The sequence below is a fragment of the Lissotriton vulgaris genome, chromosome 1_2, assembly GCF_964263255.1.
Source record: "Lissotriton vulgaris chromosome 1_2, aLisVul1.2, whole genome shotgun sequence".
Taxonomy (NCBI): domain Eukaryota; kingdom Metazoa; phylum Chordata; class Amphibia; order Caudata; family Salamandridae; genus Lissotriton; species Lissotriton vulgaris.
The window spans coordinates 208,215,356-208,287,444 of NC_141686.1; the positions used below are offsets into that span (position 1 = coordinate 208,215,356).

Here is a 72,089-nt window from a genome sequence, read left to right on the forward strand (position 1 = left end):
CCAGATCCCCGCAGAGTGCACTTTTTTTCACGGCCTGTATGTATGTTGGAAATTACTCTCGTGGGAAGCCTTTGCCATCAGGAGCAAAACAAGTCAAAGATCATGAAAGTAAGGACACAGAACCCAAGTAATGCCTCCTTAAAGTGCTTAACTCTGACCTCAGAACAGAGAACCAAGCATGTGGTGCTCCAGCATATTTTTTAAAATTACCCCTTGAGTGGTCCAGGGCCCGGGGTTGGTGTGACCTAAATTTTACTTTTAATCTTTCCTTTTGAGGTGAGTACATGCATGGTTCATCCTCCCAAATGGCATGGTGCCCCTGGGAGACCCCATTGTTCAAGAGGCTGGTGCATTCATGGTGCGCCCCATGATGCCTCAGGGCTTAGAGCAATGAATGAAGCAGTAGCCAAGTGGTTGCCGACCCTCCATTATCAGTGTCTGTGGGAGGCAGTCATGTCAGCCTGCTACCTCCCGCCCCAAGCTCCTTGAGGGCAGGGGCATCAAGATTGTGCCTGCCGTGTGTGGGTGCCAGAAATATAGGCTGATCTCATCTGCCAGGAGCAAGAAATTGCTGTAATGCTGCCAGCTCCCAGGCCTGGTGTGAAAGGTGCTTGGATAGCTGATAGGTGTTACTGAGGCTTTAGGGCTCCCTGCATTATCCTCAACGATTTGGGAAGCTGTAGATGCCCAAGGAGGAAGCCGAAAAGAAAAACAGCGAGGGGCGGTGGTCTTACCTTAAGAATCCTGCTCATGAAAAATTTGTGGCTCTGAGAATGAGTACCCCATACTGCTCCGCATGGGCTCAGTTTCCTGTTTTGTTTCCACTGTGGTGCCCCCTTTTGTACCGCCAAGGAGCAGCAGAATCACCACCGATGATGTGTGGGACTGCAAAAATGCAGTGACCCACAAGATGTTTTTAAGTCAGGTTGCCCTAATTTCCAGAGATCAGTGCATTCAGGAATCCCAGCCAAATTGCTCTCACATTCAAGAACTCTATGAGCTTGGCTTATGCTTTCAGACTACAAAATGCAGGGATCCCTTATGGTTGGTCCTAGGGCTGCCTTATATCACCTGGGTAATATAAAAGAAAGACTCTAACGCGTTAATGTTATTTTGAATGCAAATGAACGAAAGGGATTTTTATTGACCTTATATATATATGTGGCGACCACCAGTAACTGAGGGGCATACTAACAAGGGCTTTATCTCCGATTTTCTGGCTTTAAAAGCCAAAGAAGCGGAGATAAAAATATTGCCTTATCAACGACAGGCTGCTAACATGCAAAATCGCATGTTAGCACCATTTTTCACTACGCTTCCCTTTGCCTCTCTAATGAGATGAAAAGTGGGCATTCCAGAGCAAAATAATAGGAGAAATGTCGCTAAGCAACGTTTCTCTTTTTTATCAAGCTTCACGCTAATCTTGTTAGAGACAAAAAAAGCAGCGCTAACCGCGGTTAACGCTGCTTTTTTATGTCTGCTAATTTTCAAACTTAGCCATGTATTCCAATGGGAGGTGGATTACATGGCTAAGTCCACCATGGGCTATCAACAAGGATATCCCTATCCTTGTAGTTTTACCAGCGATAACCTCCCAAAATGCCGCTATCGCTGGATTTTTTATCGCCTAGGCAGTTAGCGTTGTTAATAACGCAATAACCAGGCAATATTATCCAGCGATAGCAGGTGTTAAAAAATTTAACTCTAAGCGCCCTTAGCGTCCATTTTCCCTGTTCCTTTTTAATATGCCCCTGAGTTACTGAGCAGGCTGCTGCTTATGATTTGCATTTCCAATTCACTAGCTTGCAACAACAGCACTCAAAAAATTATTGTGCAGACAGTGTTTTACTTTGGAAAAAGGAAAAGTACATTTATTACAAACAGACTACTAAAGAGTATGCATTAAGGTACTACTATATATATATATATATATATATATATACATATATATATATATATATATATATATATATATATATATATATATATATATATATATATATATATATATATAAAAAACACTGGAAAAGGCAGAACAGAAGTGTGACCCAAAAGACAGAAAAGAACTATTGTTCAACGAAAAAAATCCAAAATCGAAATCTGAGACCAATACAGACATACCACGTCTCATCACAGGATACAATGCTTACCATAAACAAGTGAGGAGCATAATTTACAGACATTGGCCTATAGTTCGGAATGATCCGATAATAGGTAAATGCTGCACCAGGAACCCACAACTCACGTTTAGGAAAGCAAAAAGTATGAGGCAAGAACTAGTCAACAACACCCCAGTGTTGAAGAAGAAAGAACCGCCATGGCTTAAAACTAAAAATGGTTTCTTCAAATGCACCAAGTGCAAGGCGTGTCAATATGGCACCAACACTACACAGGTGGATGTGCCACATAGAAAAACCCCACTAAAGATACGATCCAACTACTCATGCAAAACAGATTTTGCAGTCTATGTATTACAGTGTAGCTGCAAAAAACTGTACGTAGGCAGTACAATACACCCGGCCCACGTAAGAGTGTTACAACACCTTAGGGCCATAAAAAATAATGACCCTACGTATCCAGTGGCTAGGCACATAAACATATCACACGCAGGCAATGCAGACAATATAAAATACTTTGTAATAGACCATGTGCCATATAGCGCGAGAGGGGGAAACAGACAGCTAGCCCTTAGGAGGTTGGAGTCACGTTACATTATTCTCCTCGACAGTAAGACGCCGCATGGCCTTAATGCTGATGAAGCACTGAGTGTACATTTATGAATCCGTTAGTGAGGTACATCATAAATTTATCTAAGTAACCCCCTGTACCAATCCTCCGAAAACAGAGACTAATATGCAACTATATGTATATATTTCACATGTCACCATCATAATGGAAGTATATGTTATGCTCACTGAATTATTTTGGTTATCCCTGATTCATCTAATCTTTACGGTTAGACATTGCTAGTATGTGAATTAACAATTAGCCTTGTATGATGCGCATGTAGCATTACCTATACAATGTGTTGCCAATGCCCACTTGGGCTCAATTCCAAACGTTTTTTAAACGCACAGCGAACCATTATTTTCAAGGTTCTTATGCATAAACGGGCACTAGACCCAGTATTCTGTTTTTCTAAGTACCAAAATTGTTTTTGTACTTACACAGTCAATTCGAATGGTATATTTGTGCAAACACATTATGATTTAAAATCTACACAACGCATTCAATTTCTTAAAAAGTGCAATGTTTTTTGGCGTTAATTTTGTAATCGGCAATGAATCAATTGTCCGGTACTTACTTAATGAATTATATGTGGCTTAAGCTTTAATTGCTTTTTATCAAGTAAGAGCGGTTAACTTCACATAACGCTGTAGTTTTCCAGTGAGATTGTAACTGGTAACCATGACTACAGGGAAACCACTGCGAGACCCAATCACATGTTGACATGTTTAAAAGCTAAGACCTATTGTTTGCTCTGTGTTGTGAGCAAGGCGGCTGTGACCGTCGAAACGCGTCAATCCTTTGTGCACTGAGTAAATAAACTCTTGTTCCTGATTGTGATCCCACGGAGTCAGCGCCTGATATTTATTGTTTGGAAGTCGGGTTTGGATACAATATCACGGGGAAAGCCTGAGCCCCGCACGCTGACCCACCTTGATCTGGAGCACTTTCCTCAACGGGCGGAACGTTTTTGGTATCTCTTCGAGGAGAAGAAAGGAAAGCGCCCCCCAAGCCAATCGATCGGAAGGAACCTGCGCGAGCGACCGGCACGAACAGGGTGAGCGGGTTACTTCGTGTGCCGGAGGGCATCGGGGAATCCAGGTAAGCCTGCAAGTGCTGCGAGCAAACGCGTGGATTTCCATACAGGTGGCTTATGGGAGAGGTAGTCCGAAACGGAACTCTCAGATAGACCGAAACGGACAGTGGGTGTCAGGAACGACTGAAATTTATCTCAAAACAAGTGCAGGATGGCGGAGGATTGGGAAAGGGAGCGCTTAGAGGCAGCGCGAGACATCTTTGAAGATGTAGACAAAAAATCCAGCACTGGCAAGGGAAGTAGCAGTGACAAAAATAAATCAACTAATGAATCGGATGTTAAAACACTACTTAGAGAATATGAAAAACTACGTAAACAAGAAATCTCTAAGTGGTGGGAGTGTACTTCTTTGCGTAGGTACCTGGAGGTTAGCAGGGTACCCAGAGGCCTAAGAATTCTTCTTGCCCCAACATATGACAACCCAGATCCCAAAATGTTGGAAGAATGGGCTAATAATAATGCACAGTCATCAAAAAACATGTTGGAAATTCTGATAAAATATGCGACATCCGACAGAGAGAAACTTTTGTCGCAATTATCCAATGTTGCCCAAGATTTAGAAAAGCAAGAAGACCAAGATTTTATAACCAAACAAATGACTGATATAAAAATGCGTGTAAGTAAATATGAACAAACAATAAAAGACCGTAAAGCTGAGAAATTTCAAAGAGACCGCGCAGACTACACCAAAGGTCGGATCTACACGTTTGCAAAAAAGTATGATAGCTACAGAAAGAAAAGGCAAACTACCTCTGAGTACAGAACACCAGAAGAATCGGAAGTAAGTTCTGGAGCCGAATCTGAACCGGGAACATCGGGGACGACGACGGCTGAAGAAGAAATTCCCACTCCTGCAAATGAGTTGGATTTTTTACGCGAGGAAAGACTGAGAACCCTAAGGCCACGTGGCCGAAGGAATTCTACACAACAAGAAAAACCTGCAACCTCACGAAAAGCAGAAAACGCAAAAACAGGAGATGGAGCAAATGCAAACCTGCAAAAAGACAATACAAAGAAACAGAACTACAGAAGATACAACAGGAGATAATGGAAACACAACCAGAGGAAAATATGCAAAATAAAAACACAGTCATCAATCTCACTAACATGGCTCTCACCAAAGAAGAAGAAGAAACCCTATCTTTAGGATTAACGTACTGTAAAAGAACAAACTTCAACTACACTCAAACCAGAATAGATTTGCACCAATTCACAAGGAAACTAAAACTGAAAAAACATTTCTTCAATACTCGAGAAATGAATAGTTCGGAAAACACTGCATCAGGAACCACAAATTGGCAAGTCGATGACATGACCTTTATCAGGGCAATGGCAGAATTGGACAAAGATGTATCAAGTGAAATCATGGACACCCAGGAGGTAGCAGAACATGCAGGTATAAGTATTGGGAGTTCATCTAAAACGAATTTCAAGCCAAAATCTACATTTTGCCCGATCATGCCAAAAGACTGCATAGACATTTTTTCCGAAAAAGTGATCTCTGATCTCAAAACCCTATCATGGTCAAGCAGCAACAATTTCAACAAATCACATGCAAATGAAAGAGTTGCTTATGAGAAGGTAATGACTAAAATAAAAGAAAAAAGTGATGTAGTAGTACGCTGGTCAGATAAAGGCGGCAACGTAGTTCTCTGGCCACTGGAGATGTATAATGCTGAAGCACTGTCACAACTATCTGACAGGGATTGCTACCAGAGGATTAGTGAAACCAACATCATCAGCATAAAAGAAAGATATCACAGAAGCCTGTATGACTGGAAAGCTGCGGGGACAATATCGAAGAATGAATTCGAGTTCCTACGAAACAATTACCCCGTCACGCCGAATCTGTACCTAATCCCGAAAGTGCATAAGGACTCGACTTGCCCACCGGGAAGACCAATAATTTCCGCTATCGGAGGCCTTTTCGAAAACACCAGTAGATTTGTGGATTCCTTCCTACAACCCTTCGTAAAGGACCTACCCTCATATACACGAGACAGTGGAGACTTTTTGAAAAAAATCTATGATATCAAATGGGAATCAGATTTTGTTTTTGTCACACTTGATGTTCAAAGTCTCTATACGAGCATAAGACACCAAGATGGACTTAAGGCTATCAGACACTTTCTAGGGGGCCGTAGCCTAGATCTGTACAAACACACACAAATGTTACTGCAAATGGTTGAGTGGGTTTTGGAAAACAATACATTCAGTTTTAATAAATTACTGTACAAACAGATACAGGGGACTGCCATGGGTACTTGCTTCGCCCCCAGCTATGCTAATTTGCATATGGGCTGGTGGGAGGAGCAAGTACTCAGGGTGAAATACTTGGAAGAAATGACAGAAAATGTAAGGTTTTACTGTCGTTATATAGACGATATCTTCCTAATTTGGAAAGGTAGTGAACTGAGTGCCCAAGAGTTTGCGGAAAGGTTGAACGAAAATAGTCTTAACCTTAAATTCACTTGCAATACAAGTACCATAGGGATAAATTTCCTAGATCTGGAACTGTTGGCTACAGACAACACAATTGATACCAACACCTACCGCAAACCGACAGCAGGCAACACCATCCTGCACGCTACCAGTTTTCACCCTCCTAACCTCATTGAGAGTATACCGTATGCAGAGTGTCTCCGCATGAAAAGAAACTGCAGTACAGTTAGTTCATACAACCAATCCAAAACTGCACTTTTCAACAGATTAAGACTTAGAGGTTACCCAGAAAAAACACTGGAAAAGGCAGAACAGAAGTGTGACCCAAAAGACAGAAAAGAACTATTGTTCAACGAAAAAAATCCAAAATCGAAATCTGAGACCAATACAGACATACCACGTCTCATCACAGGATACAATGCTTACCATAAACAAGTGAGGAGCATAATTTACAGACATTGGCCTATAGTTCGGAATGATCCGATAATAGGTAAATGCTGCACCAGGAACCCACAACTCACGTTTAGGAAAGCAAAAAGTATGAGGCAAGAACTAGTCAACAACACCCCAGTGTTGAAGAAGAAAGAACCGCCATGGCTTAAAACTAAAAATGGTTTCTTCAAATGCACCAAGTGCAAGGCGTGTCAATATGGCACCAACACTACACAGGTGGATGTGCCACATAGAAAAACCCCACTAAAGATACGATCCAACTACTCATGCAAAACAGATTTTGCAGTCTATGTATTACAGTGTAGCTGCAAAAAACTGTACGTAGGCAGTACAATACACCCGGCCCACGTAAGAGTGTTACAACACCTTAGGGCCATAAAAAATAATGACCCTACGTATCCAGTGGCTAGGCACATAAACATATCACACGCAGGCAATGCAGACAATATAAAATACTTTGTAATAGACCATGTGCCATATAGCGCGAGAGGGGGAAACAGACAGCTAGCCCTTAGGAGGTTGGAGTCACGTTACATTATTCTCCTCGACAGTAAGACGCCGCATGGCCTTAATGCTGATGAAGCACTGAGTGTACATTTATGAATCCGTTAGTGAGGTACATCATAAATTTATCTAAGTAACCCCCTGTACCAATCCTCCGAAAACAGAGACTAATATGCAACTATATGTATATATTTCACATGTCACCATCATAATAGAAGTATATGTTATGCTCACTGAATTATTTTGGTTATCCCTGATTCATCTAATCTTTACGGTTAGACATTGCTAGTATGTGAATTAACAATTAGCCTTGTATGATGCGCATGTAGCATTACCTATACAATGTGTTGCCAATGCCCACTTGGGCTCAATTCCAAACGTTTTTTAAACGCACAGCGAACCATTATTTTCAAGGTTCTTATGCATAAACGGGCACTAGACCCAGTATTCTGTTTTTCTAAGTACCAAAATTGTTTTTGTACTTACACAGTCAATTCGAATGGTATATTTGTGCAAACACATTATGATTTAAAATCTACACAACGCATTCAATTTCTTAAAAAGTGCAATGTTTTTTGGCGTTAATTTTGTAATCGGCAATGAATCAATTGTCCGGTACTTACTTAATGAATTATATGTGGCTTAAGCTTTAATTGCTTTTTATCAAGTAAGAGCGGTTAACTTCACATAACGCTGTAGTTTTCCAGTGAGATTGTAACTGGTAACCATGACTACAGGGAAACCACTGCGAGACCCAATCACATGTTGACATGTTTAAAAGCTAAGACCTATTGTTTGCTCTGTGTTGTGAGCAAGGCGGCTGTGACCGTCGAAACGCGTCAATCCTTTGTGCACTGAGTAAATAAACTCTTGTTCCTGATTGTGATCCCACGGAGTCAGCGCCTGATATTTATTGTTTGGAAGTCGGGTTTGGATACAATATATATATATATATATATATATATATACCACTTTTTCTAGCAATGATTGCTACTTTATGGGATGCTCCAATAGTTCGTACTCCAAGATACTCAAGTCTTCTCTGAGACAGATGACCAAGAGGTCTAGGCATCCACTTTATTAAATAACTGGAGATATGCAAGTGGCCAGAGAAGGGACAAAACATCCAAGCTGACTTATCAAGCAGGCATTGTCCACCTGGGCTCTGCCCCTATTGTTAGAGTTCTTACTCCTGGGTCACACTGGGATCATAGCTGTGATATTTTGCTGCATGTCAGTATACGTCTTCTCACATCTAGCAGAAATCAAATGTGTTACCTCAATTTCTCAAGTAGTAGTTCTATTTATTAGAGTGACAGCAACAAAAAGTTCTGCAAACTTTGCACACCTCTCTTAGAGCTAGTAAATGGTACCTTGATTGGATGCTCTATGGTTACTGCAGTTGGGTGCTGGGTGTTTGAGAAAATGCCAATGCTGGTAGTCCCTGTAGAAAGAAGTAGCCTTTTTTAGCATTGTGATGATCACATATTCAGTTCTATAGGGGGGCACTGAAGTTTAGTTGATAGGTCAATATATACAGTCTTTATAGCGAGCACTATCATTTTTCAGCCATAATTGTGGATGAAACCCTTAAAAATGGGGTAAAGAGCAAGCTCATAACTATCTTCACTGCAAATGTGGAGGCAGTTAACAAAGTTGGAGCCTTACATCCATGGTCAAAACTGAATTAAATGTACTTACAATAGATTCTTATTGTCTATTAATTTTCTGAAACAACAACCTACTGTTATGGCCAGCGATAGTGAATTTAGAGTTATGGTCTGACAGGAAAATGCCAAATCTTTTTGGTGAACTCATATATGAAAAAGAGATGAAACAGAGATAGTTGAACACTTTTCGTTGAAATATATAGTGAGGTCCTTAGTTCTAAGTTTTGATGGATAGCCATGCAATCAGAAAGTCAAATGTTGATTTTTTTCATTAGCTTCAAAATGTAGAACTGGCAGAGTTTTTATTCGTGTTTCCTTAATGTTTATTTACAGTATGCATTAATTGAGTTTGAAGCATGACGATTTAAGTTATGCCAGTAAAGCAGCTTCATTAAATGCTGATGTTATATGTCATACTGAGATTATTAGATTGTGATGTAAGGCCCGTATTGTTTAATGTCAAACTAAATATGTGAGACGTGAAGAATCTTAAATAGTCGGTTGTACACAGTTGGGGCATATACCATTATGATTTTTCATCAGTAAATGATGTGGTCATTTTGTGATGTATTAGATTAGACCACAAGTACCAGTGTCAGAAGTATAGTTGAATTAGTGATGCACTCTTTCCTGCTAGCCTGATGAGAAGCATCATTATAGTAAGTTAATATAAATGTGGACTTCCCAATAGATGGCTGATTTGTCATAACGGTTAAAAGAGAAAGAGAGTACCCTTCTTGTCAACACCCACAGGAACAGGGTAATAAATGCGAAAAAGAGAAAGGTGTTCCCTGGGTTCTTGATTACAATGGGGAACTAAATCATTTACTCATCACAACCTATTTGTCATAACACCATTGGGTAGCATGCTGTCTACTTCTGCTTATATTAGTACCAGTGGGCTGTAAGGGTCTATATTGATGCATGAATCTTTTTCATTCAGAGGTCTCTATCCGCCAGATTCATCATTCTCCCGTTTTGCGAGGCCCTAATAGCGATTCATAGCGAATCGCTATTAAGGACTCGCAAAACGGGATTCATGTAGGAATCGCAATATTTTTTGCGATTCCTACACATTCTTTATTTGCGATTAGCAAATTGCTAATCGCAAATAAGGAAAAACTCCCCATGCATTCCTATGGGCCAAAAGGCCCATAGGAATGAATGGTGAGTATTCCTTATTTGCGATTAGCAATTTGCTAATCGCAAATAAGATAGCGATTTGAAGGGTGCCAGGGGTGTCCAAAGGACACCCTGTAGCACCCCTCAAATGATCTGTGACACAGGTGTTGCACACACACATGTCCAAAGGACATGTGTGTGTGTAACATGCAACTCAGAAAAATGCATTTAAATGCATTTTTCTGAGTTTTCGCAATTTACCGCGAGGTCTGACCTCGCGGTAAATTGCGCCTAGAAATTGCGAATTCGCAAATTTAAATAGGATGTTGAATTGCATTTAAGGTATCTCAAATAGAGATTCCTTAAATGTCATTCCTCGCAAAATTGCGAGATCGCAATTAGCGATTTTTACATTTGGGATGCTGAATCCCAAATGCAAAAATCGCTCTCGCAAAGGGCCAGATTCTCAGAATCTGGCCCTTTGCGAGCGCAAAAAAGCTTGATGAATCAGGCTGCCTATGTTTTATCTCCAGTGTATTTGGGTAGTTAAGCAGGGTTTTATGAAATGTGGATATATGAGTGCTGTAAGTCCTTATACCTGCCCCTGCTCGGTTACCTATACCTTTATGGATCTGGATGTACTTATTTTTGTATGAAGTACTGGAGGATTAGTTTTCTATTTATGAAGATATAAGTATTGTTTGTTTTTTAGAGCCTTCAAATGGTGCAACTCTCTTTAATTTTTAAGGTTGGTTCATAATCCTGTCCTGAAGAAGAGGGGTGATAAACTGTAGTTACCACAGAAACTAGATCTCTGCTTCAGTTGTGTAGTTGTCAGATGTGAGAAAAGAAGTTGGGGCATATTACCGAGGCAGGCAAAATGAAATTATCACCGATTTTGCAGCTGTTTTCGGCCTCAAAGTGGCGATAATTTAATCGCCCTATTAGCGAGCTGTCGCTAACATCAGTTGGCGACAGCTTTTAGGTGATAGCGAGCGGTTTGGGGCCCGCTTTGCATGGCAGCGATATTTATCGCTAATGACATGCAAAGTGGGTGTACCCAACCTGTTAGCGACTGAAAGCAGTTGCTAACATCGCTATCGCCTATTATCAATGCAGGCGTAGCAACAAAAAAATTTACGCTTAGCGCGAATATCGCTGAAAACTAATGCCTGCCCAGACCAGTTCTTAGCCTGTATATCCAATGGGAGGTGGATATACAGGCTAAGTCCCTATTAGCGATAATGCCTGAATATCGCTGGATTTCCAGCGATATTCACGCATTTTGCCGCTACCGCCGGATATGTTATCGCTTTGGAGAAAAACGTTGCTAATAGCACGTTATCTCTGCGATAAAATCCGGCTATGCGCGGCGATAAATAAAATGTCGCTAAGCTTATTTAGCGATAAATATCGCTAGTTGTTGATAATATGCCCGTGGTTCCTTGGAGGGGATAGGCAGCTGCATGTTCACTCTACCTAGATTTAAGAATGGGACTTTTGGAAAGAAAAATCAGCACCCATTACCACACTCACACATACACATTTTCCAGCTGGTTTTAATGCATGACAAGATTGTTCTATTAAATATGGCAGACACAAGCATGTATAATTAATAATTTGATAGTCTCATATTTTCATATCAGCGCTTTGGTCTACGTTGCCTTAATATTATTAGCACAATTCGTCCCTTGACATTTTTGAATGCCTCCTTCACCTCATTGTTCCTCAGGCTGTAGATCATGGGATTTAACATTGGAATGATTATTGTGTAAAAGACTGACGTCACTCTGTCCTGATCCATTGTATAACTGGAGGTGGGTCGCAGGTACATGAAGAGAAGTGTTCCGAAGAATACAGTAACACAGACAAAGTGTGCAGAACACGTGGAAAATGCCTTCTTTCTTCCCTCTGAAGAACGAATTCTTAAAATGGCAGAAATGATATGTGTATATGAAGTGATGATGATAGGCAGTGCCGCTAGACATAGGCTTCCTGATACAAAAACCAGCACAGCTTCATTGAGTGAGGTGTCTGAGCAAGAAAGCTTGAGTAGAGGGGGTACATCACAGTAGTAGTGCATAATTCTATTTGACCTACAAAAGGAAAGTCTGAATGTGCAACAAGCGTTTAAGATAGCATTGAGGATTGCAATTGTGTATGCTGCTAAAACAAGACGAGTGCATGTTTGGTTGGTCATAATGGTTGTGTAGATCAATGGATTACATATAGCAGCATACCGGTCATACGCCATAATCGCCAGGAGAAAAATCTGCAAGCTCCCCATCCAAAAGTATAGCAGGAGCTGTGCAATGCAGCCTGGCACAGAAATGGTCTTCTTTTCTGATAGGAAGTTTGCCAACATATTGGGTGTTATATTCGTGGCATAGCAAAGGTCGACAAAGGACAAATTACTGAGGAAAAAATACATAGGGATGTGAAGACGAGGTGAGATCCTTATTAGTGCAGCAATACCTGTATTTCCGACCATAGTGATGGTATAAGTCAGAAGAAAGAAAATGAAAAGTGGAATCTGCAGCTGTTGGTTTTCAGTGAGACCAAGAAGAATGAACTCTGTTATAAATGTGTAGTTTTCTTCCATTTGCGTAAAGCAATTAAGCCTGCTGAAAGAGAAAAATCACATGAAATTACAATATCAGTAAAGACATAAAGGGAAACAGACATCACTTTGCATGCAAAACAACGTATGCGATTACTACGCAGTCATTACAACGACCGTGTTTTTACATCGCAGTACCATTACAACGCAAGTCGTTACAATGGCTTGCTCTAGGGGGCGCTCTAAACTACGGAATAGAATAATTTACTATTCCAACACCTACCCTACTGTTACACACACTGGAGTTGGAATAGTAAATTATAATATTCCTAAATCCTGCATGCACCCTAGAGCAAGTAATTGTAACGACTTGCTTTGTAAAGGTACTGAGATGTAACAACAAGGTAATTGTAACAGCCACGTTGTATTTGCAGGCGATTACAACTCATGCAATGTAAACTCCTATATTCGACATAAATTAAGTATCACCAATAACCATAACCTTAATTTGGTTGTAACGCCAAATACGTTTCTCCATGATTTCTCAAAGCAGACTGCTGATTCAAAGCTTTCAATTTCCTTCATGTCATAGGGACAATCTGTGTTCCATACACATCGGTGCAACTGTGCATCTACTTCCTCAAACTGGAACTCAAGTCAATCATCTAACACTCCTTTACATCAGCTTTATATTTATGTTCCTATGCCTATGCTGCCGACATGTTAACAAAAATATTTTCATGTTTAAATATGATAACAAATGTTCAAATATAAAGAGATACATATATCTAACCAATATCAGAAAAGTGCATATTTCCTATTCGCTACAATATATTAATTTCAGCAATGTCATACATATATGAAAAAGTATGTTACATATGTACAACTATTTTAACACAATTCTATATTTCACAAATTAGAGTGTATGTCAATTAAACTAATAACCTAAATCCATTTATCAAATTATATGAATGTTTATGAAAGGAAAGGAAAGGAAAAGAACAGTTGATCAAGGAGAAAACTAAATTATATAAATATTCAAAGTGGCAGTAGAGGATCTTACAAGTGCGAACTGAGGGGCATATTACCGAGATGTGCGTTGCAAAACGCACAACACACATCTCCGTATCACCGGCTATCGCCAGATTTCATCGCCTAATTAGCGCGCAATTATCAATGCGCATCAGGCAGGCGATCAGAAATCTGGCGATAGTCGGCGATATGGCACATTAGCGCATGAAAACAAACGGTGTTTTCATGCGCTAATGTGGGCCTTGTTAATATGGGGGGGTGGATTCCGCTTTATGATCCACACCCCCATGTTAACAATGCCTAACGCCTGGTCGGAGCAGGAGTTGGGAGACCTGCGATAAATGAGTTTATCGCAGGTTTTTGTCTCCCAACGCCTGCCTTGGTAATAGGGTGTTCCCACCTCCAACCACATTTTACATGTGGTTGGACGTGGGAACGCCCACTTTGCATGTCATTAGCGATGTTTATCGCCAACATGTAAAGTGGGCTCGGGCCAGTCTTTAAAGTGCCCTTGGTAATAGGGCTCTAGCTGTATCGCCGCTTTCTCAGCACAATTTGCGAGACAGCGGCGATAAAAGCCCTTAGTAATATGCCCCTGAAATCCCAAACAAAGTCAGGCAAGTAAATTCAAAGACTCCTAAATAAATAAATGAAACATGATACAGAATTCATTCGAATCCACATTTTAACATGATAACAAAAGGCAGTTAAGCAGCCGTGGCTGGTAGTGGGAGTACTGGCCGGGCGGTGACGTGGGGAGGGTCAGGGTCAGGGTGGGGTGTAGTAATGTATGGATTATGGATTTTAACAGGTAAGTAAACATAAAAATAAATAAAACAAATTTTGTTGCGCGCACTGCATCGCATTTGGTGATGCAGTGCAAGCAACGAAATTCGTTTCATTTATTTTTATGTTTACTTACCTGTTAAAGTCCGTAATCCATACATTACTACCCCCCACCCTACCCCTCCCCCTCCCCACATTACCGCCCGGCCGGTACTCCCACTACCGGCCGCGGCTGCAGTTAAGAGATACATTTAGATTCAGTGGGATCCATACAACCACTGAAATTAATTTTGATGAAAACCTATACTGCTCAATGTATATATTTGGATTCCAGAAACTACAGGCACAGAAAATAGCACTCTTTCTCTTAACCCCTAAGTGTCTCATTCCTTTCCCTGACCCAATATTAGATATGAATCTTCTTTATTCACATAAAAGGTGAATGATACATTTATTATTAATACCGTGATAGTAAAGCATACTTTTACGAGGAAAGCTGTTCCACTGAAAGGGTGGAGTATGCTTGGTGAAATGCACTATGAAATATAGAATAAAAACAAGATCATTTTACATAGGCTGTGTCTGATTTTGAGCAACTGGGTGTGAAATTTGCTTAATTTGGTTTTGATTAATTCTATGAAATTTCACAAATGTTATGTGAAATTCAATTAAATGTAATGCTGACATGTAGTGCTATATTTAATCAAGAATCACGCAAGTGCTGTAAACAACAGTCACTCATATTCTGGATATTTGGTGGTTTGTGTGCTCCTGCACAAAAGCTTTCTGGGAACGAAGTGTAATTATGCTTTATGGAATAACAGCAGATTTCTGGAATTTTGACTAACAAATTTAAGTCGGAATTTCCTAGATGGTATGTTTGCTAAGGTTTAATGCTGTGCAACACAATCCCAATCCAAGGGCAGTTTTAAGAAATTGGAAAAAAAGTAGGATATTTCCCTCTGGAGGGGTAATTTAATAATCACTGATCAAGAAGATTATTTTTTAAAAAAGCAGGGCTTTACGCATCCCAACAATGTCAAAAATATTAGTTGTACAGTTTCATAGGATTTTTTTTAAATCCAGTGCTGTAATTAAACAGAAAATGGTGAGAGAACATGGAAGGGGCTTGAAATCATGACTAAGGAATATGTATGACAGAAATGTCCATCAGATTAACTAAGTAACTTAGTGCATGATTTAGAGTTTGGCAGATGGGTTAGTAACATCACAACCTGATGGTTATTCAGCCAGCCACATTACAAGAGGACTATCTTAAATGGTACTTGTTGGTACTTGTTATACAGCAGGTGGAATATCCCCCATGTTTGAGATGAAGTAACCCATCAAATGAACTCTAAATCAGGCCTTAAATCTGCTTATTGCTAGATGTGGCACAAATCACTTCTGGTGCTTCTGGTCCTATATATAAATCTACTGCTCCTCCGTGTCCTTCCTCTTCTGATTACACTCTTCTGCTTGCTCCCTCATTTCCTCTTGGTCATCCTCTTCCTTCTCCATTTGGTCTTCATTGAGTTGGCCGGATTTCTTCTGCTCATTGTAGTCATCCGGGTTCTACTGTTGCTCATCTTTCTCCTGATCATCGTTGTGACCCAACTCTAAGTCCGCTTTCTGGTCTTCTACTTTTTGTGGTACTTTTGGTCCTCTTTTTAGTTGTGTCCCAGCGAAGTCCAGACACTCTAGTCTTCCTACTCCTGATCTTGCACCTATTGTTCCTTTTCCTGGTCTTCCCAGTCCCTTGAAGAAAGGTATTGATCTGCCTTGTCTTGGTCTTACATGCGTTCTTTGTCCTTCTGCTTATCCTAGTTTATATATATATATAAGCTACTAGTTCATAGATCATTGCAAAATTAAAAGATTGTGGGTCTTTATAATACTCAGATCATATATTTTCCAAATTCTCTTTGCTCATTTTTCATTCTATAGTCGAAAAGTAATTGAAATCCAAAATGCTTAAATCGATAATCTTATAAAATCCTTTCAGATCCTGCTTCCAAAATGGAAATTGCTGTTAAGGGTGAGCACAATGTGCCTATATATTTTTCCAATAATTGTTGCTCATTTTTCTTTGCATAGTCGGAAATTCATTCAATTCCAAGATTCTTAAATCCATAATCTTATTAAAAATGCTTTCAGTTCCTGCTTTTAAAATGCTATTTGTTCCTAAGGCTGAGCACAATGTGCAGATTTCTTGATTTATAAGCAATAACTCTGCAACAGCCTGGTCCTTAACCAATAACCTGCTACTGCCAACAGGTGTTTAGCTTCTTCAGAGCTGCAAGGACAACAATTACATCTGAAGTTATGCATCTCATAATTCCAAAACAACAGCAATCCTCTTACTCTTTATAGACATAAATATTCATTTCTAATTAATTACAATGTTGGATTATAGTGTACTTCTGCATTTTTATCCAACCCCCCTCGTTGCTTCACAACCCCCAATGTTTGTTCACATATTTATTAAGCTAACATTGTAAAGGCATTGATCATTACTTGTATACCTTAGGCAAACTATGAATTAACATGGATTAAATAGAGTAACATGATAAGTCTCACATTCATGGAAAAGAAATATAGATCCAGAAAATACTCACAAACCATAGGAAGCCCATAATCAAACAATACAACATGCTTTAATCCCTCCTTCCATTTCATTAAGAATTTCCTAATTCATAAAAAATATGCAGACACACAATGATACAAATAAACTGAGTTCCTCTTATCCTGAGGTATAGCATGATCTTATCTACATGGAAAGACAAAAATATCCTAGTAAAAATGCTGTTTCTCTCTGTCAATGCTCGAAGTTCACATATCATTGAGAATAAGCAATAATGCTAAAGGTGATACAAGGACACAAAGCTTCCTCCTGAAACTTACAGACCAAAAGAAAAAACATCTTCATAGTACTCATATCAAGAAATCAAATTACATGTTGGATTCATCTTACCTGAGGCTTTTCAGCATTCATTGTGCACCCTAAGTACAGTATGGAAGTCAATTATGTATTCCTTGTGAAATCTTCAGCACATATTAATGATCCGAAACACCTCTTGACAAATATATACAAATAACGTAATTCTTGTTAAAACTAGATGTGACCAGATTCTAAAATCCAATTATAAAATACAGATTTTGCATTCCGTCTCAGTCATTAGTCAAAGTGACCTCCATTTATGTAACCAATACCATAACGTCTTGCTCTCAATCACTGCCCCGTCAATGGACAGATAACGAACAAATCAAACCTGAATGACAGAATCCATTTCCTGACAAATTAACTGTCAATTTTTCAGAATCATCCAATTGCAAGTCAGTATCCTTTCCTAAAACATATAATTGGCTAGAACTCCGAAAGACTTTTAATTGGACCTGCTGAGCCTGATCCTTCATAGAAAAGTACTGATGACTCCAAGTGCATATTATCATACGACACAATATAAATAGTTGAAATTAAACACATGTATAACCTGTATTGCTTATTGCTTAAAGAACATTGAAACACAATAAAAAAATAATTAACAAATATCACCAGCCTCTATGCACAATGGATTTTATTCCACAGTACCTCACTTAGTAACACTCATTAACCGTCCTGTGAGCCACATCCAATCCATCGTCTAGACCAGTCTAAGTCCTAAGTTATACCTGAATATACCAAATATCTCACATCAAGTTCATATCTACGAAAACAGGGTTTCCCTTCTACTGGATTAAATAAAGATTGGTACAATCATTAACACTATAAACCCCTCAACACAACGCTATTTTCTATTTAGTAAAATTGGTGTCAAAGACACTTTCATGTCTCGCTTGAATGGAGCAGTACCCACAAACTAAGGAGCTCTATGGTTGAGCCTGTGTCCGCTATCTATACCCAAATACAGTTTTTCTTGGTGGTTAAGGTGTTTTTGATCTTTTGTATGATTCTGGTCATGGTCCTCCCACTGGTCATAGGACTGGTTGGTAGGTCCCACCCAAAATCCGAGGGACCTGTGCATTTTTATGGTGACCAGAGCAAAAGGAGACGTGACGTTTTGCATGAGCATGATACCATTGAGACCCAAATACATAGAAAATTGTACTATACGTTTAGACACAGAGGTGTTGTGCCCTTGTGAATTGTGCCATCTGGTATTCAGAAGTTCTTGCAAGGTCATAGAACTTCCAGAAGTAGAGACACCATCATGGCCACGGCTTAGTAATTAAGCCAAGGGCATAACCTGATACGTTGCATGCCAGTAGGGTTTTTTAGAGAAAGAATATTCTCATTTAACTCATGCTTTTACCTGTTTCTTCCTGGTTCATCACCAGTGCAACAAAAGAATGACCTTCAAGCTCCTCAAACATACCTACAAGGCCCTCCATGACACAGGACCATAATATCTAAACCACAGCCTTGCTTTCAAAACACCCTCCAGACAACTCCACACTGCCCAGCTCGCCCTGGCCTCTGTCCCATAGATCCACAAGACCAGAACCGGAGAAAGATCCTTTGCCTACCACGCCACAAAGACCTGGAACACCCTACCTCTCCACCTCAGGAAACCTGTATCGTTGACCCAGTTCAGAAAGAACCTCAATAATTGGCTCTTTGACTGAACCTCCCCACACAGACAGATAAGCAGCACCCCCATCCCCCAAGAGCCTTGAGACCCTCACGGGTGAGTAGTGATGAAGCGAGGTTCAGAAATATAATGTGTTTAGTCTCGCAAAGTTAAACACCCATAATGAATAATCGTATTAATAAGTTTATGCACAAAAATGTACTAATCAACCTAGATTAAAATACATTCATGACACACGGGACTAATTCATATGCTCTATGTTGCACTTGCAAGTACGTTGAGAAATAATAAACTAACCTTGTCTAATGGCATGTGCCTATTATATGTGCTTTTGTTTATGTTGTGTCTTTTATGTGGCAAAGGCTCGTGGAGAATCTTGATGGCCTAAAAGAAGATGGTAAATAAAAACGCTGCTTTGTTATGCTTAACGCTAGATAACATAAACTAATGGGTTAACATTAGTAAAGGGGGTGGGTAACAGAATGATTTTCATTACTCAAATTAATTAATTTTTGTGTTTGTTTGAATACTAGCTTCCAAGAAAAAGGCCTGAGGCCTAGCGTTTTTAAGTGGGTGTTTGAAATCCTGTCGTGATGAGCAGAGCACAGCAAAGAAAGTGGAAAGTTTTGCCACAATGACGTTCATCAGAAAAATAAAATAAATAAACTGTGCAAGATGTGCTCTGGGTTGGATAACTTCAAGGACAGGAAATAGCAGACCAGCCAGGCTGAGGAAGCAGCAAACTGTTATTTAATAAGATGTTGCAAAATCCTCAGAAGCTAATGTCGCCTGTGGATAAATGACAAAGACGTTTTCGAAAGGCACGACTTTGGATTGAAAAAAAATTATGATTTCATATGGACTGACGGCTGACAACCAATCGGAACACAGAATGTCAGTAAAAAGAATAACTTTTAGTGTAGATTGGTAAGTTAGAAAGGTATATAAAATGGCCCCCTGACAGGAGGGTGCTCCTCACTTTCCGATTCCTGTGAGACGTGACTTGCCGTTGGACTTCTTGCTCACGTAAGGATAATAGGGTTTATGGACTTTACATTTTCCCTCCTAGATGAAGTGAGTCAGTTAGGGAAATAGATTTAGGGAATGAGAGTCCTTTTTGATTATTATTCATGTTTTTCAATAAGCTTTGAAATGTCAGTTCAATATGCCTTTACCTTAATAAATGCTGCTAAACTGCTATTTTCCTAATAAATAAAGTTACTTATTTTAAATGCTCATTCTTTGAATAATAATAAATAGATTTTGAAAATGACAAGCTTGTCTTGATTATTCTTAGTCTAGTTACCATCAGTTGATCCATTTACCTATGTGACTTAACACCTTGGTCGCGGCCGGAATTCCGCCGCGGTGCTGAACATTCCGATCGCGGGCGTCGTCATGACGGCTCCCGGCCGTCATCAGCACACGCCCACCGTGACTCATGACGGCCAGGAGCCGTCATCAGCATTGAAGGGGTTAATTAAATGTTTCCGTTATATTTCTATTGGTTATGATGATGATAAACTGCAGTTGTATATAATGTGTAAATCATTTGTGAATAGATTCCAATTAATTAGGTCACATGATTCAGTTGCCCAATATTTGTCTCGATTTCTTATGGACCTTATGCGAGTTTATGATTAATGGTGAGTATCGTGGTGTTGGGTAGTTTTGATGAGACAAATTTTCTGTAGGGGCGCGGGATCAGTAGCCACACTTTACAAACCCCTGATTGATTGATCGTTAAATTAAGGAGCTCCGGGCGGTGATGTCCATGGTCTGTATCCTACAAGGTTACATCAGCAGTGAGATATGGGTCCCATGATAGCCTCGGTGAAGTCTGCTTGGGTTTGCAAGATGATCGGGTACTATTCTGTTTGCTGCTTTTTCACCATTCCTGTACTTGTAATTTTAGGGATGGAGAAGTGCACTCCAATGCCAGCCAATGATCCAGGATCCAGAGGGACACCTGTTGGTGGTTAAACCTCATTCCAGGAGAGGCCAGCAGCATTGTTCAGGCAGGACAAGTTTGTACTGGTCTGCTGGACAGTTGCAGGAAAAAGACCTCTTGTAGCTTCTTGTATCCCTATAGCTCAAACAGGAGGTCAGCTAACTGACCCTTGGAGTCACCTCTGGGGTCCTGGTTTCTAGGAAAGGCTCCAATCTGTATAGGAAAATGTAACAATTTCAAGGTCAGGAAGGGCTGTCTGCAATGCCTGAGAGTATCCTCTTCCGGAGAGTAATACCCTTGTCCAAACCCAAGGCCCTTTAATCCCTGTCTAGAAGGATTAAACATTACATAATAGAAGAGCCACTAATAGTCATGTGACCCTGGACATTGCAGAAAGAAACATATGGTTTAGGCACAAAAAAGCCAAATGGCATTTTCAGAATAGTAATTTAAAATGTGATATTTCCATTTAAAAGGATATTATTACAATTTGAATGAGTGAAAGAAGTACTTCTCTAGCTGTTCCCAAACTTGAGCTATCACTTATTAAGTGGAATAAGATAACTTTGTTTTAATCAATGGTAGAGCTTGCCTTGCTGCAACGGAAAAGAACCCCACTGCCAGCACAAGTACACAAGTCATTTTTGTAATACTGTGCACCCTGTCCTGTGAACCTTTAAGGTCTACATTGTAAGGAAGATTTAGGCCTGGCAAACTGTGTATTTGCCAGGTTGAAATTAAAGTTTTAAAACTGAACTCAGGGCTGCAATGGCAGACCTCAGACTTGATTCGCAGGGTACCTAAGTGTGTGGCATGATTGCTGCTACCCCCTCATAGCATTTCATTTACAAGACCTAGGTAACCTGTGGTAGGGTACTGTAAGTAAATTACATTTGTCAAACAGGTGTATGCTAATGTTACCATATTTAGAAAGAATACAAGCACGTTAGCCCTGATTGGCAGGAGTAAAGTATGCAGACTCCTAAAAGCCAACAAGAACGGGTTCAGCAAAGGAAGGAAAAAGAATCGGTGTGATCCTGCGGAAAGCGCCGTTTCAATCAAGAACAGAATTGAGATATATTTTTTAAAGCAATCCTGATACCCTAAGGTAAAGCAACATGAAGGTGAGGTGTGGGCACCTAAAAAAAGTACTTTATGATGTAATTAAAGTAATCAGCAGAATCAATAATCTGGCCTGTGAGGAAAAGACAACAGACAATGTTAACATAACTGCCAAAGCAAGGAACAAAGGTTCTGAAAGATAATTTTTGATTTGTTAAAGACAACTGTCAGTGAAATTGTTTTCTTTAATATTTAAATTTTTATTTATTTCCTCGACCAGATCAACTAATACATCAATAGAACAATTTAAATACATATACACATTCAGTCAGTTTCATGTTTACAAACATATATCCACATTATTAAAAAAATAAAAACAAGTAGGTAAAACAATTATGATAACAATTCCCATTTAATGTGCCATGCAGGCTCCAGGATCTTAGAAGCATTGAAGACCACACGGGCACCAGAATCTTTCTGCACATCTGTAGGACTATTCTGTGGTGTCTAGTCTACAAAGGGGTCATCCAAATTCTTCTAGGTTTGCATTATTCTCTACAAAAAAATACCAAGGGCTCCTCACTTTCTTTGAGAGTGTTACAGACTGGGTTCCTATTTGGATTTTGCATATGATCAGACCACCTAACGGCAAAAGCTGTCAGTGGCAAAATACCAAACCTGAAATAAATATAAAGTGTTCATGTGCTAGCTGGACCAATAAAGTCTAAGAATAATCACATCTGATTTCAAGAAATGTGGGGCATATTATCAAGGGGGTTTATCTCCGCTTTTTTGGCTTTAAAAGCCAAGAAAGCGGAGATAAAATTATCTCCCTAAATATCTCCCTATTACTTAGCTGTCGCTAACACCAGTTAGCGACAGCTAGTGGGAGATAGCGACCATCTTGGGCCCCGCTTTGCATGTCAGTGATATTTATCACTAATGACATGCAAAGTGGGCGTCCCAAGATGTTAGCGTCTGGAAACAGTCGCTAACATCGCTATCTCCTATTACCAACTTTTGGAGATATTTGCGCTAAGCGTGAATATCTCCAAAAGCTAACACCTGCCCTGAGCAGTTCTTAGCCATGTTATCCAATGGGAGGTGGATAACATGGCCAAGAGCATTAGCTCGGTGATGCATGAATATCGCTGACTTTTCAGCGATATTCATGCATTGTGGCCGTTTTTTATCGCATTTGCGATAAACCTTGGTAATATCAACGTTTATTTGCGATAAAAATCGCCGCAGGTCAGCGATAATTTTTTGTCTCTAACCAAGCAATAGCGATAATTATCGCTATTGCTTGGTAATATGCCCCTGTATTCTAACCATCGAAATGGCCTGCAAGTGTCTTGCCTTACAGCTTTAGAATCATTTTAGGGAATAGGGTCCTCCCTACAACCACATAAACCCGACTTCCCACACTAGGTTTAAAGTAGGTGAACCAGGACAATTCTACGGCAGCGAGTCTCTCCAAAATATCTTGCAGGGCCGCAGTATATAGTTCAAGTTCTTGTACTGTTCAAACATATGACCAAGTGATTAAAGGTCTCCAAATTCATAAGATATGCGATTGGTTCTAATGTGAGATTAGCTTGTATAAGGACAGTAGAGGTACTCTTTGGGGCCTTCAGTAGTGACTTAATACATTTATTTTCACTCTTGACCAATTGATCAGGCTTAGAATAGTCCCATAAAATACCCTGTACAGTACTCCACTGACTAATTTAGCCCTATACGTTTTCAATTCAGGGTTTATACTATAAATAGGGAAGTTTCTTACGTGTTTAGGCAGGACGATTGATCTACGATCAAAGATAAATTTACTTTTCTTGAGCTGTGGGGTTCAGTTATTGGAGATTGGGAGTTGAATGCCCAAATATTCAAATTTGGGTCCTTGCTAGAAATAAAGCTTTCACCGAAATCTGGGCTTTAGACTAATTATGAAGATTAAGGGCAGTAAATTTGGATTTAGTAGCATCAATGTCAAATTATTATTCAGTGCAAAACATTGCCCCTTCAGCTCATGAAGCATGTTGTTCCTGCTTTAGTGTCTTCAAGGATGGATTACTTTGCAAACTAACAAGTTAACCTTAGAAAAGCTGCAAATTGTACAGAATGCACCGGTTTGTCAAAAGGACTCTGGGGAACTGCACTGTTTGAAGATTGAGACATATAGAGAGAACAGGACATGAGAAGGGCAGGTTAGGGAAAGTGAAAAGGAGGGTGGAGAGTGGATAAGCATCCCCAAAGTATATGTACAGCATAACCCCCCATTTAACCTTTAACCCATTACAATAAATCTGCCCAACAACCGCAGACGCATGTTAAAAGCATTTCACCTATATATCTTGTGGTTATTGTCTTTTAACCCTTACCCAAAACCCTAAATCTGGCCAAACATCCAAAATCCATATTAAAAACCCTGAACTACTTTATTTAAGGGAGGGGTAAGCCCCGGCAGTACCCCTTTCAACTCTTAATTTAAAACTTTCGATCTGCCCAAACACTTCATCCTATGTTAAAATCCATAAACTTCTTTTTTGGGATAGGAGTAACACTCAAACCCTCCTTTTAGCCTGTTAGACCTGGCATATTTTGGCATGTTTCCCCTGTCTCTTTGCTTTCTGACCTCCCAGTTTTCTTTTGACTCTGTTTTTGCTGGTTTATTGTGTCTCCACACTTTCTCACTCCTGTTTAGTGTTAAAGTACAAGTGCTTGTGTGGTAAATTGTTATTATGGATTGGTGTTTCCATGATTGGCTGATTTGATTTACTAGTCAGTCCCTAGTACAGTACACCATGTGTGTCCAGGGCCTGTAAATCAAATGCTGCTAGTGGGCTTGCAGCCCTGGTTGTGCCACCTCCACAAGCAGCCTGCAAATGTAACTCTGGCCTGCCATTGCAGAGCCTGTGTGCAGTCTGGTACTGCCATGTCGACTTGGCAAGTGCACCCACTTGCCGGGCCCTAACCTTCCCTTTTCTTACATGTGAGTCACCCCTATGGTAGGCCCAAGGTACCCCTGTGGGCAGGGTGCATACCACACACATGCCCTGATGTGTGTGTCATGTCCTGATATTGAAATACTGCCAATTTTGTTTTTCACTATGGAAAGGCTATTTGGCCATAGGAAAGCATGGGTGTTAATTTCTAACATCCTAGTTGGGATAACTTCCCATTGAGACCAGGTAGGAGAATACAGTTTAGTATGCTTGAACTTAGAATCTAAAGATGCATCTTTTATTAAAGGTGATTTTTACATTCTGTGTTTGAAAATACCACTTTTAGAAAGTAGGTATTGTTTTGCTTAGAAATCCAGTGTGCCTCAGCTAGGATGTGTATTGACTGTCTGGCTTTGGAGTGACAGGGGCTGGCGATATGCAGTGGTTCCAGAGAGTCTGGATGAGTGAGTGTGGGGCTGAATACACCTGGGCTGCATTAAGAGTAGGGGGAGGAGTTGACACTAGCACCTAAATAGGCCCGGTCTCTATTTTGAGTGGTAGGAGGAGATTTCCCTTCCCGGTAACGGACAAACGCGCTGGCTATTTGATTGAAAATTGAATAAAGATCAAGTTTTAAACTTCCAGAACTTGTGTTTGGCTTCGCTTTGGGAAAAAGAATGAGAATACTCAAACCTGTGATTAACACTGTATAATGTTTATTACGTAAAAACATATGTAAAATTGTCTTACTAGAAACGTGCGGAGCCATAATTTTGTGTATTGAACTCCCTATACTGACTAGAATGAAAGGTCCCTTCTTGGACACGGTAGAAACCATTGCCAACTAAAGACCCCCTTGTCTAATATTGGATGTCAGCAGTGAGGATAGGACTTGCGTTTGCACTTGACTTACAGTGATGCACTTGACTTACAGTGATTTGTGTGCACTGCTTCCATATCGAAGTCCAATATGTACCACAAACTGTTTTTTTGGTTTATTTTTGCCTTTCCATCGGTCTTGAACTTGAACTTTCCAGTACAACATGCCTGAATCAATTGCATCATTTGCTGCATCCTTGGAAGAGGCCTTTGAGGAGGAGAGGTTAGAAACCTACAATGTGAAGGAATTAAAGGCGATCTGCAAAAACCTCAAAATCCATATCACAGGCCTCACCGGAAAATAGAGCTACAAAAGGCTCTGAGGGCCTGGGTAGAAGCCAGACATGTTAGTGAGCTGCCTGGGTATCTTGTTATGAAGGCAGAAGACCCTATGCCAAGGATGGAAGTGCTTTTGGGAGGGGGCACCCTCTAAACTAGGCAGCAGTGGCTTGTTCCCAGAGGAGCTGGAGGACAGGCGGGAAGCAAGGAGAGTTGCCAAGGAACTGGAGAAGCTTAAGTTAGACATGGAGGACAAAAGGATGATGCTAGACCATTAGATCAAGATAATGGAGCTGGATCAGAAGAGTTGAATTGGCTCAGATGGTGTCAGCAATTCGTCTGGTCAGGCAGACAGAATTGTACAAATCCTCAGGAATGAAAGCTCAGGTCTCACTTGGAGATGCTTGGGTTGCCAGAGTGGGCATGCATGACCACTTGGTCAATGGCGGCCATAAAGGGTGATCAGTAGGACCTGGAGCCTAAAACAGTGCCCCGGGTCCCTGCCAAGAGAATGAGCAGGGGGCGCGGGAAACCGGCCCCTGAGGTTCCCACTGAATGGGAGGAGGCTGACCTTGAGGGGGACATCCCAGTACTACAGGAGTTCAGGTAGCTGAACTGGGGGACATCTCTGAGCTGACCCATTGGCTGCAAGAAGGTGGTCCCACAAGGGAGGAATTCTGCAGGTAGCAAAAAGAATGCCCTTTTCTAGTGGGTTTGCGGCAGATGGCTGCAAACGATGCAGCTGGTGATGAGTCTGGATCACATTGGATCTACTGGGAGAATGGCCTCCTGTGTAGCGAGCCTAGGGTCGCTGAACTTGGGTCACCCCATGTGCTGGTGTTACACCAGCACTTCAAGACCTACCTACTGGGTCTGGCCCACCACGTGCCTTTGACAGGACATTTGGGGTGGGACAAGACATTTTTTGACAGGCTTGTGACCCACTTATTATGGATCCAAATTTGAAGGCAGTAAGATGGACACTGCAGGTCTTGCCAAACTTGCCAGGGAAGTGGTAAGAGTGGGAAAAAGGTTAAATCTCCTCTCCAGGATTTTCTATTTGTTGGAACTCTTTTGTAAGGGTAGGAAAGGACATTGTGGGGCAACTGGATCCCAAGACAGCTATGCGCAACAGGTCAAATCTGGTCTTGGTGCACCATGCCATACAGTACCCGGAGGCAATCCCTCTCAGAACAACGATGGTACCTGTGGTGGGCTGGGCGTTATTGGGGATCTGATTCTTTTCCCTTGTGGGTTTCCCCGTGAGGTAGTTTCTGAGAGTGTGACCAATTTATATCATAGTATATGACATTCCTGTGGAAGGAGTGTGGTGTAATCTACAAGTTCACCACTCCTTACCACCCACAAGGTAATGGCTTGGTGGCGAGATTCAACCAAACCTTGAAGGGCATGATTAAGGGTCTAACAGAACCCATGAGGCGTAAGTTGGATGTCCTCTTGCCATATCTTCTCTTTGCATAGAGGGATGTACCTCAGAAGTCTCTTGACTGCCAAGGAGGCCGTGCTGGTGCCTCTTCTGAAGAAGCCGGGGGCTGACCCCGCTGTCCCGGCAAACTACCGCCCCATCTCTCTCTTACCTTTCTTTTCAAAAATCCTGGAAGCCCACGTCACCACCTGTCTCTCACAGTTTATCGAGAGTTCCAACTTCCTCGAGGCCAACCAAGCTGGCTTCAGACCCGGCCACTCTACGGAGACAGTGATCTTGGCCGTGCTGGACGCCCTGAGAGACGGTGTTGACAAGGGTACCCCCCAGGCCCTGGTATTACTAGACCTGTCAGCCGCTTTCGACACGGTGGATCATAACATCCTTCTCCGCCGTGTCGAGCAGGCTGGCATCCAGGGCCTGGCACTGGCCTGGGTCAGATCCTTCCTGACTGGCAGGTCTCAGACCCTAAGCCTGGGCGCCTTCAGGGCTCCTAGAGAGCACTCGCTCTGTGGGGTCCCCCAGGGTTCTTCTCTGTCCCCTCTTCTCTTCAATCTTTATCTTCGCCCCCTTCTATTTTCTTTGAGGCAGTGGGACGTCACCGTGTTTAACTACGCGGACGACCTGCAGCTCATCTTCTCTCTCAATTCCCCCTCTGCTATCCCTAACTTTCAGTCGGTCATGTCCCACATTCTCCAGTGGATGGGCCTTAACCAGTTAAAGCTGAACCCCGGTAAGACGGAGCTCCTCCTTCCCGGTAGGAGCACCACCTTCTGGGGGCCTCAATTCTGGCCGGTGGAACTGGGCCCCTCTCCCACTCCCGTGGCTTCGGTGAAGAGCTTGGGGGTCACTATTGACTCCGCTCTATCCCTAGGGCCGCAGGTGGGGACCGTGGTCTCGTCCTGCATTTACCAACTGCGCAGGATCAGGAAAGTGGCATACCTCCTTACACCTGATGCCCTCCTGCAGGTTATCATGGCCCTCGTCCTCTCCCGCCTAGATTTCTCCAACTCGATCTACCATGGTCTGCCTAAAACATCGATGGGCAGACTGCAGGCGGTCCAAAATCAGGCGGCGAGATTGGCCTTAGGGATTCCGAAGTGGCAATCCGCCAGGCCCCTCCTCGTCAAACTCCACTGGCTCCCTGTCACCTCTAGGGCAGCCTTCAAGATCGGCTGCCTTATCTTCAAATCTTTGGCTGGCCCCTGCCCCATCTTTGTAAAATCCCTCATCAGACCCTACTGCCCGTCCCGCAACTTGAGATCCTCCCACCTTCATTTCTTGACTGTTCCTTCTTACAAGCTCTGCAGATCTGGAGGCCGGAGATTTGCATACCTGGCCCCCAAGCTCTGGAATTATTTCCCCCTTTCTCTTAAAACTTCTAACTCTCTGACCCTCTTTCGTAAATCTCTAAAAACTTGGTTTTTCCCCCAATCTGGTTAGTCTGTCTGTCTCCTCTACTGCCAGCCAGCGCCAGGAAACCCATGGTGTCAGTGCGCTATACAAGCACCCCTTACGATACGATACGATACGATACGACTGCTGTCCTTTTGAGCTTCTGTGTGGTCACCCTGTGAAAGGACCACTGAGTTTGGTGAAGGAATGCTGGGAGGCAGTTCCCAGGAAAACTCCGCAGGATGTGGTTTGCTACATGCCGGCCTTCAGAAACCAAACTGCCAGCTTCTGGAAACTTGGTCATGCCAACCTGGAAGCAAGTCAGGAAAAATGAAAAAGTGGTATGACCAGAATGCCACTCTGGTTGAATTTCAACTTGGGCAAAAAGTGTGGTTCATGGCCGAAGTGGAATCTTTTGCCTTGCAGGACAAGTGGGCTGGGAGTTTTGAGGTGGTGGAGTGCAAAAGTGATGTTACCATCCTGATGAATTTGCAGATCCCAGGAACCCTTTGAGGGCCCTCCACGTGAACCACCTTAATCCTCACACATGGTCTGTCCATGTTCTTCCACCTTAGTGAAGAGAACTCCCAGGAAGTTGGGTAGTTCAACCTCCATTTCCGCTCGGGTAAAACACTCGGGGCACCGACGGACAGAGCGGGGCCTCATGCTCCCGAGCGGTTGCCGGGTGAGGTGAGGCCTTCGCCCACACAAAGCTGGGAAGAAGACATTCTTCTCTCCCTACTGTGGATTTTAGAGCATTAAGTTCCCGGTAGATATGTAACTTTTCTCAAGTACAGTTTATGTTACTCTTGATTTAATACATTATTTGTACCTGCAGTAGCTAATCTTTATCTGAGGTCCTGAAGAAAGCCGGGGCAATTCCCCTTTAGGCTGAAACATGTCGACCGTTTTTGCACAGCGTCATAGGGTAGTCACACTACCTGGCGGGTTTTTAATTAAGTTTTATTTTTTGACACCTAGACTTCCATTTTAAATGCTTTTGAGTCTTAGTAGTCAATTTTATTTATCACTATTATTTGAGCACTGCACTCTATTTACAGCATTGGTTGATGAACATTTTGACTAGAGTTGTGACATCCACTCCCGCACTGACACTATATGGTCGGGCGAGGTATTGAATGTTCATCAAATTCCCACATGACGTTAATTCCACCAACAAGGGTGGTCTGATGGGAATTATTCTAGTTTTTATGTGCCCACACATGCATCCTACTGTTTCACAGCTATCCATATGGTTACACACCATCCTTGACCTGGTCTGCTCTGTTGTGTGTTTTGTACCTTGATTGCAGGGGAGCGAGCAGACAGGTCGTTAAATATTTCCCCTTGACCCTCCCACCATATGTTTGTTATTAATAGTTCACCCTCCTTTCAGCTGGATGTGACATGTGTTAGACTTGGCATCTTTTGGCATGTTCCTCCTGTCTTTTTTGCTTTCTGATCGCCCGATTTTGACTCTGTTTTTGCTGGTTTAGTGCCTTTGCGCAGTTTCTCACTCGCTGTTCAGTGTTAAAGTGCTGGAGCTCCTGTTGTAAATTGTTATTATGGATTGTGTTTCATGATTGGCTGATTTGATTTACTTGTCAGTTCCTAGTACAGTGCACCATGTGTGCCCAGGGCCAGTAAATCAAATGCTGCTAGTGGGCTTGCAGCACTGGTTGTGCCATTGCAGAGCCTGTGTGCAGTCTTGTACTGCCATGTCAACCAGGCCCTAATCTTCCCTTTTCTTACATTGCAGTCACCCCTAAGGTAGGCCTAAGGTATCTCTGTGGGCAGAGTGCAGTGTTCAAGTTCAAAAGACCTTTATTCGAATTCCTTAAAATTCATAAAAGTACCGAACATATATCATCAACAACCATAAAGTAATTAAACATACAAATAGTAATAAAAAATCAATATACATGTGACATACCTTTTTATGCAGTGACAATACAATATATATATTTTTAAGAACAATATGCTAATTTCCATGATAATACTAACAAAGCTAATTTATCATGCTCATGGGTTTTCCATCATTTTGCGTGCTCGTATGGCCAGTCTTAAAAAAGAGCTGACACGAAAAGTCAGTTCATCACTATCCAAGGCAAATAACATGTTATATGAGTCTTGGAGTGTCAGTGGTCTGGATTTTTTAAAATACGGAGTTAAAAACCATTTGATATACACAGAATAAAATTTACAGAAAAATAAAAAGTGCAAATCATCCTGAATGCTCACGCCATCACAGGGACATAAGGTAGAATCAACACTATGACAATGTCCTAGTGGAAATGACAACATAAATTTTACTGTTCCTGCCCTTAAACGAAACAACAATGATCTCTCCCAGCTAGTCATAGGCAGCGAGAGATAGGGCGGTAAGGTCGGTCCACACAGTCCATTGCCTATATATTTCATTACAGTTGATTTTTGTGATTCACTTCTGAGCCTTTCATTATTGTAAAGTGCATATAGCGCATTCCTAACCTGAACTTTGTCCTGCAATTCTATAGTTGTGGGATCATTAAACAAAGTTCCTCTACCAACTTCATTCAAAGATTTTAAAACTTCAGACAACCATGGAATTCTCATTCCATGGTCGCTATTTAGACAGTCCTTTATAATATTCTGAGTAAGAGCAGCGGCTTCATTCTGCCAGATTCTGATCCAGAAGAGTGCCGGTCTTGCTCTAATAAAATCACTAATATATGGAGTGTTTAATTCATTATGACAGATGAAGGTTGATGAGGAAATTGGTACACCCAACACTTTCCTACAGAAGCGATTCTCCTCACTTTGAATGCATGGACTGTTTCTTGATCCCCATACCTCTGCTCCATACGTGGCAACAGGTGCGCACTGTAATTTAAAAATCTTTAAAATAGCCCTAGTGGCACCTATTTTCTTTGGGCGAGGGAGACTTAAAACAGAGTTGTTGGCTTTCGAGAACTTGCTCGTGGCGTGGGCCATATGCCCACTCCACGAGCCGTTCGCAGCGAAAACCAGCCCTAAATATGGGAATTTAGGGACAGATATCAATTTATCTGTGCCTAACTGTATAGTATTAAGTTTCTTTTTGCCAGGGCCACAGGACATGATAAAAGATTTTTTAAAATTAACCTTTAAATCCAGATCCTCCATGAACTTAACAAAACTATGTACAAGCAGACGAAGGGCATTTGGAGTGCGGGCCATTAGCACCGCATCGTCTGCATATAAAAGCACTGGAAGTGGTTTCCCTAAAATAAATGGGACATCTGTGGTAACTTTATTCAGACAAGTGGATAAGCCATTAATGTAGATGATGAACAACAGGGGTGCTAAAACGCACCCCTGTCTCACCCCCCTTCCTATCTCAATGGCTCCTGATACCTCTCCGCCCATCCCGATACGTACCCGTGCTCTCAGGTCCGTATGGAGATAGGCTAAGAAATTTACCAGAGTCTCATCAAGACCATTAGTTAAGAGAATGGACCAAAGCTTTGATCTATTAACAAGATCAAAGGCGGACGAGAGGTCCATAAATGCAAGGTAAGTGGGGGAGGAGCGGGCAACACTATATTTGTCAATTATCAGTTTTAAGTTTAGGCATTGCTCCACTGTTCCTACCCCACTACGGAACCCCATCTGACATGGATCTAAAAAGTCAGTGTCATTCGCCCAGTCCAGTATTCTATGAAAGATTATACGACCCAATACTTTCAAAGTATTGTCCAAAAGGGAGATAGGGCGATAGTTCGCTGGATCAGACCTATCTCCCTTTTTGTAAATAGGGACAATAATACTGGTCGCCCAAGTAGTTGGCATGGCTGTTACTGGTAAACTGTTAAAAACATTAAGGAATATGGGTGTCCACAAATCAACATCATATTTAATGATGTCAATAGGGAGACCATCTGGTCCAGGTGCTTTGTTTCCCAGGCTCTCTTTTATGGCTGTTCTAACTTCGTGCTCTAAAATTAATAGACCACCTGTTTGGTCAGGAATAGGTGGAGAATACTTCTCTTTAGGGGCTGCATAGATGTTAGAAAAATGGGTCTCCCATGCAGCACTTGTTATATTACAACTGATTTGGGTAAGTTTCTTTCCCATTTCCCGTGTTTTTCTAACAGCTGACCAGAATGGGCCGCTACCACCCAAGTTTGCGCTGATTACCAAAGAGTCCCATTGGTCGGAAAGTAAATTGGCCTTCCGTTCTGATATTTTAGCTTTGTACTGTTTCCTAGCTAACTGAACGGTTGTTTTACACCTAGGTTTCATAGAGAGAGCCTTTCTTAATTCTCTATTTGCCAGGGAACATGCCGAATCGAACCACCTTGGCTCTTTACCTTCTGTGGGTAGTGGAACAGACAAAAGGGTTTTGATGGCTCAACACAAGGTTTCAAAATCAGCAATTAGTTGATCATAGTTATTACTTAAAACTTTACAAGAGTCAATCAACTGTGGATATAGCAGTTGTACATTTGTTAAAATAGCCTCACAATTCACTCCCCTCCATTTTAACCGCAGGCCATCAATTGATGGGGTAATGTCCCTTGCACCATTTAAATTTTCAAAAATCGGACTTGGAGCAAGATCCAAAATTACAACCAGTGGATTGTGATCGCTAAGGGGTGTTTGTAAAACAGAAGTTTCCACTATACAATCTATTAGCAGTGGTGACATAAAAACATAATCAATTGTCGAACTACTGTACCCACCAATATATGTAGGAGCATGATGGGAATCATATTTATGTCCTACACTCAAAGCATCATCTAAATCAAATTCAGTGAGTAGTTTGGATAGTTCAAAACCCCTACGCTCTGCCGGGTCAAAATAAGTTTGATTAACAGATCCAGCGTTCACTGCTAATTTTGCGTTGAAATCACCCCCGATTAATATACATGACTTTTTGTCTACTGCAAGGGAACATTCCAAATTTCTTAAAACTTTAGATAATGACAAAAAGTTCTTGTTCGGTACATGGTAAAAGTCATTATTATAAAAATTTATTAAATAAATTGTGGTCTTTGACTTCAACTTATACTCAAGAATCTGGATGTTGGGGTTAACCGGACCATCGTATTGCAGGTTTTCAATGGTGCCACCTGCAAGAATCTTGATCCCGATGAAAAGACCACCCACCGCTCGGCCAAAACATGGTTTTGGCGATGTTAAACTAAAGCAGTGATAGCCCTCAATATACAGATTACCAACAGCCCATGTTTCCTGAAACATAAGAACGTCCGCATCATTAATTATCTTAATCCATGCAGGGTCCGATAGTTTGGATTCTAATCCTGCAACATTCCAACTTAAGATTGTTAGCCCATGAGTGTTGCGATGGTTACCTGGCCTAACCCTAATACAACTACTCCCTACTTTTTCAGAAATAATATGAACAGCTGCGGGTTGATTGTCGTCAACAGTCATTAGTTCCAGTATTTCTTCAATATCAACCATAGCCTGGGCATGAACAACCGGAACCTCTGGTATATTAACTGTAGTTAGGCTATCGGTATCTTTTGTTGGCATTATATTCAGTCAGTCCTGCTCATCTATGTTGGAAAAATAGTCAAAACGATTATAAGTAGGGATGTTAAATGTTGACCTCGCTTCGCATGATGGTTGGAATGGATGAAGGTCAGAGGCAGGGTAGGATCTATCTCTATAATAGTTAACTTGCTGCATGTTTGGGAGTTGAAAATGGTGCGGAGGGTAACTAGGGGATACTAACATTGGCATCTGGTTTGGCATTTGGTTCCGCCAATTGTTATGGCCATTCAATGGACCAAAGTCCTGATTTTGTAAGAAGAGCGGCGATTTGAATCTTGCACCAAAATTCAAATCTTGAAAGGTGGTAATGGGATTGCTCTCCATGACTTGGTTCTGGGGTATCAAGTGTCTATAGAAGTACCCTAAAGGAAGGAGTGTAGTGTTGAATTCCCGGTTTGAGGGTGATGGGGCGCTTGCTAGTGTTTTCTCTGCCCACTGTGGTTTTTAGGTTTCGTAACCTGGCGAGGGGCGAAGCCCCTCCCAGATCGAAATCTGTTGATTTCAATAGTGAGGTTAGGACAGCCTCTGTTTCCAATTGGTTAGCTCCATAAATGGAGGCTAGCCATTGGGAGACAGAGGGTGTCAATCGCGGTTTCTCACGAAAACGCGATTCGGGGGCGTTTCTGGTGCTTTTTTTAAGCCCCGCCCCTTTGTCCCGGGCCGCGCTGCGATTGGCTGCCGGCCCGGGACACCCCCGTGACGTCATTCCCGGGCCGCGCTGTGATTGGCTGCCGGCCCGGGACACCCCCGTGACGTCAGCCAATCACAGCGCGGCTGGGACCTGACTTGTTTATTTTTGTACGCTAAATCCACATTTTCACTGTTCTTTTCACATGTATTGCTTCAGTCTCTTAGTTTATGCTCTCGCTTTTAGATTACCATCGGAAAACTAGCTTCTTTCAACAGTTTGACAGTGAGCAAGCTTGGAAAGTAATTGTTCACCATACGTGAAAGTTAGGGACTGTCCATCTACGCAGAAGCACTGTTTAGTGTAAGCGACGTGGTGGCCATCTTAGAAGTCAATGTTTACCGGTAAAGTTAACATGAACAGTCTCACTGAGAAAGCTATTTAATAATAACTTTTTATTTAAGGGTCTTAGCTTGAAAAAAATAGTAATTAAATCAAATTCAGCAAGTCCGAAATATTTTGTGCATCTCCCATTTAATTTTTCTTTTTGAAAAATTAACGAGCACCTATAGTGTTATAATTGTTCCAAGTGCGCATTTGAACTTTGATTGAGCTATATATTTAATGTCAATAAATTCTTCTCTTCAGTCGTATGTTTCGCTGTTGTCGAAGTGAGAATCTACTTTGGGCTTTTTGGTAGAACCCGTGCTTGTTTATGTCGTTGTTTCCATTGGGGATTGTGCTTGTTTTAGATTTCAGACCTGGCATACGGCAGCGGAGGGTGGAAGCACGGGCTGAGGGTTGAGAGCAGAGGACGGGGTAGTGTGTGTGTGAGCTGGAGAGACCTCCATGAGAGCCGCTGCCACCGTCTGGGGAAAGCCGTGAGTGACAGCAGTTGGAGCAGAGAGGGCAGGTGAGAAGGGAAAGCTGGGCTGAGCGCTGACAGTGAGGGTCGGTGGTGCTGACTTGCAGAATTTCTGTCATGTACCCTCGTGCGTGCCAGCTGCAGTCTCCATACAGTCAGCGAGTCGAGTCTGTCGAGTGTCACGTCACCTCATAAAAAGTATGTTTTTTTACAGTACAACAATCCAGTACAGAAGTGCGTCAGTGTGCGTGGTGTGTCGTGTGTGTCTCTACTAGTCTTTGCATATGCGGTGTGTGATAATGATTGCATGACTGACCTAGTATGTGTATGTAGTAATGTTGGTGACTGCTTGAACCCATGTGCGTGTGCCTATGTGTGCGAGTGCGACTGTAACTGAACTCACATGCATGTATGTTGTGTTGTTTTTTGTGACTGCCGCTGTGTGTGCTTGCTCGTGAACAGTGGTGAAAGCAGCCGTCTCAGACTTAAAGAAAATTGGTTAAATTAATTTCTGCAACAGTCACTGATATCAAATCTTTTATTTCTGCTGCCCGGCTGCCGATCAGCGGCCTTTACATTTTACACTCAAGCCGGTGCGCAGCGCACTCCTGCTGCGCTTCACGCATCGCTCGGCTCATGATGTTATTAAACTCCGATTATGGATCGGACACAGAGAGACAAGATCAGGCCTGGTTTTATTAGGAACCTATGATGACTGCTGAGACTTCGATAATATTGCATGATTGACTGCTGAAAAACGGAAAACTCTGGCTAAACAGAAAATCAGTGCAGGCTGCTGGCACTAGAGCCCCTGCACTGATGGTAGTGTCCCGAGCTGGCAGGATGGATGCCACACTCTCAGCGTTGCTGCAGGCGGTAGATTCTCAGGGCCGCCTTGGCTGCTCCTGCTTCCCACCACGGGCTAGGTTGAGAGCAGCGGCTCTGGCTGAAGTTACAGTCTGGGCTGCGCGAGTTCCAATAAAGGTCCTCTTCCCTGGTCATCACCCGCATTCCAGGCCATCCGAAATCAGGCTTCTGCCGTTCCAGCATACGCATATTGCTTTTCCTGTTCCCCACTCACTGCATCTACGACCTCCCCCACATGCACTTCACCTCATCTGCTCCCCTAAACTGCCCGGCCACAAACGATCTGTCACATTGTCCTTTCCTGCTCCCGATCCCTACATTACAATGCCTGCTGCTCAATCGACAAACACCCCCACACACTTACCTGTTCTCCTGCAGAGCACTTTCAACCTGCCTGGAACACACAGCTAAGAATGCACAAATGACCTTTGTTAGCTGCCAGAAATGGACATGCGGCCTCACAGTGGACCCTACAGAAAGACCAGCCCTCTGACCGGCCCTCGTATTATTGTACACACATGTGATGATCACTGACTGACTGATAATTTAGTGCCATAATGGCCTGGTCTCTTTGATTAATGATGGGGACTGCAGTGCTTTAACTAACAAAGGTGATTCTGGCAATTATTCAGAGCCTGACGCGCGTTGCAGATACAACATGAAACAAGTCCATTTCTCCTCAGTTCCTTGTAATTAGTGGCCACAATCCTTTACTAGTGCACACTGTCACTGATCACGTTTAGGAGGCCAGGCAGGGTGAAAGAGTCTTTGAATCTTTCGAATCAAAAGCTTCCTACGTGGGAGTGAACAATCAGCAGCCAAGCAAGAAGCAGCAAGCTTATATGTTCGAAAAACGATCGTTTTGTGCTTTGTTTTGTGGTCACCAGTGTCATTATTGGTAAGAAAAGGGGACTGGTTAAGAAAAAAACACACATCATTTCATGTTGATTTCTGAGTTTAACAGTGTTACTAAATTTATTTACAAAAAGTAGCTTAATCTTTCCAGGATGTGATTGTATTAATTAATGTGCGATGAAACTTTGCTCTAAATATGCTGACAGCCCTGAAATAGAAAGATTGCAGCATCAATCATTTGTAAGGTTGAAACACAGAATTAGTATCTACTGCGTTTCTCTTGCTCATAGTCATATTCGTGGTTGAATGTCTCCTTTATCCCTGCTCATACCTGGTATAGGAGCAGACCCATCAGCCCCCCTTCCCTTTGTGGATTTCCTAGTGTTAAGCATTTCTACTTTTATTAAATTAAATGAATGAACATTTAGAAAGCCAATGTTTTAAAGAGCGCATAAGAGAAGCTGAAAGATTGCTCATGAAGCAAAACTTTCCTTCTGCATCTGCATGCCTTATCAACACACCATTCATCATTTTTACTTTTGTTAATGTTGTACTATTTTGCTTCAGAATTTTGACTTGTGCTGCATCCAATTACATTCTTGCCTAAAGTATAGACAAAACAATATACAGTTAGTGTGGTGACTGAAATGATGGCTCAGTGAGCTGATGGTTGGACATCAGGATCATGGTTTTAACAGTCATAAAGTAATAGCTGTCCTGATATATTTCTGTAATACTTAGTTAAATGTTTTTTTGTATTCTACCTTATGATACGACCGTGGACAACCGTGTTACAGGCTTATTTTCTCTTGTGTCCTAATGATGGCCTAACTATAATTCCTTTATTAACCTTCTTGCTTTATCAAACTTGCTTGAAAAGGCACATTTGCCCACTCTTTTAAAAAAAATAATGCCCGGGGTGGGGGCAACTCGCCCTTATGACAATTGGGCACATTTTCTACACTTGCGCGGCACAGGGGACTCATCCTAAACATTTACGCCCCACCACTTTGAAATGTCACCAGCCGCCACTGCAAAGAGGCAGAGGCGAGAGCTTCGACTTCACAGAGAGGATTAGAGAGCGGGGAGGGGTGAGACAGGCCAGTGAGGGGGGCGGCGGGGGGGACAGCCGAGGAGAAGGGCACGGGAAGAAAGTGACAGGAGAGACGGCAGGACTGGGTGGGGGTGCAGAGTATAGAGGGGTGCTAGACAACAGGTGATAAAGTAACAGGACAAAATCTAAGCCGGGGAAAAGAAAGTAAGACTCCGGAGTTTCGGACATAAAGATGATCCAGAGAGAAATACTGGAGACGGCAGTGTGTGCCACAAGTGCGTGGAGGGGGCAGACCCCCAAAGAGAGCGCGCCGGGGTGACCGCCGTCTAAGAGGTGGCAGCTAAAGACGGACTGGCGAGAAGCAGGGGAGAGTGAATGGGTAGGGTGAAACAATGAGGGTGCAGGACAGAGACACTCGAGGAGAGGCCCGAGGTCAGCCGGAGCAATGGTCGGGAGGGGTCAGCGAGGAATCCGGAGCATCAGACACAGCTCGAGCCCCTCCTCCTTCTTTGTGTGGGGGAGGGGAGAGCCGGGCTCGGAGTGAACTCTTGTGAATAGCGTTTGGGAACTTCAAACATGGCTCGGCCGTTGCACGCACTGAATATGTTGTAAAGTTGCATCAAGACTCTACTCTCCAGCTCAAAACGTACTTATGTGGTTTTTTTTTTGGACCGTGCAGATCCGCTTGCATGCTTACTGTGTGGCAAAAAGTAGAAGGGACATGAATGATGTCCCAAAGTATCGCTTCTGAACACCTACTTGCTCACAAAACCCTTTTAGTCAAAAACATGCCCTGAATATTTGACATTTGTTTTCAAACTGAATACACAACTATTATCCAAAGCAGTAACCTCATCTACGTTATTGGCATTCTGTTTGTGTTTTAGGTGACAGGTTCTCATTCGTGTTGTACTTGAAATTCAAGCATTTATTTAATCTTATATGGATAACTCTGAATATAGCATGCAAACAGTCTTTTAGGGATCGTGGGCTCCACATTGTACACAATGGTGAGCGATCCCAAAGGTGGTGGTAAGATTGTGGGTTATCCTGGTAAACCCTTTTCCCACAAAATGAACAATTCAACCCAAGCAGCATGTAAAATCTGTCCGTTAACAGTCCAGAGTGCAAATGCATCTTACTGCAAAGAGATTAAGATTTCCGAAGAGAAAATGAACTCCGCATTTGGAGATAAAATTAACAGATTTCTATAAATCATAGGTTACGGTCCACAACCAGTGGCAAATGCAGTGTAGCTTTTTTTTACATTTTGACTTTCAAAAAAGGTTCCATTCGTGGATTCTACACGTCCCTGATAATCATTGTGTCACAGAGAGAGCTGGAAGTAGTAGTTCATTGTGCTCAAGTAGCAGCAAAGGATCTAATGTGCACAGATTGATTAAATCACTATGGCAGTAAAACAGACAACCGGGTCCTGAGACTGGAGCTTCTTTCAAAAACACAGCTGCCAGTGCTTGTTGCCCAGGTATTTCACAGGCCAGTAGTCCCCTGATAGACTGGGTAAAAAGTGGCTTTTAGCTGTTCAGTACTCTTGCCTTCAGTTGCACCTTTACGGCAGCGTGAGCTTTGCGGTGACTGAGGTCAAATGTACAATTCTAACTCTATTGCTCAAGTATTTGGGGAAGTGCAACTTTCCTCAAAATAGTCCAGAAGCTTTACTTTCTATTTTACCTTCAGGCCTGTAGCATTGTGGGGAAATTAAATAATTCCACAGATATTTTAAGGAAGGGTTTATTAACATTTTTATTTTGCATTGACCGAATTTGAAGCTCATCGCAAAAAAGACTCTTATTTCCTTTAAATCAATTATGAGTTAATGCTTTTTTCCAGCTTGGCGAGTATGCTACATCCTACATTTCAGTTTTACATATCCTATGTCTGTGGTTTACTCTGACATTAATCGGTGTTGAAGAGATCAGTTCCACCGTATGTCTGAACGCATGAACATCAAGAGTGCAGAACGGTGGCAGATTCACGAATGAGCTGAGATAATACCAGCACCTTTATTTCCATCGAGTGCTCTCAAATAACGTTTTATACCTTGTTTCACACCTTGTTTATTTGGGGCTGAGTGGTGCTAAATATAAACAAGCATTTACAATGCAACGGTTTCGCCTTTGGAAAAGTTTGAGCTATTGGCATTGTAAATGACAACATTTGTATTTATGTGTTGGTTTTGAAAACAGATAAATAAATGGCATTGTCATTTACATTGCAAATAGCTTTAACATTTCCAAAGGCGAAACCGTTGCATTGTAAATGCTTGTTTAAAATTGATTATAACACAGTCACCCTCAAACTTTTTCCTGAGTGGGCCTATCCAGCCCACCCGCTGAGTATTAATAATTTCTCTTGCACCTTCTATTGGGAAGTTGCAATTTGCAATTAACCAATGTAGGGTTTTATTTTTAAGAGATGTGGGAGTTTCTTCTTGGTCCTTCCTTAGTTTGGATACATTAACTAGAACGAGGACATAAGCCCCGCATTCTGGTGGTAAATTAATGCGGGAAGGAGCATGTCTAGATGTTTTTTGTGGTGGTTGGGCCTGGATGGAACCACCTCCAGAGTTTGGGGGCTGGCCCACCGTAGGGACATTTACATGTTTTGAGATATTATCCTTCCTTATTACAGGGGCTGCCTTGTTACATCTCGCTGTTGGTTGACTGACACTTATCCCCTTCAGTGGTGCCAGGGGAGGTTTAGGTGGGATAACTGTATTTGTAGATAATACCTGAGTGACATTCAAATCGGGACCTGCTGCTTTATTAGGAGTAGGTTGACTTGTATCATTTGCAACGGTTACTTTAGCTAAGCTCTTAATTGGCCTGGTTAGTTCTGCTAGATGCTTTTCTATCCGGGTGAGCCTGCTTTCGATAGGGGATAGATAAATACCAAGAAGTTCACCCAGTTTTGCCAATATATAGTCATTCACTAGTTCAGTAGGGTCGATCATTTTACCATCTTTTACTGCCAACCCTTCCATGTGTTCCGTTTCTTTTCCTTTCCCAGCCTCATACTCATGACGATCATTAGCTGTTTCCACAGTCCTGCTTATATTTGAGTTGGGGTTATTACTGGTTTCTTCCCCTTGGTGTTTACTGACCCTAGGGGCTTTTGACGAGGGTGCGCTTTGGTTATGGTGTAATTTTTTTTTGAATAGCGCCCTCACGTCTGCCCCTTACTTCCCTAACATTCTCTACTGATATAATTTCAGGTGAGGGAGTCATATGTAGGTCAGGGGTCTTCTCCAAATCTAAGCTAGTGTCTGTGTCGGAGTCTATCAGGGGAATGGAAGCAGATAGATTTACTTCATTGGGGATGGTATGAATATCAACACACGTGTTCAGTAAAGATCTATTATTAACAGCTAAAACCTGGATAGGAGTAGTAGCAGAAGCAATAAGTCCCAAAGAAGAGCGTCTTGCATGAGCAAGATCTTGTGAGACCCTACGTTCCAAAAGTGATATACCCTGATTTATGGCATCATTGGCCTTGATTATAAAATTATCAATAGGACCTGTTTTGCTAACTTTACTACTACCCCCGGCAGCTGCAGTTCTACTGCGACTTCCCCTTGGAGACATATTTTGTATTTTACAGTAGGTAGGAGTAAGTAGTAACTATAGTTATTATCACCTCATAGATCGAAGTGTAAGAACTGCGGCGATCAGTTTACAAGTTAGCAAGTGCCTGATGCCTATGATAATATATACGTGGTCCCACAGTCTATGAAACAGCAGCAACAAATAGCTGATAGTAACAGTCTGGTTATCTCCCGATCCAATAGTCTTTAGAATGGTTGGCCAAACACAGAGTCAATCAAAAAGAGGACTACCAAATACCTTATGGTGATGGCAACGTTAGGGGACTGGACCCGTCCCGTCCACCTCCGGCCGCAGACGGCCGAAGACGGCCCGCCCTCTGCCCGGGCTCAGCGCGGCGACACCCGCGCGCGTCCCGCGACGCGGGAGGTGTTCCGCGCTGATAAGCGCTGTCGGGCGCTGCGTCAGCGTCACTGGAGCGCCGAGGTGCCGGGGCTGCTGGGGGTTGTAGTGCTGCGCTACGCTGGCCGTTCCCCTCACGGCAGTAAGAAGGTGATGTTGGCCGTTCCCCTCACGGCTGGATTGACCAGGGCGTCGGCCGTTCCCCTCACGGCACACAGGTAGGTTTTCCAAGGCGTCCCCACTCCCTGTTCGGTGCTCCACGCTGATAAGCGCTGTCGGGCGCTGCGTCAGCGTCACTGGAGCGCCGAGGTGCCGGGGCTGCTGGGGGTTGTAGTGCTGCGCTACGCTGGCCGTTCCCCTCACGGCAGTAAGAAGGTGATGTTGGCCGTTCCCCTCACGGCTGGATTGACCAGGGCGTCGGCCGTTCCCCTCACGGCACACAGGTAGGTTTTCCAAGAGTGCAGTGTATTTGTAAGGTAGGACATGCCCAGATGTGTGGCGTGTCCTGATATTAAAATACTGCCAATTTTGTATCTCACTATAGAAAGCCTGTATGGCCCATAGGAAAGCATGGGAGTTAATTTATAACATCCTTTAAGCATAACTTCCCTTTGGGACCAGGTAGGAAAGTAACAGTTAGTATGCCTGAACTCAGAATCTAAAGATGCATCTTTTAGTAAAGGTGATTTTTACATTCTGTGTGCGAAAATACCACTGTTAGAAAGTAGGTATTTTCTTGCTTATTCATCCAGTGTGCCTCTGCTAAGATGTGTATTGACTGTCTGGCTTTGGAGTGACAGGAGCTGGGGATGTGCAGTGGCTCCAGAGAGCCTGGATGAGTCAGGGCGGGGCTGAATACAGCTGGGCGGCATTCAAAGTAAAGTGGGAGGAGTTGTCACTAGCACCTGATAAGGCCGGGTCTGCCTTGGACAATACTGTATCTGCCCCCTGCCGGGAAACTGGGCCAGAGAGAACCAAACTGGTTTGGACTAAGCACAAACACTCTCTGCTTGAGAGGACAACGTTTTTTGGGCTATAAAAAAGGGGCACAAACCCCTAAACTTGAGAACTCACTTGGACAGCCAAGAAGAAGAGCTGGAGAAGCTGTGAGGAGGGACTACCACTTTGCCGTGAGCTTTGCTGTATTGGCCTCTAGAGGCTGCTTCTGTCTTGGGCAGTGAAAGGACTAGACTGAACTTTCTGCAATTTCTTTTTGTGAGTTTCTCCAAGGTCTTGAGGTAGAGCTTGCCCCTTGTTTAAAAAGTCTTATGAACAGCAAGTATTCAAGTTATACTGCCATCAGCACAGGGGACTGTGTGTTTTGTGCAGCAAGAGAAGAAAAATCAACCTGAAACCGTCTACAATGCTGCTGCTGACTACCTCTCCTGAAGGATCTGCAGAGGGCACTGCTGCAATGCCACACCGCAACCCTGGTCTCACTGACGATTCCACCTGATGCCGCCACCATGCCGCTGCTTCAATCAATCAATCAGCAGAATTTGTATAGCGCGCTACTCACCCGTAAGGGTCTCAAGGCTCTGAGGGGGAGGGGGGGGTCGCTACTGCTCGAACAGCCAGGTCTTGAGTTGTTTCCTGAAGGAGAGATGGTCCAGGGTCAGCTGTAGGTGAGTGGAGAGGGAGTTCCATGTCTTGGCTGCCAGGTAGGAGAAGGATCTTCCTCCGACGTTGGATTTGCAGATTCGTGGGATGGAGGCGAGCCCAAGGCTGGCAGATCGGAGCTGGCGGATGGGTGTGTGGAATGTGAGGCGGCTGTTGAGGTACTTCGGGCCCATGTCGTGGAGAGCCTTGTGTGCGTGGGTGAGGAGTCTGAACGTGATCCTCTTGTTGATGGGGAGCCAGTGCAGGTCTGTCAGGTGGGCTGAGATGTGGCTGGGTGTCGTCGGCGTAGGAGATGATATTGAGGTTGTGTTGGCGTGCGATGGCTGCGAGAGGGCTCATGTAGACGTTGAAGAGGGTGGGGCTGAGTGAGGATCCTTGCGGAACGCTGAAGATGACTTCGGTTGCCGCGGATCGGAATGGGGAGAGGCGAACTCTCTGGGTTCTTCCATTGAGGAACGAGATGATCCACTCCAGGGCCGCTCCTTGGATTCCGGTGTTGCTGAGGCGCTGTATCAGAGTGCGGTGGCATACGGTGTCGAAGGCTTCTGAGAGGTCCAGGAGGATGAGGGCAGCTGTTTCCCCATTGTCGAGCAGGGACCTGATGTCGTCGTTTGCTGCGATGAGGGCGGTCTCAGTGCTGTGATTTTCTCGGAAACCTGACTGTGAGGGGTCGAGGGATCCGTTGGTCTCGAGGAAGGCAGAGAGTTGTTTGTTGACGGTCTTCTCGATGACTTTGGCTGGAAAGGGGAGGAGCGAGATGGGGCGGAAGTTCTTCAGGTCCGTGGGGTCCGCAGTGGGTTTCTTCAGGAGGGCGATCAGCTCTGCATGTTTCCAGCTCTCCGGGAAGGTGGCGGATGCGAAGCAGCTGTTGATGATGTTCCGGAGTTGGGGTGCGATGATGGAGTCGGCTTTGTAGAATATCTGGTGTGGGCAGGGGTCGGTAGGGGAGCAGGAGGGAATGGTGTTCATCAGGCGGGCAGTGTCTTCGGTACTGATAGGGGCCCAGTAGCAGAGGGTGGTGGTGGGGGGCGTTGGTTCGGTGGTTGGGTGTGTGGTCAGCATGCCGCAGCTGTTGTTTATGTCGGCGATCTTGCGGCGGAAGAACGAGGCGAGTGAGTTACAGAGGTCTTGCGAGGGTGTGATGTCGTAGTTGCAGGTGCTGGGGTTGGAGAGCTCTTTAACGATGCTGAAAAGTTCCTTGCTGTTGTGGGTGTTGTTGTCCAGTCGTTCTTTGAATGTTGTCTTCTTGGTGGTGCGGATCAGCTGGTGGTGTTTGCGGGTGGCGTTCTTGAGGGCGGTCATGTGTTCTGCTGTCTGGGCGTGGCGCCAGGCTTTCTCGAGGGTGCAGCAGGTTTTCTTGGAGTTTTTGAGGTTGTTGGTAAACTACGAGGCTTTCCTGCTGCTGGGTCTGCTGGGAGGATTCTTCAGAGGTGCGAATTTGTCGGCGCAGTTGGTGAGCCACTGTGTGAGGTTGCGGGCTGCTTTGTTGGGGTCTGTCGTGTTGGTGGGCCGGTTCTGGCTGAGGGCGGTGGTGAGCTGGTTGGCGGTGATCTTGCTCCAGCTTCTGCGGGGAACCTGTTGTGGGTGGTGGTGGGTCGTGGTTCTCCTAAAGTTGAAGTGGACGCAGCTGTGGTCTGACCATTGTAGTCCGGTTGAGTGGCTGAAGGAGATGTGCTTGCTGGAGGAGAAGATGGGGTCGAGCGTGTGGCCGGCATATTGGGTGGGGGTGTTCACCAGATGCTTGAGTCCGAGGTTGGCGAGGTTGTCCAGCAGGGCGGCGGTGTTGCAGTCCTTGTTTTTCTCCCGGTGGAAGTTGAGGTCCCCTTGGAGGATGTAGTCTGTGGAGGTGAAGGCGTGCGGGCTGACGAAGTTTGCGATGGCTTCGCTGAATTGTGTGCGTGGTCCCGGGGGTCTGTAGATGTGGGTGCCTCTGAGGGTGGTCTTGGGGTCGGTGTGAATCTTGAAGTGAAGGTGCTCGGCGGCGGTGAGGGTGTCGTCGAGTTGGTCGTGATACGGATGATGTTTCTGTGGACGATGGCGATGCCTCCTCCGGTTTGGTTGACCCGGTCCCTCCGGGTGATCTTGTAGCCCTCCGGGATGGCTATTGCGATGTCGGGGGCTGAGGAGGCGTTCATCCATTTTTCTGTGAGGAAGGCGCTGTCTGTTGATGTTGAGTCGGGGAGGTTCCAGAGTTCGACGGCGTGCCTGTGGACGGAGCGGGTGTTGATCAGGATGCACTTGAGGTGGTTGTTGCTGGAGCTCGGCTTGGCGAGTGCGGTGCAGGTTCGGAGGCAGGTGAATTGGCAGGCCTGGCAGGTGAAGGGCCCGTGAGTGCGTTTCTGTGTGGCTCGGTAGCACGGGGTTCCGGCCGGCGTTGAGTGCGTGGAGGGTGGCGGCGTCGTAAGTTCGTCTGGAGCGTTGGCATCGTCGAGGACCAGGGGTCCTGGCGCTGGGCGCGGTCCAGGAGTGGACGGGCGCAGAAGGGCCTGCCTTCGGCGCACAATCGGCGAGCCCGCTGCACGTGAACGCTGCGCGTACGCGTGGGCTCCATATGAGGCAAAGTGGGAGGGAGGAGCAGCTGGGAGGCAGGAGCGGGGCGGCCAATGGGTACAGAAAGAAAAGGGGGCGGGGACGCGAGGGAGCAGTGGCAGCACACCAGGGGTAAAATACTAACAAATATCACAATATCTACTATAACAGGAAAAGAAAGTACAATTTACAAAACAAAAGCACGAAAAATGAGGGCAACAGTGGTGAAGATAAACGAGCAGCAGCGAGCGGCACCGAGGCCAGGGGCGAGCCTGTGGCCTCAGCTGGCAAGCCGTGCGGCGTGGGGGGTGTCCTGGGGTCAGGTCACACTCGCCTGCGCCGCACGGGCTCCATATGAGGCCAAGTGGGAGGGAGGAGAAGCTGGGAGGCGGGAGCGGGGTGGCCAATGGGTGCAGAAAGAAAAGGGGAGGGCAACAGTGGTGAAGATAAACGAGCAGCAGCGAGGGGGCACCAAGGCCAGGGGCGAACCTGTGTCCTCAGCGTGGGGGGTGTCCCGGGGGCTGCTTGCACTGTGACCTGTGGCCACCGCAGCACCTCTCTTCTCACTGTCGCCCTGGTATCCCCGACGATATCGCTCCATACCGATATCGACGCTGATGCTTGCACGGTGGTTCTTGCGCACCGCTCGTAAGTTACATGATGCAGCATCCTCATCCTGTGCGGCAGCCTTGGCCTACCGACGCCGGCACCATTGACTCTAGTTCATCAGCTGATGACTGTGCTTTAGCAATGACAACGACGCTGCTTGCACCATGACCTGCAAGCACCGTGACGAGCATCTCATCACTTTGCCCCGCAGCCCTGGTCCCACCGACGTCGCTGGACGACCGTTTCTGAGCCGCTGCCTGCACCATGACCTGAGGGCACAACACGCTACACCACTGCACTTCGCACTACAGCCCCAACGCCTGCCGACGACGGCACTCCCGACTTCATCTGTGAGGAGTTAAATCTGCAATGCGTGTGGCTTAAAGGGCCCAACGACTCCTGCACCAGTCTTTGGAACCAACAACTGCGAAGCTGTGCTTTTGGAGCTCCACGAAAGGCTGCCTCGCATTTCTAAAGGTACTGTTGTGCAAGTCTACCCGATACTATAGCTGCACTGCAATGCCGCGGTCAGCCAGAACTGTTTGGATTTTTTGATCACGATGCCGTGATAGCTCCAGATGGAGCTATTGACTTAAAGGAACTTTTTTTCAAAGTCTTTTTTGATTACTGAAGATTTCTAAGTACTGTATTGTGAATTGTCATTGTTTTGGTCTTGTCTTAAGTATATAAAAAAAATGGATATTTTTCTAAACTGGTGTGGTGTCCTTTTGTAGTGCTTTCATTGTGTTACTGTTGGTTATGCGCAAATGCTTTACACACGGCCTCAAAGATACGCCTTACTGCTTGTGCCCAGCAATCAAGGGGGTGAGCAGGGGTTATTTTAGGAGTGTAAGTCCCTTATCCTGACTATAAGGAAGGGTCCCTTCTTGGATGAGGTGCAAACCATTGCCAACTAGAGACCTCTATTTCTAACATAGCCCTTAACTCAAAACCTTGAATCTAACTAAATAACACAAACCCATACATAATCAATTTGTTGACTTACATTGCACATATATGGAAGGTTGTCAGAGAAAGCATGTAGCAGTCATGTGCTTAGTTCATCCCATATAGCCACCATGATAGTACTGCCTTCCCCAATGCATTTGTATGCTCAAAACAAAAGACAATTTAAAAAACAGAAACAATTCTAATACAGCCACTACTAGGCCAGGCCAATATATCAGAAGTATTTCAGAGTCCTTCTAGTGGCCTGGTGCACTGTATGTGTGTGAGGCCAAATGAATGGTGAAGTCCATGAACCTACTATTGACATTAACACTCATGGGGCAGGGATTAAGTTCCAACATTCAGCTCTCTAGTGTGCATATGTCCTTGCAACTGGTGATAGATGTGAGGATCCTGGTGGTTGCAGGACTATTTGAAATACAGGATATTTCCTCTTACAGAGGTTCTCTCACCAATGAGGTACCTTATATGCTTTAGGCCTCAGATTTTGTTTTATTTTATGCTGGAAATACTTTAATACAGCCAACTGCTTTTTAAATAACTCTAGGAACCTTATCATCAGTTATGAACTTATTCACACCAAAACTTGCTCTGGTTTGCCAGGATCTAAAGTGATTCACAATTCTTTCAGGTGTAGCCACTGAAGTAGGTTTGATCCTTTTTCCACCACATATTTTTTCCCACTGTGGATCTATCCTTGAATGCAATATGGAATGTAATCATCCCATCCTCATAGCAAGTAAAGTATTTATGCCACACAGTTTAGGTATAACAAGACAAGTTTATTCCAATGTCTCAATGAGGAGACAAATGCCTTATAACCAAAATTCCAAACTGTTGGAGTGTTCTGGTGCTTAGAGAGGGGCTAAGGGAAGAGCAATGGACGGGTTTCAAACGTTATCAAGATTCGAGGTAGGGGACAGATATTAACAAGATGGTTAAATTGTATATACTTGTTGGACTTGGCCCTTTTTGTAGGGTCATCCCAGAACTTCTTGCTTTCCTCCAGTATTTTTTCTGACCTGTTGTTGTTGATTGTAGGACTCTGGGCACTTTGAGCCCGATTCACAGAACTAACTTAAGACAAAATCCGAAACTTACTACTTTTGCTATTCACAGAAGTTAGGATTTTGTCTTAAGTTTGTCTTAACACAGACTTAAGACAAAATCCTAACTTAAGTCTGTCTTAAGTCTGTCTTAAGACAAACTTAAGACAAAATCCTAACTTCTGTGAATAGCAAAAGTATTAAGTTTAGGATTTTGTCTTAAGTTAGTTCTGTGAATCGGGCCCCTTATCACTGCTGTTCAGTGCATATGCTCTCTATGATAAACTTGGTAAGATTGGTCAACACATGTTTGGCATATTTAATTTACCTGTCGGTCCCTTGTTCAGTGGTATCTAATATACACAGGGCCAGTAAATTAAATGCTACTTTTGGGCTTACAGCGCTGCTTACACCACCCACCAAAGTGGCCTTTCAAACCTGTCTCAGGTCCCTGCCATTGCAGGGCCTGTGTGTGCAGTTTACTGTCACTGTGATGTGGCATATAAAGTGGTTGCCACATCCTTGACTTCCCTTTAACTACATATCAGTCACCGCTAAGGTAGGCCATGGCTAGCCCTATGGGCAGGGTGCGGTGTAGGTAAAAGGTAGTACAGGTGTTTTAACTGTTTGGCAGGTCCTGCTTGTGACAAACAGTCTGTGTGGTTTCTCACTGCTCTCATAGGAAAGCATTGGGGATTCCCTGATATGTGCTTCAGTGGTAATTCCTGACTTGAGAGGAGTAGCGTGATCAAGTTTGGTATGCTTGGAATAGTGGTGATAAATGCTGCATAATGGTGTTTGCGGATTATCACTATTTCGGAAATGGCATTTTTAGAAGTAGGCATTTCTGTGTGCTATGTGTCTTTGAGCCTGCCTGTTGTGCAGTGACTGTCTGGACATGGAGTGACAGGGGCTGGGGAGGGGCAGTGGCTCCAGAGGGTCTGGGTGAATAGGCCTGATTTGCATTTGGAGTGGTGGGAGGAGTAGAACCTGAACCTGAACCTGAATAGGGCTGTGCTTGCCTTCCACAATGCCAGCTCCTCCCTTTGTGGTGTTTCTGGTGTCAGGTCCTACACTGACAATGGAGGTGTGTAATGGCCCCCCAGAACTGATTTGGACTGGGCACAGAGCTCTGTGCCAGGGGGAAGAACAAAGACACATGGCATATAAATATTGTGGCTGTGACCCCATGTGAGGTGCTTACTTGGGAGCAGTACCAAGAGGACTGCTGGGCGCCAGGAGGAACCACCAGGAAAGACTTCCCCTCTGCTGGAGGGCCCTGCGAGCTAGCCTGTTTGGGCCCAGCTCTACCCTGGGTGACCTCAGACTCAGCCCATGGTACACACTGGATTTTCACCTTGCATCTAAAGAACTCAGTGCTCTTGTTAAGGGAAGCAAAAGACACACAATTGGGGTGAATGTATGACATTTTTCTGCATTCTGTCCATAAATTGTTCTTTTTGCATTTGTCACCCCGAGTGGGATGGATATGTCTAGCAAAGGGTCCCGTGCTCTTCATGCCTCTGGAGTCAAGCTATCCTGGCTGATAAGGGCTAAAAGTCAGAAACCAGTCCTAGGATGCTTGTTTATTGTCCCGGGAGGACCTTGCCTGGCAGTTCGGCCTAGACTTTTCCCATTGGGTGCAGGGTCAAGACTGATTTGAATATGGCTGGGCCCAAACTGGAATGGCACGGTGAGCAAAAAAACTATGGATTTAGGCCCAGATCTCTGTACTGAGGTGAATGTATGACATTGCTCTGCATTCTGTCCAGTGTGTCCAAGTGCTGCGTGCGTTGGGATGCATTTCCAGAGCCAAGAAGTTGTGGAAACTTTGCTCCATAGCCTGTGGCCGAGGGAGGAAGCAGGCGGAAGCCAGGCTGAGCCTGGTTATGGGCGGGGCCGTTGCTGTGCACAGCGAGCCAACAAGAGCTGACCCCGAAGGAGGAAAAAGGAAGTCAGGCAGAGGTGCAGCCTGTTTATGGGCGGGGCTCCCGCGTTGACGAGGAGAACCTAGCGTGCTGCCTGAGCCTGCTTGTGGGCAGGGCCAGTAGCGAGAACGAGTCAGAGCCTCACAGGCTCATGGTGCAGTGCAGAGGAGAGCCCACTCACACTGGCCATGATAAGTGTATATGATCCTTGTAAATCCATGACAAGTGCCTGGTGGCACAGTGTATATTTTGATAAGTTCTAATGTGTTTTTATGCATAATATAAATGCTATTTTTTATATAACCTTGTGTGAAGTTTCTTTTGTGGTGTGCCTAGTGTGTTGCTGCTGTGTCAGTATGCTGCACAACCGCTGACTGCTCTGCCGAGCTACCAAGGGGGTGAGCAGGGGTTATGTTCAGCTTGTAACTATGTTGTCCTGACTAGAGTGGTGGTTTCTGCCTTGCTTAGGCGTATGCCCTAGCCAACGAAAAATCCAATTTCCAACAATACTGAAACCTTTTGTTTGGTGAAATTTTGTTAGGGCGGGAGAGTAAATTGTTCCATTACTTTTGTGTAAATGCGCATCTTATGTCCGACTCTGACTTTGCTCACAGTAGCCCAATGTGTGTACTGTATGATTAGGAAGTTGTCAGGGTTAGTCTGTTCCTCAGTATAAGTACCCCCAAGAAGGCCACATTCCGTAAGCTCCGACTCCAAGTGCAATACAATAGAGATTCAGAGTGGCCAGACGCGGGGACGGGAATTAGGGAGGGTACTGCAGAGAAGGAGATCTGGAACAGAACGTCTGAAAAGTTAATGGCCTGCTCTGCAGTTGTCTCATTTAATCACATAAACATAACATTGACTCAATGCTTGTCAAATGTTAGGATACTGCCCTTGTCTGTGGAAGGAAAAGGTGAAGCTTCAATGGTTCCTGGAAATCACAACTATTGAGCAGGATCAAAGTAGTAAGTGCATTCTGTGAATGCCAAAAGTAGTAAGTGCATTCTGTGAATACCAAAATAGTAGTAAGTTTAAGATTGAGGCATAAGTTCATTCTGTGAATCGGGCCCTCTGTTCCTAGTCAATAAAGGTGTGCTGTGTTCAACACAGGATGCACCCAGGATCAAGATACTAAACTCAAATATCTCACAGCAGTAGACTTCACGATTGCTCTAAGTGGCTTTACATTGGATGACACACATAATGCTTGCATGGTTCGTACATGACTAACCTTCATAGAAACCTATCCTGCATGCCAGGGACTGTTGGTTTTTTATCTAAACACAAATCAGTTAAATCCTTCTCTAAATGCACCCATGAGAGATTGTGGTTTTTGAAGAAATGAGCATCGATGATAGCTTCCTGAAACGCTTTTACCCCCAGCCAATATATATCGACAATGTTCAGCTGTGGGTGAAGGCTGCACTCTGTGGTCTTGCTATGTACCTCAAACATAACCAGACGGCTATCCTCCTACCTGGATACAGTGTTTCTTTGCAAGCGCGCCCTGGTGAGTTCTGAAGGCAGGCCTGGAGCTGCTGAACCACATGATGAAGCTGCTTTCTACGATCCCCAATAATCCTCGGTCATAGGTTTTGCGTGGCTGCATCATATTGTGGCTGGAACCAAGATGGCAGTCGTGAGGTGGGAAGCCTTGCGGGGCTGCCAAGAAATTCAATTTTTAAAAAGGCACTGTTAGTGGAAAGAAAGTAAATTTAAGGTGCATCGCACACATGACCTGCTTCCCAAAATAACACAGTTGTGTCCAATGATCATGCAGTCTTTTCCAGTGCATCAGCATTGCTGCCTATGCAGTTTGTCTATGAGCTTGCTGTCTGCACAAGCTACCATGCCCATTGTTATGTTATGTTATATAGTTGCTTGTAACGCGCACTGCTAGTCGAAACTGACCTGGCGCGAGAAAGGATCGTGGTGTCAGCTAAAGGAAACAGGGAAACTACAAGTCTTGCCTAAATATGTGTGTTTTCAGATGTTTTTTAAAGCTTGTGAGGTTTGATGTGTGCCTAAGTACATCGGGAAGGTTGTTCAACATCTGAGCAGCTCTAACCATCAGAGATTGCCCCCCTAGACGAACTCTCTTAAATCTGGGAATTACCAAATGTCTACGGGTGGCTGATTGCAGCTGACGGGATGGTTGGTAAAAAACAAATCTGTCCCTTAGGTAGGAAGGGCATGGGCCATGTAAGGCTTTGAAGGCCAATACCAGGGTCTTAAAGCGTACTTTTGGGCTACTGGAAGCCAATGTATCCCCCTGAGCTGCTTGCGTAAGCTGAGTCGCCTTGGAATGTCAAAGAGGAGCCTCACTGCCGCGTTCTGGACCACTTGTAATTTGCGAATCAGTTCACAAGAGCTTGTTTGTTGCACAAGTGGTCATGCTCAATAAGTTCACTTTTATGCGACCATTGTACCCGCAGTGCGTGAAACCAGGCTAGCTGGTAGTCTCCCTTGAGCTTGTTTTCTGCACATGCTGTCATGTGAACACAGTTCCCATGTAACTATCCATTGCAATCCCCATGCATGAAACCTGGCTTGCAGGTAGTCTACACCTGCAAGCATCATCCAGTTAGGGTTTTTAGACCTGCTAGTACTGTAACACACAGACCACACTCCTTGGCCAGCAGTAAGGGGTGGGCGGAATTCGCGTAGTCGCATTAGGCAGAGTTCCGCGAAACAGTTAAAAATCTCTGTGAGCTACTCAGAATATGTGAGCACACGGAATTGCTTGTTCCACCCCTTTGCGATGCGTTTTTCCTGTTCGGGATGCTGTTTGCATGCTTGGAGGGAAATATCTTGCAAACTTGCCCATGAGGTAGCCAATTGGCGCAGCCATCTTGTTTTACATGTGCCGCCCGCTCGCGATATGTGTTCCCTGATTGGAACTGCGAATGTCCGAAGGCGCATTCGAATGACGTGTTCTCAATTGCACACGTTCGCTGGATCGTGTGGCTGGCTACCAAAATCTCGTGCCACAATCAAACGGATAGGAAAACTCGTCCGCGAACGCAGGGATCCCGGTAAGTCGATACCATGCACGCGAACATGCAATTTTGAAAGCGCAAACAAGACAAAAATTCATCTACACCACGGTTCGTGGAATTTTCTGAAATTCTGAATCTCCACGGAACGCGGAATTGCCAAAATTCCACGAACGGAGCAGAATTTACCGCCCAGGCCTAGCCGTGACAGAAGAGCTCTGACAAGCCAGGAAATCAGGTATCTGCAGGTTTCTACTGTGTAGAGTGTGTGCTTTCATGCATGGAAAGGGGGGACTCCATCATATTATGTGTTATATAATCACAGAAACTACAATGTGTAATCACAGGAACACGAAATAGTCTGAAACTAGAGATAAAATGTTACATTGTGTCAAGCACCCTATGTTATGCAATAATCTGCAAGCCCGCAAATAAGAAAGCAGAAGAAGCTGAGCCTCTAGATAATAGTGTTTCAAGTCTGTGGAACCCGGACTTCTGCAGTACTTCTGCAGTTTATTTAACTTGGAGAGACCAATCCTTCCGCATCCATTAGTCCAAATTAGAGTGTAGGGAAAATACTCCTCAGTAAGGAGAGTGGTAAACAAGTCATATTTTGAAGTAATCTCAACAGGATAACCATGTTCACGAGGGTCATAATTCCTTAGACCACTAGAGGGAAGGAATTCAAAAACATAATGGAATTTGCCCATATTAAATTCCTGCCCAGCATATCTTTATTTGACTGACAGATGTTGATGCCAGGTTACTTAAAGGGAAAATCTTTCTATTGAACTGGATGCCCATTATTCGAAACCCTTACTTAGCCAAACCTACCTGTATATGCCTATGTGTGGTAAAGAGTTGTGTTCTAAAGAAATGCATTGTAATGACTTGCATTACAACAGAATATGCGATGTAATTACATCGTATTAAAGGAACCACAATGCAATGACTGCGTTGTAAACGAAACATACCTCTATAAATTATTTCCTATGTACCTTCTATTCTCTGTGGCAAAATAGCTATGGTATAAAATGTGTGCCAATGATTCTTATCAGCATGCATCCTACATCACCCCCAGAATCCCATTGTCTTTGTCCCCTTCATCATTAATGGGATGTAACTATCTCCCCATACAAAAAAGGAACAGAGGAATGCCCAAATATATGGTCTATCTGGTCTATCAATGCCTGCCCATCAGTCTATCGTTTTTCTGGCTGGCCCATAGTGTTGAGAAGGACAAGGACAAGAGTGGATCCTGTGAGACTTGATCTACCAGGAGAAGCAGCAGTTTGCAGAACTGACCAGCTTTTTAGCTGGCCGAGAAAGTCTGCCATGTAGAACGCAGTTGTTAAAGATCCTAATGACAAAAAGATTAATGCTGCTCTAAAGAAGGTGTATTCTGGTTCTCATTTGGGCCTTAGGGCAGATATATATAGAGAAATGATGTGTCCCAGTCTTTGATTTCCAACCTGAAGTCTCTTTTCAAGTCTCTGGAAGTTGCCTCAAATTGTACTAGTCTCGTGGAACAGATTGAACGGCAGGTGGAATATATGTTTGACGTTTCCTTTGATGTACTCCTGACTTTATTTGGTGGCTGGCTTTCTCCAGGAGTAGGAGGCTTCTACGTCTGATGAATTTGTCCTGAATATAATTCTGAGAGGAGTACAGGATAGAGTTTGCTTCTTTCCCAAATGACAATGGGGTCAAACCTAATGCATGGCCTGTCAACAGAGAGAAGAGGGAAGAGACTGGTCTTCTGTCATGAAATCAACTCTCCAGAAGCATGCAATCTCAGAGGTTCCTTAGACAGAGAAGGGCAAGGCATTTTACTCCATGGTTTTTCTGGTGGAGAAGTCAACAGCTGGCTTTTGAATGGGCTCTAGAAACCCTTAACAAGTTGTAGTGTAGTTCCTATATTCCCAATAGGCTCTCCGCAATGGAATAACATTAACTGTGGTTTGGACTTAGGACTGAGGTCGACTAGGTCTCTACTGAATATGTCAGAGGTCACTAGAAACTTTCTCGAGTAAACAGGAAGGGGTTAACTTTCCTGAATATACAAGAAGGGATTAGTTTCTGACTACCGCATAAACATGAAAACTTTGCTCTCCCTAGAATAAGGAGTATATCTCCAGAGTCGTGTGAAAACAATAGACAGCTATTTCACTCAGTCAATCGTGCATGCTTAGTTTCACCAGGAGTGCAGAGAAATAGAGAGACGGGCATTTTCAATAAAAGTGGTTATTTATTGAGCAGTCTTCTTTCTCATGCAAGAGAAATTAATTGCCACAATTGCAATACTTATCATGAAGTAAAGTGCGTACAGTTGTAGGAGTATTATGATATAATACTGTAAAAGCATTTATATGGTTTCTTAGCCATAAGATACTTAAAATGGATAAAATATATACATACTTAAAATCATTGACTAAACATGCTCAACTAGTGCTTCTAAGATACGCCTACCCCGGTGTACCAAACCTAAGCCTAGTACGTGGGAAGGAGTAAGTGAGCTGCAGTTTAAGTTAAGTTAGTTTTTGCCAAGAATCTGAATCAAGAATTCTCTGAGGATCTAATCAGCTCCGTACCTTGGTTATGGAATGAAGGAGGTCTTGTATCTCTTTCTCAGGACTCGATCTTCCAGCAACCCGCAGGGGTGACTGGAAACACTGGAGCTGGATTTTCTCTGCAGGAGAAAAGACAGCGTCTCTCTCAGTGCGTCAATGGGAGGGTCGGCTTCCTTCGGCACTCGCATCAGCTGGGCTTCGGATAAGTAGATAGCCGATCGGCTCCAAACCCCCGTGTGTTTGCTTAAGGCAGATGCTGGTATATTTATACCTGGAAGGTGCCGAGTTTGACATAAGGTTGGACATAAGACGTCACTAAGAACTGGCAGTTCTTTCAGGAGTTCTAGGACAAATCAAAACAAAAGCAGGGGGAATTCCCGGGCTCCTGGACGCTTGGTTTGTTTAAAGAACGCGTTGTGCTCTCTAAAAGTCCAGGGGAGTAGCCTTGCCGTATTTGGACTGCATTGGCTATGACTAACTATGGATATCATTATTATGCCTTTATAAGGATATGATTTGTTATTACCATATAAGGGCATGAATCGGAAATATTTAATTAGGGTCCTAGATTCGATTACAACAAAGTTTGTGAGAACCCTTCCCTTCAAGATGGAGACACTTCAGAGGGAATTCCATTAGTGATCAAATGGCATTTCATGTGCTGGCTGGATCTACAGGATGCCCATCATGCTGTCCCAATACATCAGGACCATCAGAAATTCCTCAAATTTTGCATTCAGAGAGGCATTTTCAAATCCTGGTGTTGCCTTAAAGACTGAAGGCAGCGCCTGGAGTGTTCACAAAAGTGGTGACCAAATTAGTGGCCTATTTTCATCTGCAGGGGATTTGCCTGTGTCCTTTGTTGGGAAACTGGCTTCTGCACACTCCCATTAGAGGGCAATTGTTAAATGATCTGACTTCGTTCACTCTTTGATTCAGGATCATGGATTTTGTCTCAATAAAGGGAATTGCCAATTGACTTCTAAGGAAGATCTGTTTTTTATAGGGGCTAGGTTTTGCATGGATCTCCACAGAGTATCCTTGCAGGATGCTAGGGAGGCAGTCTTAAGGTCACTGTCCCTGCGAGTGACGAGTTGTAAACCCCAGGCAGTGGTTAAAAACTCCTCTTTCTTCCATCTTCACCTTCTGTGGTATCAGCTGTATTTGTTCTGGAACCCGAGGTCGGGGAACTGCGACATTCTGGTTCCAGTAGCTGCAGAGGTGGTCAGGCATTTAAGGCTCTGCCAGTTTCGCTGTCCAGGGGGATTGTTCTTCAGCAGGTTCCTCTGAAGGTTCTCACAATAGGTCCCAGTTTCCCTTGGATAGGGTGCCTTTCTAGGGGGCTGGTCACTACAAAGAAAGTGGACCCTACAAGAGAGCAGATGTTCTTCCAATTTGAGGGAACTCATGGCTGTGTGCAGGGCTGTAATGGGAAGTGAGAAACGTCTTGGTGAGTGCAACCTGGTAGTCACATTAGATAATTTGGTGGTGGTGGTGGCATATCTGAACAATCAGGGGGGAACTTAGTACAGTCCCTTGAAATCAATTACTACCAGCCTTTTTTAGTTGGGGATATTCACTTACAGTCTCTGTTATCATTTCATTTCAGAGGGATAGCAGATTCCTTCAGTCGTGTCTTCCCTTCCTCCCAGGAACTGTTTTAGACCAGGGAGGTGTTTTGTCAGCTGTGTGAGAGGTTTGGTGTACCCTTCCTAGACCTCTTTACTTCCCTGTACAATGCTCAAGTTCCCAGGCTTTTTTCTCAGAATCCACAAGAGGGGTCAGGAGGAGTGGGTTCTCTGTCTCTCCCTTTTCTGGATCGATTGCTGTATGCTTTCCCACCTATTCCTCGAATTTCCCGGTTCTTTACCAGGCTATTGTTTGAAAACAGGGTGTTTATAGTGATGGTCACTTTCTGGCTCAGACCCACATGGTTTACCATGCTCATGTCTGTAGCAGTACAGTATCCTTGGTTGATCCAGTGTTCCCTTCTCTTCTCAGGTCATCTCCCTTTCTGTGTCTCCAGAGACTTCGTCTCTGTGTCTTAAAGTTGAAAAGAGGGACTTGCATGGTCTGTCTCACCATTTAGCAGCAGCAATTCAGCAGTCCCGGAAACCTTCTAATTTAAAATCTCATGAGTGACGTTGAGGCAGTTTTTAAAAGTGGTGTTTGCCTCTACATATTTCTCCTCTTTAATGTCATTTGAAGGATGTTCTGAAGTTTTTATGGGAAGGTTTTGAAAATAATCTTTCAGTCTCCACCTTGAGGGCCTAGTCGGCATCTATTTGAGCATTCAGGTCTCCTTGGGGCAATTTGGCTGATGCAGACGATTTGATGGTGAAATTGTTGTGAAGTTCTTCTCTTGCCAGACCTTTAATGAAACCTTTATTTCCTTCTGGTACTAAAGTCATTGGTCTCCTATTCTTTTGAGCCCTTTGAAATAGTTGTGGTTGATTTCTCAACCTTTAAGATTGTATTTCTGGTGGTCATAAATTCTGCTATGCGAATTGGAGAGTTGGGGTCCTTTATATCAAGTGGGGCTTTTTGTCTGGTTTTGACAATGGTGTTGTTCTCTGCCTTGATTATTTCTTTGTTCCCAGCTTCATAAGGCACAAGTTATACTTACAGCATTAAATACGGAAGGGTTTTCTGACTTGAAATTAAGAGTGCACTTTTGGTTTATCTGGATAGGACGAAGTAATTTTGCAAGACAGATTCTTTCTTTGGGCCATTTGGGGCATTAACTTAAGGGGAAAAGGTTTCTTCTCTGTCCACCAGTTGTTGAATAAAACAATTGATTACTTTGACTTATTCTTTGTCTGGGACTCCTCCCCTGATCGGGATTCAGGATAGATCCACCGGAGGGGTTGCTGCTACCTGGGCAGGTTCGAAGGGAATATCAATTTCAGAGATTTGACGGGCATCTACAAGGGCTGCTCCGACTAATTTTGTAAAGCATTACAGCTTACAGAATGTTTTGTGCAGTGATGACAATCTTGGATTTGGTGTTTTGCATTCTACTGTTTCTTAACCCTGCCTGATCTGTTTTCTGAATAAATCACTATGGGGTGCCACATCTTACTATGGTATCTCTGTGTTGTTCAGTCTTCTTTGGCTACCATATGAAGGCCGGAGTGTACAGCTTTGGTATTTCTCATTATTTATGAGGAGGACGAGGACAAGGGTGACCTGAGGCTAATATTTCATTACTCCTGGTCCCAGATAGTTGGCCTTCATTTGGAAAGCTTGTTAGCTCAGACGGAATGCTGGGTAGGTATTGCCTATGTAGACCTCAGCAGGAGAGGGAGAGGCTATATCAATGGGCGTTCCTGTGTTCTTTTACTGTATAGAGAGATGGTTACATTTTATTTGTAATGAATCGGATGAGGATAACAGGAATGAATATTGTGGTAAGTAATGAGACAATCTTTTATACCAACCAAGGTGGGGTCCTAAGAGCATCTCTGATTTGCACATTTTCAGGAAATGTAACAAAGAACTTGAGCCATAAGGATTTCCAAACAGTCACATAGATATGTGGCAATGATGCACATTAGTGAATAGAGTGGTAATAAAAGGTTCTCGGGCCATAATATCAAGAAAGGGCGATACATTATTGCCGCTTTTATCGGCAGGAAACTGTGCTAAAGCGGCGGTAATGGGCATGATAATATGCTCTTGTGAATTCCCATAGCAGCCCAGGTTCTGGTGTTAACTCTTTGAGATCAGCGTATTCCTTTAAAGTTCCTCTAAAGTTAAGACAGTTAGTTACCTACCTGCGCTCCCGAATAACCTGTAATCTAGACAAAGGACAGTCTTCCTCTTCCAACCTAGTACACATTTCCCTCTAAATAAATCAATTGATTAAGTCACATTTTCAAACTTAGCCATTTGGGAGAACTTTAAATATTAGTCTTAAAATGGTTGGGACTCTTTTATTAAATTAAAATAAAGTAAAATATGGAATCATGAATGTTGCAAAAGGCATATCTAATGTTCTTTAGGCATTTCTTGTTTGAGTGTCTGTCATTCAAGGAATTTGACTTGAATAAAAGTATTGATCATAACTAATGAAAGACTTGAAAGATTAGAATTTGGGCTCTTGAAATCATGTAATAATGATGCTAACTTGTCAGACAGCTAAGTCAGGTGCCTTTTACAACCATCTGTTTCATTGAACGAGAGGCCCTGATAATAATATCCTGAGGCCTCACCACCTGGAGCCCAACAACAACATTCCATTGTTGCTGCCCTCTCTGGGAGACACAATTCAGGATCCTACAGCCTCTGAGGTGCAGGCGGTACCCCAACTCTTCAGAAGGCCATCAACCCTTGAAGGGGCTCCCATTCAAACTGAGTGCAATGGATATGTGTGAGATACGGGAGACACAGGATCCCTCATGTCCTTTTGTTGTCGAGTCTCATCATTTTGCGTTACACTACTTGGCCATCTCCCTGGCATTAGAAAAAACACCAGCATGGTTTAAGAATACTGGGTCTTATGTTATACTATGTCATCTTGCTGTTATGTTGATTTGTATAGAACACTAATCACAGAGAAGGTAGCTAGGTGTTCAAGCAGGTGTACAGGTTTGCATTCCCCAATGTGCTTATATGAAGATCCAGGTCTTCCGCTTCTTGCAGAACTCAAGAAGTGAGGAGGAGGCTCTGATGTATTGAAGGAGTTTATTCCACATCTTGTGTGCGATGTAGGATGCTGTGATACTCCCAGGTTTGCTTTTAGGGATGCAGGGAATGTGTGCAGGTGACAGTGAGGCAGAGCATAGGTGTTTCTTCAGTTGGGGAAAGTGTATGCAGCTATTTAGCTATTCTGTCCTTGTGTTGTGCTTAGCTTTGTATGTGTGCGTGAAAAGTTTTTTGAATGAGGAGTCAGTGAAGCCTGAGGTGCGGTGTGATAGGAGTGCGGCATGGGAGGTTGAGTATGAGTCTTGAAGCAGTGTTCTGGAAAGTCTTGATTTGGTGTAGGAGTTGTTTGGAGATTCCGGTGCAGAGAGTGTTGCTGTGGTCCAGACTGCTGGTGATGAGTGCTTGTGTGATGGCTCGTCTGGTGTTCTAAAGGAACTATTAGAAGATTTTTTGCAACATGCGTAGTATGTGGAATCGGAAGGTGCATACTGTGTTGACTCAGGTGGGTTGACTATGAAAGTGGTGTTTCATATACATATAGATGAGATGAGGGATATAAGTACTCCAGGTTGCGGCTATGATGATTGGTCAGGATTTGTCAGAAGCATTGTTATATGCCCAAAAAATTATTTGAGCACCCTTCCCTGCATATATCATTAAATGTAGCCAATTCCCTCTCCATTTTAGATATCACAAAAGTATTTACAGACATTGGAATTTGACACAAATCGATGTCACTGACATCAAGGTAGCAGGAGAACCAGTTATTGTCTGTGTAAATATACTAGATATGTTATTAAAACAAATAAGGTCAGACTGTGAACAAATGTGCAGAATAATATGGTAAGCTGTCATACTAAAACAACAATAAACAAAATATGATTTAAAAGCATGAATGGTCCTACCATATATCTATTAACAGTAGCATTTTTGGATTACTGATCTATGTTCCGAATATATTTCACTAAAGAAATAGGGAAAAAAAGAAAACCTTGCACGCCTTTATCAGTTGTTTGAATGCATCATGGTATTTTGCAGGTATGTGAAAGTGAAATTGTATTGGACTGGACAGTTAGAATTGTTACAATTATAGTTAATTTAGTCCCACACAGTACATGTATATGCTTGTCATAATTTCTCAACACGGGGTGGGCATAACTTCCTTAATTCTATCTAGCGTAATCACACTGAATTACCTGAGAATGCTTTGAGATTATGCTAGAAAAACAATTCTGCCTTAAGCAATATTTCTTAGTGCAAAAATACCCTCTTGAGACTAAAATGGACACAAGATGCATTTTGCGCAAAGAAATAGAATAAATGCCATGAAACATGGATAGTGACTACCGGCAGCCACTGGCTCGCTAAATGTGCTCTTACAGTAGGATTTTCCCCTAATTCACAAGATGCATTTTGCGCAAAGAAATAGAATAAATGCCATGAAACATGGATAGTGACTACCGGCAGCCACTGGCTCGCTAAATGTGCTCTTACAGTAGGATTTTCCCCTAATTTACAATGGCTTTTAGCTCTATTTTCTTAGCAGTATAATCGATCCTCACGTGTATAACAGATGCATGGATGCTCTGGTCAATTGGGACTTCTACACAGCCGCAGGCAGGTGTTTTTAAATGACTGGCCCTAGGATGGTTTTTGAGCGCGAGTCGCCCTACCTATCAGATGTAAGTTGGGTAAATTGACCAAAGAAGACGCACTAGATCCCTTTCCTCCTTAGAGAGGATCTACATCTACTCTATTTCTTCAAGCCATTAGCCCAAACAAAAGTTTCACCACCTTGAAAGGAAGCAGCTGCCCTCCATAATATTACATTTGAAGTTAATCAAACAGACTAGCACAGAAATTAGTATTACATTAACAGGTCCCCTCTCATTTCCCTAGTGAAAAAGCAATACAAATATCAACTACCACAAGGTAACATGAATGATCATCCAATTTCTTTCTACAGTAGCCTGACCATGATAAGAAAACAATGTCACAAAGGACCCATCTCCTGAATGCCATTTATTGATTGGTGGGAATGTATTACTAGACAGAAGTGCACGGATACTACTGGATGCCTCCATGGATTACCATTACAATGAGCATTTATATTAATCTATTAGTTTTTTTTAAGTTGAAAGAAAAGTTTATTGAAGATAAAGATTGCAATAAATTAAAACGCAATCAAACTAGAAATAATATATTGCAATATAGGAAGGAAAGAGAAAAAGAAAAAGAGAAGAAAAAGAAAAAGAGAATGAGAATGAGAGAGAGGGAAAGAAAGGGAAAAAGAGAGGAGGAAAGTGTAAATAGAACACCATTATATAAAAAATGCATACAAGAAATAAAACAATGTAAAGCTTCCAAGAAAAACATCATATTATAAGAAAGAAATGGTTATCTACAACAATTAAGCAACATTATGAGAAACATATCATGGAGGTTTGGAGACTTCTTCAGTAGAAGGAGCATGGCGTGGTCGAGAATGAGCAGATTTGTCTAAGAAGGTTGTGATAGGCAACCATAACAAATCACGTTTAATAGCAAGTGTAATGGGATATACATATGCTCTATCTTGTCTATGTTTGAAGCAAACACCATACCACCAAGCTTGAAAAGAAACGTTTGATGTATTTTTCCAAGACTTAGTGATTAGTTGAAATGCCACAGCTAGGAGAAGGTCGACAACAGAGGCATTAGAAGTAAGGGAAGACCATATATCAGACATACTAACTAGAAAATGTGAGTGAGTGAAAATGGAAAGTGGGTGGAAAAAAATAGTATTACTTATATTCCATACTTTGAACCAAAAAATATGAATCAAAGGACATGTGAAAAGCATATGTTTGAGATCAGCATGCATATTGGAGCAGGATCAACATGTAGAGGGGATAGAGGGATCTATAGTATGCAATTTGGAGGGAGTGATTAAAAGTCTGTTATAAATAAAACATAAAGATTGGGTAGTATTAGCTGCTCTAGAAGATTTCCTTAACTTATTCCAGATATCATGCCATAATGAGATAGGAAAAGATTCTTCCAAATCCATTTCCCAATCTTGTTCCTATTTCAGTTCAGTTCAGTTCAATTAGTCTTTATTTCGAATAAAAAAATTCATAAAAGACAGCAAGTAAAAAAAACATTTTCAGTATACAAGATTGTACAATAAATCCCCCAATACATAAAATATGGTACACAAGCATTTAAAATTAATAAAAACGATTTACAGTTTCTTTACACGAATAAGCCACAGCCAACCCAAAAATTTTGCTACACAAATCACAGATTTAGCAGTGCGTAGATCTCTTAATTTAAGAAGGGCTGCGTGGCTACCCCCACAATTTAAAGTTTTACAGATTGGTCTCAACCATTTTAGTCTGGGCGATCGATAGGCAGGACATACGAAAAATACATGGCCCAGGCTTTCTACTTGATCAGGACAAAAGGGGCATTTGTCGCTTGAGTTTATTGCCCACTTTGCAGTAAAGGACTTGATCGGTAGGGTTCCCACTCGGAACTGATGGTACAACTTGCGATCAAGCGACTTACAAATCAAGTCCCAGTAAGGTTCGAGAAAGGGGGTCAATTTGTGCACAAGAAACTGTCCTGTTAGATTATTAGCAGATGAGAGGGAGACCAGTGCAGATTTTTTAACAGCCCAAAAAAGCTCTTTGAATTCCGCTTTTGATGGGAAGCTTGAGCATTCTGGATGCAGCCATACCTCTGGGAGGCCCATCAAATACAATATCTGCTTAACCTCCCGTAGCCATGGAATTTTCTGAGCACCCCACAATGCTCTGACCTCACCTAGTTCTTGGGCAAATAAGCTAAGTTCTTCGGTCGTCCAGAGGCGACGCCAAAGAGCAACAAGACGGTACTGAGCCATCTCACCCAGCGGTTTGCAACCTAGATCTAAAAGCAAAGGAGTAATGGGGGAAGATTGGGGGAGACCCACTAGCTTCCGGAGGAACTTATTCTGGGCATTAGTAAGAGCCGACAAACCTATATATCCCCAGATATCCGCACCATACAGGGTGGCCGCATTCACCTTAGCTTCGTATATTTTTAACGCAGGTGTAATGCGTTTCGTCAAGGATTTTTTCTGTTCCTTTAACAGACACCCTGTAAGGCGAATAAACTTAAGGGTTAACACTTCCAGCTGGGGTTTCCATGTAAGTTGGTGGTCCAAGGTCACGCCCAGGTAAGACATGACTTTGACCTGTTCTATTGGAACGCCCTCTAAAGAGAATGAGCTGGTAATGGGCTTGTTTTTGTTAAAAATCATAAATTTTGTTTTGTCGGCATTAATTTGAAGGTCATTTTGTGAACAAAACTCAGCAAATCTGTTTAAAGCAGCCTGCAGGCCGCTGCGGGTCCTGGAAAGGAGCAGGGTGTCATCGGCAAATATTAGCATGGGGTATTTTGAGCCCCCCAGGGTAGGTGCATCTGTGTGAGTTTCATTGAAAAAAGCAACCACCCGGTTAATAAACAGGAGGAACAAGGTAGGGGCCAGCACGCAGCCCTGCCGGACACCACGTTCAACAGGGAAGCTAGCGGTCACCTGACCCTGGTTACCCCATCTTACGCGCGCAAAGTTGTCCTCATGAAGGCGTCTAACCAGGTCTAATAAATCTGGGGGAAATTCCATGCTTTTTAGGGCATCCCAAAGTTTGGCCCTAGGGACCAAGTCAAATGCCGACCGAAGGTCGACAAAGGCAGCATAGATGACACCCCCGCCCAAAAAGACCACCTTCCAGTATAACATAGTGAGCCGAAATACCTTGTCCAGGGTGCTGGTGCCTGATCTAAACCCCGCCTGCATGGGGGAGAGTGTGTTGTTTTGCTCGATCCACCCCTGTATTCTAGCTAGGGCCATTCATGCTACCACTTTTTGGATGGTATCGATCAGGCTAATGGGGCGATAGTTTTTTGGTAAAGATCGATCCCCTTTCTTGAAGACCGGAATTATCTCAGCCCCTTTCCAGGACTGCAGTATCCTTTCCCCGGCTGCAATAGAATTTGCCAGGATTGTGATGTAAGGGACCCACAAATCTAAGTTCGATTTAAAAACGTCAGCTGGTACGGCGTCAATGCCTGGAGCTTTCCCAGACTGAATGGAGCCTAATGCATGTTCAGTGTCAGAACAGCTAAAAATGAGTCTATCCCCATATGAAGCTAATTGGGTCCCTAATGAGGGCTCTTCAGCCGACTGGGGGGCATTCTGAATAGTGAATTGAGCAGAAAAAAATTTCACCCAATCTCCTACTGAAACATGGTTTTCAGGGGACAGTGTATCCGAACCCCTGCCCCGCCTGACTATCTCCCAAAATCTAATTTGGTAGGAAGACTCACATGCTTGAAGAAGGTCAAGCCAATATGAGTCATCCCAGTCCCTTTTGGCTTTCCAGATAGTGCGTTTATAAACCTGTCTCGCTGTCCTAATATCCGGGGGATTTCTAGATTTGACCGCAGCAATGAGTATGCCGTGGGCTTCTCTACAGTTTTTATTGTACCAGCCTTTACGTTGCTTAACCTTCTGTTTCCGGCATGGTCTGGTAAGGAGTTCTTTAATTGCCACAAAGCATGCCTCATGAAGGTCAACGTTGTTAGTCTTGGGCAAGTCACTAGGAGATGGTGCCAACATCTTATCTTTGGTAATAAGGGCCAATTCTTCTATCTGACTGACAAGCTCAGGGTCAGCTATCACCCTGGATCATTTGACCCGTCTTCTGTTATCACACAAGACGAGGTCAGATGTGATACAGTCTGATTCCTCCTGGGGTGGCCCTAGCCCTGGGACCTTGAGTACAAGTGAGAGAGGATTGTGATCACTCTCCGACCTGGTGTCTATGGTCATGTCAGATATAGATGCCCAGGATTCGATGTTAATAAGTATGTAGTCAATGCGGCTTGCGCAAGACCCATTATCAAATGTTGGCTTCCCCTCCTTATCAGATAAGCTGCGGCCATTTACGGCTCGAAGCCCCCATTCCAAGCAGAGCCCAAGCCAATTGAAAGCAGCCTCCGTTCCCCTGACAGCCTTGGTAATTGTTAACGGGGGGATGTTCCATGCGGAATCCTCTTCTAAGCCAACATCTTCGGCAAGATTCAGAATGGGCTCAAATGAGCAGTTCAAGTCACCAGCCACTATGATGAGTTGGTCACTTTTGTGCTCATTTAAGAGGGCTTCCAGATCGTTAAGGATCGGTTGCTTCTTGCCGCCCTGGCATCCTCTAGCATAAATATTAATGAGCATTATGTCTTTGCAGTTCACCTTACTTAGGGATATGCAAAGCAGGTCAGGATTCGTCCCCGCTATTTCTTTAGTGTTAAAACCCAAGCTGTTTTTTATCCAGATGGAGAGACCACCCGAGGCCCTGCCCTTCATGCCCTGTGTTGCCGGTTTGTAGAAGTTGAGGTAACCTTGTCTAAAAAGTGGGGCAACTGACCAGGTTTCTTGGAAAAGGATGATGTCATGGGATGAGATGTAATCAGCCCAGTCATCGTTGTCCAAGCGACCCCTAAGACCCGCTATATTCCAAGATATTATTTTGATTTGGCTATCTGGGCTGTTGGTGCAAGGGGAAGCATGTTGAGCTGGGATTCCTACGTCAGCCGGGAGTGGATAGTGGGCATTAGGAGATGATGCTTGATGGGCTGGAGGCAACATTGGACAGCCTGCACTATCATCTTTTGAGGTGTTCATACTAGGGTCTGTCAGCTCCCATTTTGTGTTCTCCCCCCCAAGTCAGTCAACCTCCTCCAGGCAGCCAAACATATTAGACACAGGAGCACCCTGCCACCAACTACTCTGGCTTGGTCCCTCATTCCTAAAACCCCTGTTTCTGGACCTTTGAGTTGTTGTCCAAGTCCCACCTGTCCTGTGGAGATTTCTAGGAGGATAGAAAAAAGTAAGGGGTCTAACAACAACTGTCTGGTCGTCTACGCAAGGGGCCCATGAACAGAGGTGCTGTGCAGTATTGGGGTCGGCAAACGTAACCACTATACAGTCACCCATGATAGATTTATGGCTCGGTCCAACCCATGGTACTCTTCGCACCATTAGTACCCGGCTTCTTTGATGGCTAGGGAGCTGTCTATTTGTATTTAGCCAGTGTATTACCTTGTTTTTAAGGGACCAGTGGTCCTCTTTTGTTAGTGGAGCAAGGGTCGGTACACCGGCTAATACGATTACGTATGGACTAGCTTCCGGTGGTAGATCGATGTAGCCACCGCGGAAGTTGGGTCTACTAGGTTCAAGGGGTGGCTGGACATTGAGGGATGGCTGATTAGATTGCCGGTCAGCTGGTGGCACAGGTTTAGATCGTGCAGTGTTCGGCTGGGTGTGTGAGTCAGCCTCTGCTCGGGGGGCAGTGGGCTTAGGTTTGGGTGGTGCTGGGGGCTCTATCGGGGGACATACTCTTGGATTTGGGATAGTGGGAATGCTATTTCCTATTATTGTACGTGGTTTAGGAACAGGTTTGGGTCCCTGAGAAGGAGCAACTAGTGCATCTACTTCTATAGGTTGTGAAGATGAAATCCCCCCCTGTAAAAGTCTAGCTTCCATCTGCTTGAGACTAAGACTGGCCAGGGTAACGATTGTCCTGTCCATCTCAAGCAGATGGTTTTCTATTCTAGAGAGTTTGAGTTCCAAGGGGGTGAGTAATTTCTTAAGAGTGACCCAAACAGTTTGTACAAATTCCTCATCACCCCTCGTGTCCCTCTCCACCCCACTCAAACTACCCTCCCTTAACCCCTCTTTGCTCGAGCCAGGAGGAGATACCACCTGATGAACATTCGAAGCTCCCTCCAAAGCATAGGTGGTAGCGCTAACAGTACTGTCAATGTGGGTTTTGTCATTTAGATCACCAAGTGCACAGGCGTTTAGTTGGCGTCGGCAGTTAAAGAACTGGGCTCTCGCAATTTTTGCCTTCTTGCGAGCAAAAGCAGACCTGGCCAAGCTCTTTTTTTGCTGGAGTGCCTTTTTTTTTGCAATATTATTAACCCTTGTAACAACCCTAGGTGATTTGCTCTTTGCCTGTGAACTTATACCGACTGCAGGTTTAAGTGGCGCTACCTCCTCCGGTGGATTCGGTGAGGGGTCCCTATCTTGGTCACTTAGGGGCAGAGAAGGGCAGTGATGTATATCTGCCAAGGTAAGCAGGGGGCGAGGACCTGTTATACGCTCAGGAGTAAGAGCTAGAGCAAGGTTGCCAAGAGACGATTTTTTCGAGGAGGCAATATTAAGGTACAATTTACGGGCAGCATCAAGTTCAAGGGAGACTCTATGTTGCATTTTATTAATTTCGTGGTCAATCGCCAGGTTGGTCTTTGTTAAGAAGTCATCCAGAGTCCCACTAGGTCCACCAAGTCCCCTTGCAGTTTTACTTCGTGTAGCTCGTGTACACATAATGGTCAATGGGGAGCTTGCCGCAGATGAAAGGAAACAAACTCACATGCAAATGGCCCGCCGTAGAACCAAGTATCGTTGCCCAGCCCAGACCTCTTAGACCTCGAACGGCCTCAAACGGCCCGCTCTTTGCCCGGTCTTCGCCCCGGCCTTGGTCCCGCGCGCGTCCCGCGTGCGCGTTACAGACTCTGTTTTTCAAGGAAGGGCTAGTGGAGGGGGGCGGGAAGAGGACCAGCTGCGGCCGATGAGCGCCGCTCAGCAGGCTGGTCCTCGCAGTCCCGCCTCTTGCCTGGGTCGATGATTCGGCAGGTGCTCTGCCCGCGTTGGTGCTCCTTTGCACGTTACCGGGACAATGACCAGCAAGTCCTCACCAGTGTCTGATGCCTGCGAGCGGCTCCCGCGAAGCGGGGGCCGCGAGGCGTGGTATGGCGAAGGGGCCGGAAACAGGTAGGCGAAACGCAACTCCCAGCAGGGTCAGCAGTCAGGAAGAATCCCAGGGAAGTTACACTCCACTCAGCTTTTATCCAGTGGAGGGGGCGGGAAGAGGACCAGCTGCGGCCGATGAGCGCCGCTCAGCAGGCTGGTCCTCGCAGTCCCGCCTCTTGCCTGGGTCGATGATTCGGCAGGTGCTCTGCCCGCGTTGGTGCTCCTTTGCACGTTACCGGGACAATGACCAGCAAGTCCTCACCAGTGTCTGACGCCTGCGAGCGGCACCCGCGAGGCTGGGGCCGCGAGGCGTGGTATGGCGAAGGGGCCGGAAACAGGTAGGCGAAACGCAACTCCCAGCAGGGTCAGCAGTCAGGAAGAATCCCAGGGAAGTTACACTCCACTCAGCTTTTATCCAGTGGAGGGGGCGGGAAGAGGACCAGCTGCGGCCGATGAGCGCCGCTCAGCAGGCTGGTCCTCGCAGTCCCGCCTCTTGCCTGGGTCGATGATTCGGCAGGTGCTCTGCCCGCGTTGGTGCTCCTTTGCACGTTACCGGGACAATGACCAGCAAGTCCTCACCAGTGTCTGACGCCTGCGAGCGGCTCCCGCGAAGCGGGGGCCGCGAGGCGTGGTATGGCGAAGGGGCTGGAAACAGGTAGGCGAAACGCAACTCCCAGCAGGGTCAGCAGTCAGGAAGAATCCCAGGGAAGTTACACTCCACTCAGCTTTTATCCAGTGGAGGGGGCGGGAAGAGGACCAGCTGCGGCCGATGAGCGCCGCTCAGCAGGCTGGTCCTCGCAGTCCGGCCTCTTGCCTGGGTCGATGATTCGGCAAGTGCTCTGCCCGCGTTGGTGCTCCTTTGCATGTTACCGGGACAATGACCAGCAAGTCCTCACCAGTGTCTGACGCCTGCGAGCGGCTCCCGCGAAGCGGGGGCCGCGAGGCGTGGTATGGCGAAGGGGCTGGAAACAGGTAGGCGAAACGCAACTCCCAGCAGGGTCAGCAGTCAGGAAGAATCCCAGGGAAGTTACACTCCACTCAGCTTTTATCCAGTGGAGGGGGCGGGAAGAGGACCAGCTGCGGCCGATGAGCGCCGCTCAGCAGGCTGGTCCTCGCAGTCCCGCCTCTTGCCTGGGTCGATGATTCGGCGGGTGCTCTGCCCGCGTTGGTGCTCCTTTGCACGTTACCGGGACAATGACCAGCAAGTCCTCACCAGTGTCTGACGCCTGCAAGCGGCTCCCGCGAAGCGGGGGCCGCGAGGCGTGGTATGGCGAAGGGGCCGGAAACAGGTAGGCGAAACGCAACTCCCAGCAGGGTCAGCAGTCAGGAAGAATCCCAGGGAAGTTACACTCCACTCAGCTTTTATCCAGTGGAGGGGGCGGGAAGAGGACCAGCTGCGGCCGATGAGCGCCGCTCAGCAGGCTGGTCATCGCAGTCCCGCCTCTTGCCTGGGTCGATGATTCGGCAGGTGCTCTGCCCGCGTTGGTGCTCCTTTGCGCGTTACCGGCACAATGACCAGCAAGTCCTCACCAGTGTCTGATGCCTGCGAGGGGCTCCCGCGAAGCGGGGGCCGCGTGGCGTGGTATGGCGAAGGGGCCGGAAACAGGTAGGCGAAACGCAAC

At 44.2% G+C, this 72,089-nt stretch overlaps 1 protein-coding gene across 1 annotated transcript; it reads right to left on the reverse strand.

Annotated features, from left to right (window-relative positions):
- Positions 1 to 11,656: 11,656 nt before the first annotated feature.
- LOC147734982 (olfactory receptor 5AP2-like) lies at positions 11,657 to 12,616 on the reverse strand. Its single transcript, XM_086952548.1, has one exon. It carries the CDS (start codon positions 12,614 to 12,616, stop codon positions 11,657 to 11,659), a length of 960 nt encoding a protein of 319 aa, XP_086808674.1.
- Between the last annotated feature and the right edge of the window lie 59,473 nt (positions 12,617 to 72,089).

Excerpts from the sequence above, each read along its gene's own strand:
- LOC147734982 (XM_086952548.1), bottom strand. The coding sequence starts at position 12,616 with ATGGAAGAAAACTACACATTTATAACAGAGTTCATTCTTCTTGGTCTC.